The sequence below is a fragment of the Heterodontus francisci genome, chromosome 3, assembly GCF_036365525.1.
Source record: "Heterodontus francisci isolate sHetFra1 chromosome 3, sHetFra1.hap1, whole genome shotgun sequence".
Lineage (NCBI taxonomy): Eukaryota > Metazoa > Chordata > Chondrichthyes > Heterodontiformes > Heterodontidae > Heterodontus > Heterodontus francisci.
Window position 1 is genome coordinate 160154140 of NC_090373.1, and position 60948 is coordinate 160215087.

At 41.3% G+C, this 60948-nt stretch overlaps 1 protein-coding gene across 1 annotated transcript; it reads left to right on the forward strand.

The window, feature by feature from the left end:
• Window positions 1–11569: 11569 nt before the first annotated feature.
• On the forward strand, window positions 11570–59620 carry nr2e1 (nuclear receptor subfamily 2, group E, member 1). The gene is made up of 9 exons (XM_068019245.1): window positions 11570–11594; window positions 16899–17044; window positions 17928–18015; window positions 31761–31987; window positions 40994–41140; window positions 42476–42572; window positions 44663–44812; window positions 45880–45985; window positions 59316–59620. Exons 1-9 carry the CDS (start codon window positions 11570–11572, stop codon window positions 59476–59478), a joined length of 1149 nt encoding a protein of 382 aa, XP_067875346.1. The 3' UTR covers window positions 59479–59620.
• Window positions 59621–60948: the final 1328 nt, after the last annotated feature.

A 60948-nucleotide genomic window follows, 5' to 3' on the forward strand; every position in this document is an offset into this window, starting at 1 on the left:
AGAAACTGCGGTTATATGTAAAATATAGGTTAATTACATGAAAGTGTTAAACACTGTGAAAAAAGGAAACGTATAAAAGAAACTTGGTGATTATTGCAGCATTTAAACAAAAAGTGAATTTATCAGATGTTAATAAAACCACTCGAGTATCCTGAACTCTGTTGTGTGCAACTAATTTTAGCGACAATTGTAACAGAGACTAAAGGTTACGCGGCAGAGCAGCAGTAGGGCCAGACGTTCCGGGATGAGGAAGCGAGGATCTTATATTATTCCTGTTGTCACAAATAGGGATCAAAAATCATCAATCATGTAAAGACTCGAAGTTTCTTTTTTAAATAGGCAATTATATAACTGTAGTTATTCATACGGCCGGTGTTGTGCACTGCGAATTGTGTATAACTGAATTGCAAGTTGTCCAGTGTACTTAAAATTATATGGTCGAAGGCTGTGTGACTATTCCTAATCCTCCCGACTTAGCTCTCTTAATGATGTACAATACCATGCAAATATGAAATAAAGACTCTCTATATGTAATGGCAATAGTGGACGGGAGAAAGGGGGCTGTGCCAAATGTGAGATCTTTTAGTTTAAAATATTACTCTATACGTCGTGTGAGTCTCCCAACCCACCACGACCTCATATTCTTCTCTAGGTGTCTGACTCGAATGACAAAATAGCTTATTTTTCACTACATAGCTGGGAAATGTAGTGACTGATAATAGAGATTTCTCTTTCATTTTTTACGCTTGACTTAGTTATTGTTGCTTTTCTTTTCCCGTGATTCCTTCAGAGGATTAGCTCTGACTTCACCACTATTCGCGGTCAAAGTGCCCCAACTCTATATGACAATTGACGTGGATCAAGGGATTGCTAAGAACTGATTTGTGCCAGCCAACTCATCAAGTAGGCTGTTTGAGGCACATAATAAAGGCGTTTTTGGTGAAACGTAGTCAGTGAAAAAAGGATCCGCGCAAATTGCCTCTAACGTTTTAAAATGTAACGCTCAGTTATCAATAGCTTTTTTTTTGACGGATTACAAATCTGGGAGTTGGGAACTGGAGCAAAAGTACCAGTGTTTTCAGTACACAGAGACTACAGTCATATACTTAATCTGCTTAGAATTTAGATGGATGGATAATTGATACATGATATTTAGCAATGAAAAATAGCTACAGATGGGGATATTCCTAAACAAAGAGAAAGGGATAAGTAGGTAATGGGGTATAACGGAAAACGACACCGGGATGACGACTAAACCGTCTGAAGAGATGTAATTGTGTTAAATATACAGAGTGCAATTTTTAAAAAGAAATAATCAGCTATCATTTTTATTGCCAACTTATTTGTGGACACACGTAGGGGCCTCGAGTGAAAAGTTGTTGAGGGATAAAGTTTAAGCGCACAAAGGCGGCTTTGACTTCCTCGCTGCTGGTTGCCTTAAAGATGGTAGCACATCTACTGTTCGCCCAGCTTTGTGTCCGTCTTCCCCACCCCCTTCAAAAAAGACAGACAGGAGTGCGAGACGTCTTGTTTTATAACAAGACCCGCAACTAACTCATTTCAACTCTGTTAGATTGAGAATATTGCAAAACATTGCTGACAAACTCTGCTAGCCGATGACGTGACGTGTGGTGTGGGGGGGGGGGGGGCGGGGGGACCCTGGAAAAGTGTAGCACGCCACACTCTGGCCCACAGCAACGCAGGCTTTAGCAGCTTGCGGATCAAACTAATCAAACTTGTCAGCACAGCGCTGAACGTTATTATTGCAGTTCAACCCCCACTCTCTAACCACCTCCGCCCCCAGCCCCCCGCCCCTCCACCGCCTTCCGCGCATAGACAAGTCATTCGTGGTTCATTCTGCAGTCTCCTGGAGGCAGCCCTGTCCAATTAGTACTTGCTTAAGCTGCTAGCCTGGTTTGCAAGAGCACCTCCAAGGTGGCGCATTGGTTTGCACTTTCGTGAAATTGCTCTTTAAATAGCTGTTTACCTCCTTGTTCGTAGCCAAGTCTCAACCTTTGAAGAACAACGAGCTCACATTTTTTTTTGCGTCAGGGCTCATTCACTCGGGTTCTTTGGTAGGACTTTCTTCTTTTCAATTCTCAGTGTGTTACACCAATTAAAGGACGACGTGCTGTAAATGTAATGGGCTGAGGGGTGATTGTTTTTGACAAGCAACAAAACACATAGATCCACCCATCAGATTAGGCGATTCAAGGGAGGTTCATGCTGGTCAATTGCTTGAATGGTTCATGAACTGTAATTCTGGGACTCGTGTGAAAAGGTCTCTTTGAAAAGGGAACGCGCAGCATCTGCAGGGAATGAGTCTAGCAATGGTTCTGGCTTGTCATTAGGAAAATAGATACCATCCACCTCATTTCATGATACTAAACACACAACTGCTAGAGATGACTTTCTGAAGAAAAAATGTACCTGATTTTAGCCTTTGCATAGTAATCGTTGATGTATAATCTTTAAATAGTAATCGTTGAGTCGGATTTCAACAGTTCTCGTTCCCGAAAGTCTGCAAACACGCCTTAAAGTTGCAGTAATGTGACTTTTCCTGAAAACCCACGGCCGAGATCTGGGACCTTCAACAAAAGATTGGCCTTTCAATATCCGCGTAGCATTTATTACCGTTACCGTTACTTCCTTACCGTTTAGTTTAGAGATACAGCACTGAAACAGGCCCTTCGGCCCACCGAGTCTGTGCCGACCATCAACCACCCATTTATACTAATCCTACACTAATCCCATATTCCTACCACATCCCCACCTGTCCCTATATATTTCCCTACCACCTATCTATACTAGGGGCAATTTATAATCGCCAATTAACCTATCAACCTGCAAGTCTTTGGCATGTGGGAGGAAACCGGAGCACCCGGAGGAAACCCACGCAGACACAGGGAGAACTTGCAAACTCCGCACAGGCAGTACCCAGAATCGAACCCAGGTCCCTGGAGCTGTGAGGCTGCGGTTTCTTCCCATTTGTTTCGAATCAGTTCTTTGAGCATTTTTTGTCTTGGGTCGGGATGGCGATTATAAATTCTGGACTGCTCATGTGTGGAGTTCTTACTTAGGGGTTTCAAGTGTAAAATGTACGAGAGAGAGAGAGACTGAAGTTTCAAAGTGGGTTCAATACACCTATATCCCTCATACTTACAATCACACTAAAGCATATCGGAGTTTACTAAATAATATGTCTCACAGTAGGCGCGAGTAAATTATACCAAAACATATGTATGAGTCAAAACAAGAAATGCTGGAAATACTCAGCAGATCTGGCAGCATCTGTGGAGAGAGAAGCAAAGTTAACGTTTCAGGTCAGTGACCTTTCATCAGAACTGATGAACTCTGCTTCTCTCTCCACAGATGCTGCCAGACCTGCCGAGTATTTCCAGCATTTCTTGTTTTTATTTCAGATTTCCAGCATCCGCAGTATTGTTGCTATTATTACACATGTATGAGTCACATAGAGCCAAAATCACAATAAACTCATCCCATTTACTTTATTGTAATTAATCCAGCATGTTAGAAAGATAAATACTAGAAACTGTGAATACATAGACAGGTCACTAGCAAGCCAATCAAGAAAGCAGTCATTCATTCGTCAGTTCCGAAAAAGGGTCACTGACCCGAAACGTTAACTCTGCTTCTCTCTCCACAGATGCTGCCAGACCTGCTGAGTATTTCCAGCATTTCTTGTTTTTATTTCAGATTTCCAGCATCCGCAGTATTTTGCTTTTATTCATTCGTCTACAGCTGGAATGTCATTTTAAGCAACGTGTAGTGATTTTTTTTTTGTAGTATGACTGTTTTTCATACCTTTTTAAAAAGCAAATACCAGCATCTCACCATGGTTTAAGATTGATAAAAGGAAAATGTGTTTCTATGTGCTTACGTTGTTATATAATTCTACACACGCACGTGCGTATAAGTAACATTCGTTTTAAATGTAATTTATACCATTGAAGTGGATGCATTTAGATGCATGGTGACGGAATTCATATCTGTGTACCGTAGATTTATAGTTGTGATGTTCATCTTTTCATTTATATTCAGTTTTGCCAGCAGGCAACTTGAATACTGTCTGTTCCTAAATGTCTCAAAAGGTATTTCATTCTCTCCCAGCATGTAAAAACTGCTCATCTCCTTCAATCTTTCCCTTCTGACACAATATTTTAAAACTTAAACTTGGCGACGCCTTCCCTAACCTTGCCACCATAGGTAGCATCCTGCAGCGTGAACCTTGCCTTTTCATCTCGGAGTCTCAATTTAAAAACCTGAACTTATATTCATCTAAAATGAAGTTAACTAAATCTTGCTGCCGGCCTGTGTGACATAAATGCCCTTTAGACTACACGTCACTTGCTTAAAATATACAGAATATTTATTCACGAAGTCTATAAATGAGTGCTAATGACGTCTGATACACTGGGCACACTGCTAACACTGATGCACAAAGCCTGATGTTTACCAATTCGTGTCTATTGTTGCATTTTGAGGTACTTTCGATGTAATAATTACTCTTTCAAATGTTTTAATTGAGTGTAGGCAGAGACTAATGAGAATTCAACAGACGCAGCATAGGTTTGGTGCGATTGCTGAATGTGTCCTATCAAGGGAAGGGGAGGGGAAATGGACAGAAGACAGTTCACAATGTGCAGAGCATTGCCTCAAAATAAATAAATAGCTAAGAGTACGCGCGTGTCAACAATGCGCCGAGGGAGGCAACCTTCCACTTTGGAGCAATTAAAAATCAGTCCTTACAACTTCCAATCTGAACCAAGCCTCTTAGAAATGATTCGTGCTCTCTGTTTCTATGATTCTATGGTTGCCACAAGTGTACAAGCTGAAATCTCAGAAGTGGGGGCGCGAGCCATCTCCCCGGTCTGAAACCTGGGAGCTACAATACTGATTAATGCTTCACCCTTCAAGTCATATGTGGAATATCAGACCAATATGTATTACACCAATATATAGGCTATTGCCTATAGTAGTTACTCCTGTTACAATGCCAGATGCAATGCTCATAACATAAATGTTAGTATTTGTCATATTGGGGACGCTTTAATGATTTGACGGAGTGGTATAACACGATGTATTGATATAAATATAAAATGCAGCGCCCCATCACGAAAACATAAAAGAAACGGTGTGTTAATTAGACGCAAGCAATTAAACTACATCCCTTTTCTTTGGTTTTCAGCACTGGAAGAATGTTTTCTTGCCTTTTCGCATGATAAACAGCCGAGGAGTCAAACAAGCTGTGCCTGAGAACCGAAATGTTAACTTTCAATGGTCTGCCAGTTTACCGGGTTGCGTTTCTCCCCACAGGTTCAGTCGATTACATCATGGCCAAAGTATGCTTGGGTGCCCTGAGAATCAAAGCCGTGACAATTGTCGGCTATTTAATTCGACTGTATTCCTTGAAACTCATACTCACCGATTTTGAACAGGGGGGAGCTCCCCCTTCTCAGTTTAGCTAAATGACATTATTGTTGAGGCGGGCTGATCAAACCCTGACCGCCAACCGCAGGTTTTATACACTACAATAAAGCCACCTTCACGATTTTCCTAATTAATAGATAACATCTTCCACTAGATGAGAGCTGCTCCAACTTATTCTTTGTTAACCTCCTAATTAACTTTCGTAGGTCACTCAGGTCTCCCCAACCTAAAAGTGAAGGAAGGCTTTGTGCCGCGGGTTGTAAACTTACTTTTTTTTGGCCCGAACGAGAGATTAGGCACAAAAAAGACTCAATTTAGGGCTGGTTGTGTCTGCAGATCGTATATACATTTCTGCCAGGATCATAAGTTCCCTATTCTCAGCGAGTAATTGCGGTTTTAGAGAGGAGTTGGCTTTCTTACTGCTCTGCAGTTTTTAAATGACCACAAACATATTTTAAATGTTAAAAGTCAAGCAATAGTTTTGCTAAATGAACTAGGTAAGTAATATTACTAACTGTCATATTTATTTACTGGATTCCTAAAATTGCTCTGCGCATAACCCAAGATTGTACAAGTAACTGCACTGTTGGAGGCTTCCGAATGTATAAAAAGGTATCAGGTCCAGGTCCAAACTGAAATACAATCAGTGAAATACAAACTACTGCTTAGGAGTGTTTTCCCTCTAGTGATGAATGAAATCTAGTATTTGGCTGTACAGTACACCGCTTTTTCATGTGATTCTCTGTATCGACGAAAATCAGCATTTGCAGAAAATCCTTTGCATTTTCCGTGTGCCAGTACATTCCTGCACTTGTGTCTGTAAGAAAATGTGATTTTCTCACACTCATTAGAGACGTACCTAGACGCAAGGGAGAGTCAAGCTTCTAGCCTGTCCGCCACTCCGACAAGTCACCTCATAGAGCAAAAACACGGGGATGATTTTGAAAAGAAATTGACTTTTGTTTCGAGTTTGTGAAAACTCGGAATCAGGCCGGGAACAATGGGACTCCCCGTGGTGCTGAATGACTGGAGCCATCTCGAATCAGTCAGCCAAGGCACCAATTAATCCGCTCTTTGTGAGCTCCGAGCCAGCTCGGCCACAGCCACCACACTGCATTCGGCCATTGTTCAGACCTTCATGTGGCGGGATTTATCCATTTCAACAGGAAAGTTTTGTCTAAAATAGTTCGAGCGGAAGTTTCTCACTGACAATTTGCCCCAAATAGATAGATTTGCCGTGGCCCGACCTGCAGCAGGTTCGGCCACAGTGTTGTGCAACATTGCAGAAGTAAACCTGAGTTCTGTTTTTATTTTTGAATTTAGGGTACGGGTACCTTTAAGGTGTTAGCGGTGGAGAAAATGTATTATTAAAGGGGAGTGGCTCTTGTCTATCAAACTGAACGCCCCTCCACCGACTGTCGCCGGTAACCTTATGGTAACCCTATTGTACTGTCTGCATTTAGTTTTAACAGCTATTAAATGCTAAAACGTATCATAAAACTATCCGAGGATGCAGACTTTTAGTATTATTGCTATTATATACTGCAATATTTATTATTAGTGCCGTTCATTGTAAAATACAAACTAGAAATACTCCTTCTAGCTGGAATGTAATCTCCCTTCGGGGTCAAGTTGGTTCCAAGATATAACACGCTTGCTAAGGGAGAACTTTCCATTGCAGAATCAAACATGCAATGCTTGGGCTAAGCAAAGCCCTACTCCAGGACACCTTCGATAATCGATCAACTCCGCTGAGTCACCAGCTGCACCTGCCGTTGTGACTAGGATTGTTCGTTCTTCGTGCCTTGTTAACCCTTAAGCCAATGCTCTAACGCATCGGGTGATCCTGGCGGGAAACATTCTCGTGCCCTGTGTCCCTAAACTGCATGCTTGTAGCTTGTTAAACTCCAGCAGTGCCATGCCGACACTTGGGCTCCCGAAGGCTTTCCTGTTACCAATTTGTTCTTAAATTCTTTAGTCTTAAGTACTACATGGAGAAAATGTCCACTTCATATTGGGCAAGCAAAAACTAACTGTGTGGATTCCCCAGTAATCTGGTTTGGAGATCCTTAAGCATGTTAACTTACAAATATGGTGTGAATGACTCAGAGTAAGTTTCTTGACTTTTAGATGGAAGGTAAAGAAACACTGGTGCTATCTCATTAAATGTAACCCTGGAAAATATCACTGCCACTTTAAAAAAAACATTGCATTTGTATCCTTGCACTGAGATTCAATTGGTAGGTAAATGAATCATTCACGTAACACAACCAGAACAAAAATCCCAAAATGAATTTCACTGGTCGATATTACAAAAGGCTATACAAAAATAAAATATTTATATTTTGAGAGTGCCTTTCACATCTCAGAACGTCCCAAAGGCATTTACTGTCAATTAAGTACTTTTTAAAGTGCAGTCATTGTTGTAATGTAGGTAACGCGGCAAGCAAGGTCCCACAGTAGCAATGTGGTTTGTAATTGATATTAGTTGAAGGATAAATATTGGGCAGGACGTTGGGGAGAATTCCCCTGCTTTTCTTCGAAATAATGCCATGGGATCTTTTGCATCCACCCGTGAGGGCAGGTGGGGCATCGGTTTAATGTCTTGTGCAAACGATGGCACCTTAGACAGTGCAGCTCTCTCTCAGAACTGCGCTGGTGTCTGCCTCGATTTTGTGCCCAATAATTGGAAAGAAGCTGTCAGGGTAGATGTATTAGGAAGGAAGATGTATGGTAACAGTCGATATTAAATTATTTGATTACAACATAAAGGTGGAAATTTTCTTTTAGAGAGACGAAGTTGAGATATCATTTGAAAATAAAACTGAAATTGTTGTTCAACGCACTGGATCGATGTTTGAAGTAAGTAAAAACGTCGCCAGGACAATACATTACAGATATGTGGTATATTTCCATTTGCATCAATAAAACCAGAATTTCTTGCTCGGCTTTTTCAAGACAAGCCTTGGATTCGGCTAATTTATTGATGTAAGCTATTGTGCTTTCGACGCTTTTTATCTGGAAGGGGAGAATGTAGGATCCCGGTGTGAGTGGATACTAGCCTCTGCAGATTGCTATATCTTGCTTCCATGTCAAGGTGCTAGGGGTATCACTGGAAATGCAATAGCTGTAAAGGAGAGAATGAATACACTGTGGAGAGCATACTTCACACAAAATTCTTAAAATGTGCATTTCAGGTAGGCTTGCAGTTTTAATCAGTGAAAGACAATGAAATCCCTTCGATTTCAAGATCGAGCGATAGGGAGATGGCTAGTCGTATACTGATTCCGATAATTTAAAAAATACCCTTTAGTGTAACAATGCAGCTCATCCTGGTAATTTAAATTGGCATTCTGCTTTGTCAATGAAGTCAACACCAGTAGTTGCTTATATTTTATTTCTGAAGAGTTTAAGTTTCATTTATTGATTTTACAATGGATTCTTTAGGGTTCAGGCCTTATATCTAACTCTATAGTCAATATAGTACAGTGTTGTAAGACTTGCAGTTTCTGTTACAGATTTGTTCCAAGAGCTTCCAACTATTCGATAAATTACGTCCCAAAATAAGCGTGTGCGGGTTTATTAAGGAATTGGAGGCACCATTTCAAATTTTCAATTATATATAAAAATTACACTCACTTTAAATGTCTTCATCGTCCAGTAAGAATTACTTTCTGATTCCTTCAGCCAATCAGCTCAATAGTTTGAAAGAATTGGAAAGTTTTGACGTTTTTTAAATCTGCACTATTACAGTTTGTGATCAAATGCATTCACCTGGTTAAAAAAAAACTACAATTCCCAACATTGTGCAGACACCAACTTGTTTTCTCATTACCTAGCTGATCATGCAATGCTGAATATTCTGAACACCAATGGAAAGTTGTTGAAGGGCCCAAAGAAAGTTCAGCATAAATTATATAATGACAAAGAAAAAATACCTGATTTATTTCAGGAGTGTTGCTTTAAAAAGATTCCAGATTTCGCGAGAGGTACTTTGCAAAATTAAATAAAACAATGCACTTGGTCACATTTTATATGTGTATATAGTTTTCAAGCGTGTGCTGTTTAATCCAGTCCAATTTGCTGCTACTTTAAAGCACAATGAGCAATTGGAGTGATAGCATAATTTAATGCCCTGGATTACAGATAAATATGATACCTTAACCTCACTGATCTGCACTCAAGTTTCCAAAATGGCATTAAACTATATTCATAATGTGGGATTTTCGCAAGTCATGTGACCCGTGATGGGCGTTGGAGGCGGGTGGGTGGAACTGGCTGCCACTGCATTACTCGAAGGACATATATATCAGTAATAGAGCAAGATAGATAATCGAGATCACCTAGAGGGGATCATAGTCAAACTCATCGATAGATTTGGACAAGAGGATTTGCAGCAAAGCCAAGCACATCAGTCCACCGTGACCGATGTTACAGCGCAATCCACTTCAGCAAAGCCGCGGATCCCTGCTCGTTATGTCGTTAGTAACTGTAGCAGATTAAAGGTGCTGAAACTTTAGTAAGATTTGCGGCGCCCTGGGCCAAAACATTCCCGAGAGCGAGCAAGAACAATGTGCTGAGCCTTTAATCACGAGCAGCCGATCGAGTGATAGCTCAGAAAAAAAAGTTTCCAACCTCACAGCTCCATCAGAGAGGTTAGCAACCTCTTGCTTCATAGGTTATCACCACTCAGAGGGATTGCTTCGACTTTAGTTACAACATGAAAAGCTCAGGAAACTCTAGCAGGGGGTCTTGCTTCTGCAGCACTTTTCTGTATCATTTGAAATCGACAGTAGATAATTTACAGAGGGGTTGACAACATTTTTCATGTTGCATTGTCTCAATGAACAGGTTATAATAACCGTACGTTGTTATGTTCATTGCTATCACACCATACAAAAAGAGACATTTGATATCAGTAGCATGTTACATAATCATTGAATTGGCTGCGACCATCCAAGATCTGACTTCCTGCATTTTACGCCGTCTGGCAAAATATTCTAAAGTTTATGCTTTAGTTTTCTTCTTGTGGTTGTCAATCTTGGTGATCTCTGGCTGAAACTCCTCAATAATTATACGTCAAAATCACGGGAGGGATTTAATCATGATACTTTCTGCTAAGATCACCCATAAGTAACAAGAAAATATAATTTTACATATCTAGATACATGTCTACTCACCGGGTCGTGGTCTATAGCCAAGAACTGTAGCTTTAAATTACATTTTATTGAAATTAAATAATCCTGCCAGTTTTATTGCTGAAGACGGTGTCGGAAACAGTACATGTACCTGCTCCCGTTCTTTCTGCACTTTTACGTATCATTGTCAGTGTGTCTGATTCAAAAGAGAAACATTTTACTGCGGAGATTTTTTTTTCTACTTGGATCAGATGACAAAGCAACAGCTCCCTCCTCCCACTCCCTTCTCCCACCCCCACCACCTTTTTGCAAAAGAAAATCTCACTGTAACTTTAAAGTCCGGGGAAAGCTCAGAAATGCAATTGGCATCTTAAAAGCTGAAGGCTACTGACGTAATAGTCTAATGGGGTGGAAGAAAAGCAGTGAGATGCACCATGGAGACTGGGGAAGGAAGTTTTTAGCCGCGCTGATTCCTCAAATCTCGTGTTTGTGTGAAAGCATTGGTTTCTAACCCAGATCCAGGAGGACACAGTCACTAGACATCACCCGAATGCTTAAAAAAAATCAGATTAATTTGGTTCACGTTACCGGAAGCTGCTTGCAACTTGTTCTTTTCTGTCCGGCCACATTGAAAGCCAGGACTCTTTTTTTAAACCGCTGACAGCTCTGAGGATCGGAACTTCCAAAGGCTTGATGTATGACGGATGGACCCGGTGAATTCACCGATCAAACCCTTCCTACTTTACAAGAGAGCGACAGCGAGAGCTGGCCACTTATGGACGTCACCGGCTGAAGACTGGTGGGAAAGCGGCTGATATTATTAGAAGTTACGGTTCCGCTGGTTGTGAGCAGAGAGCAGCGGGTGATCGGCGAAAGGAGAGTTACCGATTCACTGTGTGTACATTATTGGACCGCCTCATGATCTAGCCTGCTGTATAATAAACGACATCCCAGCCATTCTCAGATCACGCGCCGCAAGAATGAGCAAGCCCGCCGGATCAACAAGTGGGTGATGTGTATAAATATGAATTTGTTTTCTGATTTCAACCTCTGGCGGGAGAAACGTCTCAATTATGTATGTTAAAATTGCGGGTACAGGAAAGGGTGTGTGTGCGAGATTTAATTACGATACTTTCAGCTAAAACTGTCCATTAGTAACAAATAAATCTCGTCATGTTGATTATTACTGTATTTTGCGATCAAAGTTCAGATCGAGAATGTTGTTCTCGCTGGGCCTTACACTAAGATAATTCAGTTCTCTACCAGTTTTAACCTAGACAATTGCGACCAGCAGCACAGGGTGTAGTGAAATGAAATACACGTCTGCTCTATACCTAAGGTTTTGTTTGGTGGGTGGTGAGGAGAGGACATCTGTTCCAAGTTTTTGGCCGCTAACATGCTGTAGTTTTTAAAAATGCCATTCGCAGCTAGACCATTGCCACAAACCGATAGTTTTGTCCACGGATACGGGCTTAACAGATAGAGGTTCTAGTTAGTGAGGCTCCAAGATCCGGGTAGCGTTAAAGAACAGTTTTGTTTCTCTTTTAACACTTAAAACACTTTTTTTAAAAAAAGAGAATGAACATGTCTAGAACCTGTTGGATTTCTTCCTACAGAACAAAAAAGTTAAATTGGGAGACTCCCGATCTAAAACAAAAGTGAAGGTTCTACCAGCAGTCGGTTACTGTCTTCTGTTACATTTCAAACACATGGATTGATGTTTACCTAGTCTTACCTAGTGTGTTTTCACCATTTCAAATAGATCAGTAGTCTTCTCTATAGTTCCAGATTCTCCAGATCTATATCCAGAGCTATCAATACCTTGACACCATGATTTAATTTTACAGGTATCTACGTGTATCGATTATGTCGAGGTTTAATATTGAAACCACGCATACTTTATTTAGGATACTCCATACACGCTTCTTCATACGCTTCTCATGGTAATGAAGCATTGTTTCGTGGTAACTCTCATTTCTTAAACTAGAATGCAGTAACTTGCTTAGCAGATTCTACCACCGATACTTAACACGTTTTCCCCCCTAAATCCAGACTTAGCAGGCCATAGCTGCGTCTTAATATAATTGAAAGGGCTGAGCATTAGTTTCATATTTTCCTTATTCCTAAATATGCTCTCGGTACTGAACGATTTGAAGGACGGGTAAAAAAAAGTCTAAAAACCCGGTCACAAACATACCGCAGGCAAATGGCCTCTATAAAGGAAATCTTTATAAAGCTTAACTCCTCTTGGATGAGATTAATCAAAATGTCACATAAAATCATTTGGGGTGTTACTGAGGGATTTACAATGAAGCTCATCGAGTATCCTATCGAATAAAGTATTTTACTCTCTATCCATGCTGCACACAAACTCAAGAAAGTCAAAGCTTTAAAGATTAGAGCAGCTGCGAATAATGAAAGACGAGCCATTGCAACCAGGTTATAAAAGGCATATTCATAAATCATCAGCTTGGAGGTTGAGATGGACATGAACGCATTTGGTAAATAAGAATGCTATCCCCCTATACAGTGTATATCTCGGTACGATGGATTTGAAAACAGAGTTAGTTCTCAGTTCAGCGTCATAAAGAAAGGAAACGTATCGATTAAATACAGGGAATGTAAATAAATATAGATATTCGTGATTAGAAGAGAGAGGTAGATGAGTAGACTGTTGTATTAGAAACCAATGAAAAAACAGTTAACGAAACTATCTGTCTCCAATTCCCCAAGTTTTGTATATAATCCCATGGTTGGAGCTATTTAATCTTTCAAACACAATACTGATATCTACTAAGATAAACATACGCCCAATAAAAAGGCGAAGTCTAATTAATGTTTCAGAAAATTGATTTTAATTCAACAAATGTAAGTTCGTCTAACGTGATGACTAATTTGAAATGTTAACTTTAAAACGGGATAATTCAGCAAGAGAGCAGAATCTTGCTGAGCTGCGATGTATTCGGAAAAGTTATTGCGCCAGTAGAGTTCGATATTGTTTCATGCAATACAATTTATGTCTTTTTTTATGTGCAGGGATTTTCACTTCCCACTTTCTGTGACTTAATAGAATGCTTTCCAGTGTTCTTTCCTGAGCTATGATTTGCTAAGTGCTCTTATACAGAAGCACCGAGTGTGTTTTTTTTTCCGTTTGATGGTCTGTGGCGACACAGGGAGCTTTTTCTAACTCTGCCTGTTAGTTTATGTGGAGCACAAACAAGGGCGCTGTATGGGTGGCAATAGAAACCGACTCGTCCCCCCAACAATCACTTTCCTCGAATCAAAGATAACTTCTTTCAACGGCTTATAACGTTGAGGGTAATTACAGTAATAGAATATGGCATATACTTTTAAGTAATAATTACACACAATGAGTGTCAAATGACCCCCTACTGACAGAAGTTAAAGGCATGTTTCCTAGTGAATAAAATCGTGTCTTTTTTATTTTACACATGTCAAGACTAAAGCAGTCGATCGCCTGATTAGACATTTGTTTTGTTAATAATGTTGTTCAGTGCAAATTTATCTTTTCTTTCAAAATCGCTCTACTTGTCTGGAATTGATTTGTTATATTCCTAACCAGTGCGCATGTGATATTATAATTGAGAAGTTCAGAAACAAAAAGGTTATTCCTATGTGGTGCTGGAAATGATGTATTAAATAACATTCAAAGAAAGGGATTAGTACATATTTTCCATCGCTTGAAGTTTTACATCGAGCTTTTCTGCAGTGAGAATTCTTAAAAGTTTTTTTTTAAATAGATTAGCTTTAGCACATCTACACATTTTCTTAAATTTATTTCTCTACACAAAAGAGACATAGAATAGTGAGAAATAGCTTAAAGTCTTTGGAATTGTTTCATTTTTAAAAATGCAACATAAAATTTCTATCTGATCTTCATAACATTGTTCACGTGAATTCGCGGGATTCTACCAGGTTTTGATCATAAAATACGCAAGAACTTTTGCAGATTAAAGTTCCTTTTGTCCCCTAGAAACCATTTGTATATCTACAGATGGGGTAAAATATATAACTTCGTGAAGTTACGAACAAACGAGCAACAACGTCAATAAATGAATTAATATCGTTATCAGTCAGATCTTTTATTTTCAACGCTAAAAAGTGCGTGGGCTGGGCTTTCCAACGTTAAATGAAATTGACGCCACACGATTGGACCTTTTCCTTATATATCGATTGATTTTCCCTTGTTGCAAGCTGGCATTTCCGAATTCCCATGCTACCGTTTTTGACGGGTCACTGGTAAATCAATGGGCAGGTGGGAACATGTTCACATAATTACACATTTAACAAATTATTTCATTTCCACTAGACACTGACGTTTATCCAGATATCTGACAGAATAACTGTTTAAGTATGATTTGATGTTCTATACCTTTCCTGTCCTGGCTCATTGTGCTACTTTTGAATTCCCATCTTTGGAGAAGGTTTTAATCCCCTACACTATAGTCCTGTTTTTCTTCAGCGCTTGTATAAAGCAGCTGTCGGGACTCATTTAAAAAAAAGTCATGACAGCTTGTCCTCATTGGGAGCAGTCAACGAGTTCAATGGGAAATCATTAGCTCAACACTTTCTCCCCAATGTCCCGTCTCGTCGTTTGGCCATCCCAGACATTGTTGTAGCTCCCGCTGTCTGTACAGATGCAGTCTCCCAAAGTCCCAGCCTTTACATTCCCATGGTCTGTGAACACAACCTGCAACAGGAAAGTTCACACAGTCGTACCGTGCTGAGTAATAACCCCGAAAGGTGCGATAAGGAGCCAATACAATGATGCAAATTACAGAGCTGCAGACATCCCGACTAATGAGGCTTTTCCAGCATTATAGAGGATAGTCTTCGCAATAGTTTTTAATGTTAACTGACTACTCAGATAAAGGCCCAAATTATTGCTTACTTAAAGACTTTCGGTGTAAAATTCAATTCACAACGCATTTTTTCAGCGCCAAGAAATAAATTTTATATCCATTGTTCTTCGCTCGTCTATTATGTCAATTCTTTTCCTGACAGAAAAAGGATCCTTTACCTTTGTTAAAAAGTTTGTTTTCGGGAATGTGGCCAGATTTATTACCCATCCCCACGAAGCTGCCGGAGAGCCTTCGCCTTGAAACCATGCTGTCCTTGTGGTGGTGGTCCACACACGTTGTTAAACCCTTAAGTCCCCTTCACCTTCAGCCTAAAGTCGGTATATTCATTGTCACTTTCACGTTTTTGTCTGCCTTTCCCAATCAATAAACGATTCCCCCGAAGAAACATGTTGGCACATTGAATGACATGGTTGGAGAATTATATTCAGTGTTTCAAATGAAGGAACACATACAAGAGTATTTTAGAAAATCTAAAATAAGCAAATGTTCCTGCGACCGGTCAGTTTAACACGTGTTTTTTTTTTGTATTGCCCTGCTTTTAAAGAGTTAAAACAGCGAGTGGATTCTGGCTGTTAAAATGTGGCAGAACGGTATAACTTTTCAGCCCTCAGAGAAAGCTTATTTTCAACTTGTTTTTCAAGATCACAAGCTGATTGATAGAACACAAGGAACTGCTGTCAAACTCAATAGGATTATGCAGTCACAGAATGAATATTGTTTTTGGGCAGTAAGTAGGCAGATTCCACGAAAATCATTTCATTTTTCTGGAAGATTATTTAAACCTCGGTCCTCCTCAGATGTTGACATTTACACTCGTGTCTGCAAACTGCTTCTAGTTAATGCTGGTTTAAGCCATTCGCAACCATGTTTATACAATCACCTCCAAGTACAACGAAGGAATCTCATTGCCGCAAATCTCCCGGTTTGATACTAATTAATCCTGATTGATTACTAATGTTACATGCAAAGTGGCTGCAAGTACCTCTTTGCTGTTATAGGTCCGGACCTATCGCATGTAAAATGACTTCGATGAGTTTAAAATGTCAGAAACCAGTGTTTTGGCTGACAAAGTACACACCAGTTATTATTCACCTCGTTCTTAGTCGGAGAGACTTGTATTTTACTTATTTCCTTATGAAAGGACAAGCTTGTGATTAAAGGAATTCGAATATTATGCCGCTATTTTATTATGAAACATCACAAAGGGTTTTAATGTTCTACCTAGCGGGTCATCGCTCCATGATTTGTAAAACTTTTTTTTTCCAGATTCAACAAGATTTGATATTTATGTTTAGTTACTCCCAATAGGCCCATAACATCATGCTAAATTGTGTTGTTGATTGTGATTTTGTTTCGAGATACTTGCAAGGCCGATCGACGAAAACTTTATATTAAAACTTAAACCGACCAATTTGGCTTTTTAAAGGTCGCATTTTGGATATTCCGTGCAAGGTGTGTGGGGACCGCAGTTCCGGTAAACATTATGGAGTTTATGCTTGTGACGGCTGCTCGGGGTTTTTCAAGCGCAGTATTCGCCGGAACAGAACCTACGTCTGCAAATCAGGCAACCAGGTACCAACAAAACCCTGAGGGCTCAGACTCCACAGCGTGTGTTTGGGGTTCAGTAAAGCGTTGGAAAGAATCAGTAGCCTTTTAAAAAAAAATGTTTTGTTTCTCTTCAAACACACGCGAATGGCCCAGAGACACGCTTTCCAAAGGAGATTATTTAACATCACTTCAAAAAGTGAAGGGATGTATTTTTTTTATTTGTTAGGTTTTATTTATTTTCATCAAACATCCTGTCGAAAGTATACTTGTGCCAAATTACACCTCATTCAAGTATTGAGGTATCAATAAACTCGGATTCTGGCAACGAAAAAACTGTCCTAAATGATTTCCAGTTCTATATTGAAAAATGAGTTAATATTCTGTTTAAAAAGTAGCTCCACTTATTAATTACTAAGTGACGTGGTAGTCGCAAAATCTTTCTTGCTGTGTTGCCTGACCTCTATGTAAATCGTTTGAGAGACGGGCAGGGAGTGTAGGATCGATTCTAGCCTCCCCTGAATAGGGGCAGCGCTGTCAGAATCTCAAAGGTTTAAACAAGTTTGATAAAACTCAGTCACCTTTGACCAGTACAGCACTTGGCTATGGTCGGTCCATAAACCCCGTTCATAAGTTATATGTATATATTGTGTAACTGTTTAATATATATCTTGCGTATGTAACTATTAATGTTTCAAAGGAGTTGAACAGGCAGTTTGTAGTTAGCCTGTCAGTCATAAATATTCTTAAAGCAAGCATTTATTATAGTACCATATAATGTAAAACAGTTTTTGTAACTAGCGAAGTACTTCCATCTATACAATGAATATAAACATGTGATTGAAAATGAAATATATTTGATCTGTGTAGGGTATTTTGTGGATCTTTATTTTATATTTGTATTTTAAAGGGGGGCTGCCCCGTAGACAAGACTCACCGAAATCAGTGCCGAGCCTGCCGGCTGAAAAAGTGTCTTGAAGTTAACATGAACAAAGACGGTAAGATTTTTGATGTCGAATTCCAGTCCTCGCCATTCGCCCACCTGTCTGAATTTGTTTGAACTTTTTTCTTTTTGTGTTAAATGAAACAGACATTAAAAGACAGTCTTCCTTTTTAAATACTGTACTCCTCGCCAGACATGAATCTCATCCAGAAAACGTCCCAGACCTTAAAACAATTACAATTTCCAACTTCTGGCAGAAAACAACTACCACCTCACGGACAGTATAAACAGAAAATTCCTTACAAAACAGCCTACACCCCAATTATTGAAAAGGTTACCTGGTCATTTGTTTCATTGCTATTTGTGGGACCTTGTTCTGTGCAAATTAGTTGTCTGTTTCCCTGTATTTCAATCATGACTGCACTTCATAAGAACTGTAGTGACTGGAAAGCGCTTTGGGATGTCTTGAGGTCCTGAAAGGGGCTGTGGCAATGCATATCATTTCTGTCATACACGCAGACAGATATACACTCGCAACGCAATCTATGCTTTCGGTTACAGTCTCCAAGTCATCCACGGCTTGGGAATTTGGAATTGCGACATGGTCCATCAAGGCTCCTTATGATGAATTTTACATTGATTTTAATGGATTTCTTTCATAAGGATGCAGTCTTTTTTGCGCTTCAGCTTGGAATGCCATTCCTGAGAGTTTCAATTTGTTTCTTCAACTAGACAAGGTTGAAGCAACAAAAAATGCATTCGTTTATTTCTGCATACATTCAAAGTGTCTTTTTAAAGACGGCAATTGTTAATGTACTCTCTCTCACATTTCTCCTGAAATTGTTTTTTGTGGAAAACCGAAATGTGCTTTTGCATGATTTAAAAAAAACACCGTTTTAGAATAGATTACAAATATATAAGAAATGATAACATTTCTGTCGAAGTGCTCTCCCTACGCGCAACGTTCTTGCAATAATTTTCAAGTTAGGTGGGAGAAGGTGAACGGGTTCTGCGCTAACTTTAAATGTTGAAAAGTGTTAACAGTTTAAACTTGACGTGGGGCCAGACTGCTTCCCTTACCAAGAAGCTCTGACATTTTCTGCTTTTATATGTTTACTGTCTTTCTCTTCGTGAGTTTCTTTTACCTTTCTCTTCCCTCCCTCACGCACACATGTTCAAAGTGCCCTTAGTTTTTTTTGGTTTTGATACGCGACGTGAGGCCTAATTCCTAAATGATACAGTTCTGTTCATCTGAAACCGCTTTGTATGGGACGATAATATGCACCGAGGAAGTGTATGATACAGGTGTGTTGGTATATTTAGGCCTCTATTCCCTCCATCATTATTCCTTTTGCCACAAATATTTCAGATGAAACCAAAGTTTCACCCCTTATTGATTTGGGATTGCTCCTCCAACTGACGAGACCAAGATTCAACCTCCCAACTACGTGGATGGAAATTGTTAACTGTATTTTAGATTGTTTCTATTAACAACAAATGAGTAGTTTGAGACGCACTCTTCCAATTAAATCTTAACTTAAAATACGAACGGGTGTTATACAATTGGTGTTTTATATGTGCAGCAGCGAGCCATGACATTTACTGCAAAACTCTGGGAGATTCGGCTATTTCGGTCCTGCAGATGTTTAGAAAAATCTCATCTGCTTCTTGTATCGACGGAATGTTTGTTCAATTAGACCTTAGAAATAATCTGCGCTTTCATTGCACTTGGTTTAACAGCTAAATCTGACAATCGTCATATCAGCATTTCATGGTTACTCCTCGAATAGTTTGTTAGACGGTTATTATTAGAGTTCGTAATTTGTTTGTTTTCTTGTAATATCAGCTGCATGGCAGAGGAAAACTGATGTGCCGTGATAAAGCCCCTAACTATTGTACATAAATCTAAACTGAGCGATATATCTGAATGGTAACTCTGCAAAGGGGAGGCAGACTGTTTAGCCAAGCGCTAGGACGTTCCTATATCCATAAATCGCAAACAATGATTGGAATTCGCATCCAATGTTAAACATGTCCGGATTTAATGCTGCAACAATTAGGTTTCTCGTTCAGGTATACTTTATTTTTTATTAACTGGTTTTGTTTGGTCAGAACGGTGGCGTGACTCCTCAAATCATCCCATAAAATGAGAAGCAACGAGCATTTACTGTTTAGCAGCGGAAATGAAAATAAGCGGGATGTTGAATAACACTAATAGCTCGTTAACGAAAGCCAGCACAAACCTGACGGCCCGAATGGTCGTCTTCCGTGCTGCAAAATCCATGATTCTACGGTGAAATACTATTTTGTTTCTGCCATGGCAACATCCCATATAACTTCACCTAATACCAGGGGTGTACAGATAGTAAAGCTTACATTTAAAGAGGAAGAATTTCATCAATATTCCCTTTACAAAAAAATGAGAATTGATTTTTACGAATTATTCCAGAGGTGTGTTGGGAGTTGAATTGGCCCCGGTTTGCATTCATTAACCGAGAATACTTTCCTTTATCTTGTCACATCCCTAAATGTTGGGAGGTTTAACCTTATAAACGCTCACCCATTTTCAAATTCCGGGTTGTTCCAACATAATTTTGCTCAGAACCTCCACCAGATTTAACTAAAGAATTTAAGCTTCTCCAGGCTTTCTTCATCGCTCATTCCCTTTACAGATAGGCTCATTCTTGCTGGTCGTCTTTGCATCCTTTCCCAAGAATGTATGTACATTTTAAAGTGTGCTGAGCAAAACTGTACACAGCACCACCCTTGGAGTAATCATTGCATTATAACCGTTATACACGTGAAACTCCACTGTTCTGACCACGGATGCCAATATTCCACATGCTTCATCACATTGGCTTAATATTGAAAGTGGTGAGTTTATTGTTACTCCCAGGCTCATTTGAAGTCTCACTGTAATAATTCTACTTTCACTATGCTTATATTGCTCACTTTTCATTCAATAGCCATATTTTACCATTCTCTCTTTTGGCTCTCAAATTAGTAATTGATCTAAGTTTTTCCGTAAATTATTAACTGGATCCCATATTACTATTGCCCTCTCTCTATTTTAGTGTAATTTGTTAATTTATTGAATTTACAATTAGTTGTTGCATCCAGAAGATTTATGCAGATAAGAATCAACAAGGGTCAAAGACCTGACCCAACTGACACTCCAATCAGCATCTCTTCTCCAGTCTGAGACTACAGCAGTCACAAGAAGTTCCTGTTTCCTATTATCCAATATTTTTTCTACCTTTGGAATCCCCCCACCCTTTTTTTTTAGATTTGATAGAAGCTTTTCAGCTGGGACCTGATTAAAGGTTGTCTTCTTAAACGCCAAGTGAATATTAGAACATAAACAGAAACAGGAGTAGGCTATAGGGTCCCTCAAGCTTGCTCCATCATTCAATAAGATTGTGGCTTAATTTCTTCATCAACTCCACTCTCCCTCCCTACTCCCACACCCCTTGGTGCCCAAAAATCTATGAATCCCAGTTTTGAACTGATTGGCTGAGCACCACAGCAGTCTGGGGTAGAGAATTATAAAGATTTACAACTGAGTGAAAAATATCTCCTCATCTCAGTCCTGCGATTATGACCCCTAGTTCTAGACACTCCACCCAGGGGAAGCAGCCTCTCAGCATTACACTAGCAAGGCCTCTAAGGATGTTATGTTTCATTGAGATTACCTCTTATCCTTCTAAACTCCAGAAAATACAGGTTCATCCTTTCCAATCTCTTCTCATAGGAAGGCAAATGGTATGTTAACCTTTATTGCAAGAGGTGGTTGTAATTTGCTTTAAAGAAAGAACTTTCATTTATATAGTGTCTTTCTAAACTCCAGTCACTCTGAAAGCATTTTAAAGCCAATTAAGTACTTTTGAAGTGTGATGACTGTTATAATGTAAGAAACATGACAGCCCATTTATGCACATCAAGCTCTCAAACAGCAATTTGATGATCAGACAATCTGTTTGTTGTTTGACTGCTAGGTATTGGCCAGGACACAGGAGAACTCTCCATCAAATCACTTATCTCATTGCTATATGTAGGAGTTTGCTGTGGGCAAATTGGCTGACTGGTTTCCTACATTACAACAGTGACTACACTTTAAAAAGTACTTCATTGTTTGTGATGCAATTTCAGAGATCATCATGAGATCGTGAAAGGCACAGTAGGAATGCAAGTTCTTTCTAGAACTACTATGCCCTTCTTCAAATAGTGCTATGAGATATTTTATATCTAATGGAGAGGGTAGAATGGAGACAAAGCTTCCATTTGAGAAAAAGCTCCTTAGATTAGCCAGTGGGCCCTCTGTACTATAGTAGCCTGGATTTTGCGCTTCAGTCTGTGGAATGGGATCTTGAACCCATAAACAAGAATACAAGAATTAGGAGCAGGAATAGACCATATGGCCCATTGAACCTGCTCGGCCATTCGATACGTTCATGGTTGATCTGAGGTTTCAATTCTATGTTCGCCCGTTTGCCAGATCCGTTGATTCCCTGAGACCAAAAATCTGTCCATCCCAGCCTTAAATGTATTCAACGATAGAGCATCCACAACCCTTTGGGTTAGAAAATGCCAAAGATTCACAACCCTTTGAAGTTATTTCTCATTTCAGTCTTAAATGATCAGCCCCTTATCCTGAGATTGTGCCCCCATGTTTTAGATTCCTTGACCAGTGGAAACAATCTGTGTCTACCCTATCCAGCCCCTTCAGAATCTTGTAAGTTTCAATGAGATCGATCACCTCTCATTCTTCTAAACTCAAGAGAATAAAGGCCCAATTTACTCAGCCCCTCATCTTGGCCAATCCCTCATCCCAGGAACCAAGTTAGTGAACCTTTGCTATCCTCCCTACAATATAAGTATATCCTTTCTTAAATGTGGAGACCAAAACTGCACACCGTATTCCAGATGTGGCCTCATCAAAACCCTGTATAATTGTAGCAAGACTTCTTGATTCCTGTACTTGAATCCCCTTGCAAAAAAGGTCAACATGCCATTTGCCTTCCTAATTGCTTGCTGTACCTGCATGCTAACTTTCTGTGCTCCTTGTACAAGCAAACCCACGTTTCTTTGAATATCAACACACAAATTTCTCTCTTTTCAAAAAAAAAATCTGCTTTCCTATTCTTTCAACTAAAGCAAATAACTTCACACTTCCCTACATTATATTCCATATGCCATCTTGTTGCCCACTCACTTAACCAGTCTATATCTCTTTGCAGCCTGTGTCCTCCCCACAGCTTACTTTCCACCTACCTTTGTATCATAGCAAACTTAGATGAAGAGACAGAGAATAATGTATCTAAGTCATTAATATAGATTGTAAAAAGCTGAGGGCCCAGCATTGATCCTTGCAGCACTCCACTATTCACTGCCTGCCAACTTGAAAATGCCCCATTTATGCCCACTCTTTGCTTCCTATCCGTTAACCAATCCTCTATCCATGCTAATATACTAACCCCAACTCCATGAGGCCTTATCTTGCCTATTAATCTTTTGTGTGCCACCTTATCAAATGCCTTTTGGAAATCCAGGTATACTACATCTACTGGTTCCCCTTTATCTACCTCACTAGTTACATCTTCAAAAACTCTAATAAATTTGTCAAACAGGATTTCCTTTTACTAAAACAGTTAGACAGTTGACAGGGCAAAGTTGCAGACAGTATGATGGGTTGAAGTGTGTCTATTTTAACGCAAGAAGTGTCAGGAATAAGGGTGATGAACTTAGAGCATGGATCAGTACTTGGAGCTACGATGTTGTGGCCATTACGGAGACTTGGATATCACAGGGGCAGGAATGGATGTTGGATGTTCCAGGGTTTAGATGTTTCAAAAGGAATAGGGAGGGAGGTAAAAGAGGTGGGGGAGTGGCATTGCTAATCAGGGATAGTATCACAGCTGCAGAAAGGGAGGTCATCGAGGAGGGTTTGTCTACTGAGTCATTATGGGTGGAGGTCAGAAACAGGAAAGGAGCAGTCACTTTATTGGGAGTTTTCCATAGACCCCCCAATAGCAACAGAGACACGGAGGAACAGATTGGGAGGCAGATTTTGGAAAGGTGCAGAAGTAACAGGGTTGTTGTCATAGGTGACTTCAACTTCCCTAATATTGATTGGAACCTCCTTAGTGCAAATAGTTTGGTGGAGCAGTTTTTGTCAGGTGTGTCCAGGAAGGTTTCCTGACTCAATATGTAGATAGGCCGACGAGAGGGGAGGCTATATTGGATTTGGTGCTTGGCAACGAACCAGGCCAGGTGGCAGATCTCTCGGTGGGAGAGCATTTCGGTGATAGTGATCACAACTCCCTGACCTTTACTATAGTCATGGAGAGGGATAGGAGCAGACAGGATGGGAAAATATTTAAGTGGGGGAGGGGAATTAGTTTAGTTTGGAGATACAGCACTGAAACAGGCCCTTCAGCCCACCGGGTCTGTGCCGACCATCAACCACCCATTTATACTAATCCTACACTAATTCCATATTCCTACCACATCCCCACCTGTCCCTTTATTTCCCACCACCTACCTATACTAGGGGCAATTTATAATGGCCAATTTACCTATCAACCTGCAAGTCTTTTGGCATGTGGGAGGAAACCGGAGCACCTGGAGGAAACCCACACAGACACAGGGAGAACATGCAAACTCCACACAGGCAGTACCCAGAATTGAACCCGGGTCGCTGGAGCTGTGAGGCTGCGGTGCTAACCACTGCGCCACTGTTCCGCCCCTGCTATTAGGCAGGAACTGGGGAGCTTAAATTGGGAACAGATGTTCTCAGGGAAATGCACGACAGAAATGTGGAGGTTGTTTTGGGAGCACTTGCTGTGACTGGATAGGTTTGTCCCGATGAGGCAAGGAAGGGATGGTAGGGTGAAGGAACCTTGGTTGACAAGAGATGTGGAACAGCTAGTCAAGAGGAAGAAGGAAGCTTACTTAAGGTTGAGGAAGCAAGGATCAGACAGGGCTCTAGAGGGTTACAAGGTAGCCAGGAAGGAACTGAAGAATGGACTTAGGAGAGCTAGAAGGGGACTTGAAAAAGTCTTGGCAGTTAGGATTAAGGAAAATCCCAAGGCGTTCTACACTTATGTGAGGAACAAGAGGATGGCCAGAGTGAGGGTAGGGCCAATCAGGGATAGTGGAGGGAACTTGTGCCTGGAGTCGGAGGAGGTAGGGGAGGTCCTAAATGAATACTTTGCTTCAGTATTTACTAGTGAGAGGGACCTTGTCGTTTGTGAGGACAGCGTGAAACAGGCTAATATGCTCGAACAGGTTGATGTTAAGAAGGAGGATGTGCTGGAAATTTTGAAAGACATGAGGATAGATAAGTCCCTGGGGCCAGACAGGATACACCCAAGGATATTACGGGAAGCGAGGGAAGAGATTGCCGCGCCTTTGTCCACTGGAGTAGTACCAGATGATTGGAGGGTGACAAATGTTATTCCCTTGTTCAAGAAAGGGAATAGGGATAACCCTGGGAATTACAGACCAGTCAGTCTTACGTCGGTGGTGGGCAAATTATTGGAGAAGATTCTGAGAGACAGGATTTATGATTATTTGGAAAAGCATAGTTTGATTAGAGATAGTCAGCATGGCTTTGTGAGGGGCAGGTCATGCCTCACAAGCCTTATTGAATTCTTTGAGGATGTGACAAAACACATTGATGAAGGAAGAGCAGTGGATGTGGTGTATTTGGATTTTAGCAAGGCGTTTGATAAGGTTCCCCATGGTAGGCTCATTCAGAAAGTAAGGAGGCATGGAATACAGAGAAATTTGGCTGTCTGGATACAGAATTGGCTGGCCCATAGAAGACAGAGGGTGGTAGTAGATGGAAAGTATTCAGCCTGGAGCTCGGTGACCAGTGGTGTTCCGCAGGGATCTGTTCTGGGACCTCTGCTCTTTGTGATTTTTATAAATGACTTGGATGAGGAAGGGGAAGGCTGGGTTAGTAAGTTTGCCGATGACACAAAGGTTGCTGGAGTGGTGGATAGTGTGGAAGGCTGTTGTAGGTTGCAACGGGACATTGACAGGATGCAGAGCTGGGCTGAGAAGTGGCAGATGGAGTTCAACCTGGAAAAGTGTGAAGTGATTCATTTTGGAAGGTTGAATTTGAATGCAGAATACAGGCTTAAAGGCAGGATTCTTGGCAGTGTGGAGGAACAGAGGGATCTTGGGGTCCACGTCCATAGATCCCTCAAAGTTGGCACCCAAGTTGATAGGGTTGTTAAGAAGGCGTATGTGGTGTTGGCTTTCATTAACAGGGATTGAGTTTAAGAGCCGCGAGGTTATGCTGCAGCTCTATAAAGCCCTGGTTAGACCACACTTGGAATATTGTGTTCAGTTCTGGTCGCCTCATTATAGCAAGGATGTGGAAGCTTTAGAGAGGGTGCAGAGAAGATTTACCAGGATGCTGCCTGGACTGGAGGACATGTCTTATGAAGAAAGGTTGAGGGAGCTAGGGCTTTTCTCATTGGAGCAAAGAAGGATGAGAGGTGACTTGATAGAGGTGTACAAGATGATGAGAGGCATAGATAGAGTGGATAGCCAGAGTCATTTTCCCAGGGCAGAAAGGGCTATCACCAGGGGGCATAATTTTAAGGTGATTGGAGGAAGGCTTCGGGGAGATGTCAGAGGTAGGTTCTTTACACAGAGAGTGGTGGGTGTGTGGAATGCACTGCCAGCGGTGGTAGTAGAAGCAGATACATTAGGGACATTTAAGCGACTTTTGGATAGGTACATGGATGATAGTAGAATGAAGGGTATGTAGGTAGTTTGATCTTAGAGTAGGTTAAAGGGTCGGCACAACATCGTGGGCCGAAGGGCCTGTACTGTGCTGTACTGTTCTATGTTCTATGTTCTAAAACCATGTTGACTTGTTCTAATCATACTGTGCTTTTCTAAGTGCATTGTTAAGACTTCTTTAATAAGGATGACACAGATTGGGACTTGAATATTGAAGGGTACATGGCATTTAGAAAGGACAGGAAGCTAGGAAAAGGAGGAGGGGTAGCTCTGTTAATTAATGATATTAGCGTAATAGAAAGGGATGACCTAAGTTCAGGAGACCTGGATGTAGAAGCAGTTTGGATAGAGATGAGAAATCATAAAGGGAAGAATTCACTTGTGGGAGTGGTGTACAGGCCACCTAACATTAACCACACTGTAGGACGGGGTATAAAGGAAGAAATTATGGCAGCTTGTCAGAAAGGTACAGCGATACTTAGGGGAGATTTTAACCTACATATAGACTGGAAAAATCAGATGGGTAGAGGTAGCCTAGATGAATACATAGAATGTTGTTAGGATAATTTCTTGGAACAATACATTCTGGAGCCAACCAGAGAGCAGGCTATACTACACCTGGTATTGTGCAATGAGATAGGATTAATTAATGACCTCATAGTTAAGGCACCCTTAGGTAGCAGCAATCATATGATTGAATTTTACATTCAGTTTGAAGGAGAGAAGAGTGGGTCCAAGACTAGTATCTCAAACTTAAATAAGGGCAATTATGAGCATGAAAGCAGAGCTAGCTAAAGAGAACTCACAAATCAAGTTAAGGGATAGAACATTAGAGATGCAGTGGCAGCCATTTAAGGGGTTATTTCAGAATACACAGCATAGATACATTTCACCGAGAAAGAAAAATTCCAAGGGTTAGGGTTATTTCTTTTTTAAATATCTATAGAAATTCTTACTATCTGTCTTTATATTTCTAGCTAGCTTTCTCTCGTACTCTAATTTTACCTTATCAATCTTTTAGTCAACCTTCGCTGTTTTTTATATTCTGTCTAATCTTCTGACCTGCCTTCCATCTTTGCACAATTATAGTCTTTTTCTTTAAGTTTGATACTCTCTAACTGTTTTAGTTAACCACACGTTATATAGTGGCTATATAGGCCAATTCTAGAGTGACAGGCTCTTCCATAGGTGCTGCAGAAAAATGTGATTGTCGGGGCTGTTACACAGTTGGCTCTCCCCTTGCGCCTCTGTCTTTTTTCCTGCCAGCTGCTACGTCTCTTCGACTCGCCACACTTTAGCCCCGCCTTTATGGCTGTCCGACAACTCTGGCGAACACTGGTGATCAATGTCACAGGATTTCATGTCGCGTTTGCAGACATCTTTAAAGCGGAGACATGGACGGCCGATGGGTCTGATACCAGTGGCAAGCTCGCTGTACAATGTGTCTTTGGGGATCCTGCCATCTTCCATGCGGCTCACATGGCCAAGCCATCTCAAGCGCCGCTGACTCAGTAGTGTGTAAAAGCTGGGGATGTTGGCCGCCTCGAGGACTTCTGTGTTGGAGATACGGTCCTGCCACCTGATGCCAAGTATTTTCCAGAGGCAGCGAAGATGGAATGAATTGAGACGTCGCTCTTGGCTGACATAAGTTGTCCAGGCCTCGCTGCCATAGAGCAAGGTACTGAGGACACAGGCTTGATACGCTCAGACTTTTGTGTTCCGCGTCATTGCGCCATTTTCCCACACTCTCTTGGCCATTCTGGACACAGCAGTAGAAGCCTTTCCCATGCGCTTGTTGATTTCTGCATCTAGAGCCAGGTTACTGATGATAGTTGAGCCTAGGTAGGTGAACTCTTGAACCACTTCCAGAGCGTGGTCGCCAATATTGATGGATGGAGCATTTCTGACGTCCTGCCCCATGATGTTCATTTTCCTGAGGATGATGGTTAGGCCAAATTCATTGCAGGCAGCCGCAAACCTGTCGATGAGACTCTGCAGACACTCTTCAGTGTGAGATGTTAAAGCAGCATCGTCAGCAAAGAGGAGTTCCCTGATGAGGACTTTCCGTACTTTGGACGTCGCTCTTAGACGGGCAAGGTTGAACAACCTGCCCCCTGATCTTTTGTGGAGGAAAATTCCTTCTTCCGAGGTCTTGAACGCATGTGAAAGCAGTAGGGAGAAGAAAATCCCAAAAAGTGTGGGTGCGAGAACACAGCCCTGTTTCACGCCACTCAGGATAGGAAAGGGGTCTGATGAGGAGCCACCATGTTGAATTGTGCCTTTCATATTGTCATGGAATGAGGTGATGATAATTAGTAGCTTTGGTGGCCATCCAATCTTTTCTAGTAGTCTGAAGAGACCGTGTCTGCTGGTAGAAGATTATTTAGCTATTATTTAGCTTTTATTTGGCATAGGTAGAAGATTAATTAGCTAACAGGAAACAGTAGGCATAAATGCGTCATTTTCTGGTTGGCAAGATGTAACAAGTGGTGTGCCGCAGGGATCTGTGCTGGGGCCTCAACTTTTTGCAATTTATATAAATGACTTAGATGAAGGGACCGAAGGTATGGTTGCTAAATTTGCTGATGACACAAAAATAGGTAGGAAAGTAACTTGTGAAGAGGACATAAGGAGGCTACAAAGGGATATAGATAGGTTAAGTGAGTGGGCAAAGATCTGGCAAATGGAGTATAATGTGGGAAAGTGTGAAATTGTCCACTTTGGCAGGAAGAATAAAAAAGCACATTATGTAAATGATGAGAGATTGCAGAGCTCTGAGATGCAGAGGGATCTGGGTGTCCTAGTGCATGAATCACAAAAGGTTATTATGCAGGTACAGCATGTAATTAGGAAAACTAATAGAATGTTATCCTTTATCATGAGGGGAATTGAATACAAAAGTAGGAAGGTTATGCTTCAGCTATACAGGGCATTGGTGAGACCACATCTGGAATATTGTGTACAGTACTGGTCTCCTTATTTAAGGAATGATATAGTGCATTGGAGGCAGTACAGAGAAGGTTTACTAGACTAATACCTGGAATGGGTGGGCTGTCTTATGAGGAAAGATTGGACAGGCTAGGCTTCTATCTGCTGGAATTTAGAAGAGTAAGAGGCAACCCCCTGAGGGGTCTTGACATGGTGAATGTGGAAAGGATGTTTCCCCTTGTGGGAGAATCTAGAACTAGGGGTCACTGTTTAAAAATAAGGGGTTGCCCATTTAAGACAGAGATGAGGAGAATTTTTTTCTCTGAGGGTCGTGAGTCTTTGGAATTCTATTCCTCAAAAGGTGTTGGTAGCAGAGTCTTTGAATATTTTAAGGCAGAGGTAGATAGATTCTTGATAAGCAAGGGGGTGGAAGGTTATTGGGGGTAGTTGGAAATGTGGAGTAATCAGTTCAGCCATGATCTTATTGAATGGCAGAGCAGGCTCGAAGGGCTGAGTGGCCTGCTCATAATTCGTATGTAATAGATTCCAACGTTTTCTCAATAACTGATAGACTAACTGGCCTGTAGTTCACTGTTTTCGCTCTCCTTTCTTGTAAAGTGGTGAATCATTTGCCAACTTCCAATCTGAAAGGACATTCCCGAATCTAAGGAATTTTGGAAAATCATAGCTAGCACATCCACTATCTCTGCAGCTATCCCTTTTAGAACCTTAGGGTTTAGTCCATCAGGTCCCAGGGATTTGTTGGATTTTAGTCCCTTAAGTTTCTCCAATGCTTTTTCTCTGCTGATATTAATTTCCTCACTCTTTTTACCCCCTAGGTTACCGTTTTATTTCTGGTATGAAACTTGAGTCTTCTACAGTGAAGGCAGACACAAAATATTTCTTCAAAGCCTCTGTCTGATTCCCCGTGATGATTTTTCCTGTCTCTGCTTTTAAGGGATGAATGTTTACTTTAGCTACTCTCTTCCTTTTTTATATAGCTATAAAAGCTCTTACAATCTGTTTTTATATTACTGGCTTGTTTACTCATTCTATTTTTTCCTTATCAATTTTTGGTGGCTCTTTGCTGGTTTCTAAATCACTCCCAATCCTCAGACTTGCTACTGTTTTTTTTTCTCACAACATTGTAAGTCTCTTTTAATCTAATATTATCCTTAACTTCCCGAGTGAGTCACAGATGGGCCAGTCTTGCAGAGTTTTTGTTTTGCAATGGAATGTATTTTTGTTGAATGTTTTGAATTGTTTTCTTAAAGGTTTCACACTGTTCATTTACCACCATACTTTGTCTATTTACCCAATTTACCTTAGCTAGTTCTCCCCTCATACCTACATAATTGGCTTTGTTTAATTTTAAGATTCTTGTTTGTGGTTGGAGTATGTCACTTTCAAACTTAACATGGAATTCAATGGTATTATGATCACTGTTTCCCAGTGGATCTTTTACTATGATATTACAAATTAACCCTGTTTCATTACATAATATTAGATCTAAATAGCTTTATCTCTAGTCTGTTCCACTTCCGACTTAGAGGCAAGAGAGCTACCACTGAGTCAATGCTGGCACCTATTTGTAAAACCTTCAAGGAAATGGAAAAGATTTGGCTTGTAGCTTATTAAATTTTATAAGTAAATTGTAACTTTTTCAAATTTGCTGTTCTGGCACAGGCAAGATGAGCTGAATGGCCTCCTTCGGTGCTTCTCATTCTTGACCCTTCTGGGCTAATCGGTAGCATGGTTTCTACTTTCCCACCATTTATTTATCTTAGGCTAGCAGTACTGTAATTGCCTAGTTCAGATACATCCCTATTCTAAATAAAGGTATTAACCATGATTTCCTTCCAGTTCCGTGGAACTTCTCCTGTGCCCAATGATTCATTCATGAAGACAGTGAGTGCTCCATAATTTTCTCCTCTCCTCAACCTCGGATATACGCTACGCAATCTGGCCAAAGGGATTTGTTACTATTAAATTCACTTAACCTATGTGTAGCAAACAAATCGGAGAATGAATGAACAGATCACTACATAAAAATACACCGGATTCACTTCATATTTTGCCTTTTCCAATGCCTTATTCTTGAGTTTTCCCTCGTAGCTGTGCAACATGAACGGGGTCCGAGGACATCAACGATAAGGAAGCAAGTAGCCCTGTATTTCCGGGGACACAAGGAAGTAAATGGAGGTGTCACTCCTTACCCAGCAGCCGCTTTACCCGGACCAGCTTTCTTCACTGCTGTCACCCAGTTAGAAACCCACAACATCGACCTCACTACTGGGTCCGATCGTCAGGCGTTGGTGGGTTTACCACAGCCAACTCCAAAGGTAATTGATCATTTTCATCTTCGAGCACTGAAAGGCTGCTTTCGGATCGCAACAAAGAAAATCAATGAACAAGCGAGGAACATGATGCAGTCATTCTGCACCCAGGAGTCAATACAGCCAGGTTCTTGAGACAGGAAATGGTGGTTGTGCCCAGCTATTTAGCCAAAAATTGTACCAATCAAAAAGGGAACTCAGTTTTAACTTAAATATTAATAGTTGCGGAACTCAACATTTGTTTTATCCACTCATAAATATAAAGCTTACGTTCTGACCCGATTTTCTTTGCAGTGCGATTACAGCAAACACACGATACCCACACAGACATATATAGATACACAGACACACATACCCACACAAACATATATAGATACACAGACACACATACCCACACAAACATATATAGATACACAGACACACATACCCACACAAAAATATATAGATACACAGACACACATACCCATACAAACATATATAGATACACAGACACACATAACCACACAAACATATATAGATACACAGACACACATACCCACACAAACATATATAGATACACAGACACACATAACCACACAAACATATATAGATACACAGACACACAATACCCACACAAACATATATAGATACACAGACACACATACCCACACAAACATATATAGATACACAGACACACGATACCCACACAAACATATATAGATGCACAGACACACATACCCACACAAACATGTATAGATACACAGACACACATACCCACACACAGACACGCACACAATATTCAAACACAAAAGTGGAAACACATGATGCCCACTCCTGTAGGCACACACGATGCCCATACATGTCACACATGGGCACACAGTCTCACACACACGGACTGTCAGCATGGCTCAGTGGGTCGCACTCTCACGTCTGAGTCAGAGGTTTGTGGGTTCAAAGACCCCTCCAGAGACTTGAACTCAAAAACTTTGGCTGATACTTCAGTGCAGTGTTGAGGGAGTGCTGCACTGTTGGTGCTGTCATTCAGATGTGATGTTGAACCTGAGGCCCTATCTGCCCTTTCAGGTGGATGCAAAAGGTGCCATGGCACTATTTTGAAGGAGAGCAAGGAAGTTGTCCCTAGTTCCCTACACAATATCTACCCCTCAATCAGCATCACTAAAACAAATTATCTAATCATTGTCACATTGCTGGTTGTGGGAGCTTGCTGTGCGAAAAGCCTCATTTCACACATTACAACAGCGACTTCACTTCAAAAAGTACTTCATGGGCTGTAAAGCTCTTTGTGAGGTCCTGAGGGCATGAAAGGCGCTATATAAATGGAAGCCTTTCCCTTTTCCACACGCATACATAGAGGCCATTTGGTTTAATTATGTTTGTGGACATTTTCTGTAATATAAGGACGATGGCAGTAGTTTATACCAGCAAATTTCTATTGTTGCTTGCTATACCCCGAGGCTGAACCCACGCTAACCCCATGTGAAAAGATTATCAGTTGACTAATCCGTCATCGGAATATTGAAGCGCGGCAGTTTTCTTTTCCCTTTGTGGCGTTGTGCTGCAAACCAGCTCCCATTGATTCGAACACAATATATCTGACTACAGTAAAATACTGATTGACTTCAGTGCAACACGATCCCATCAACTGAAAACGATCCCAGTTAGCGGGGCCAAAAACTACCACCTTTAACTCCAACAATCCAGGGAAGACAATGATATCATAACTCCGTTCTCAGACTCAACTTGGATTTGTACAATTTAAAAAGAACACCCAATGTCGTGTAAATATATAATTGTTAATTTAAAAAAACAAGCTCACGTTCTACAATTAGGCATGTTGTCGGCTTGCAAAGGCCCATTTCGGTAATTGTATCAATTTACCTCAAGTCGTTTTCAGTACAGCGATTGCACATTGTCCGATGGTGAACACTTATTTCGCTCTTGGCTGTTTCAGCATGTGGGGGAAATGGCCACATGGTCTCAAACCTTATGGGGAGTGGGTTGATGCTCTGTTTCAGTCTGAGAATGCACCTCGTCTCAGCAAACAAGCACCAACCCTACAAATGGAAATCTGCTTTCAAAGCTCAGAGTGCTCTGTAGGTGAGTGGCTTCCTGCAGTTTCAGGGAATCCGAAAGCAAACATCGCAACGATTGCTGAGTAATCCAGCCGCGTTCATCTTGAATAGAATTTGAATGAAGTTGGTTTGCAATGTGTGCTATAAATTGTGTGGTTTGAACAGGGCTTGGTTAACTGCTGCTGCAGGAATGTTTTAGAATGATTTGTTTTACATTTCGTAAATTGTTATTTGTAAAGTATATACGGCGTTTGGGCGAACGTGGTCTCTCTAGCAAAACGGGCCATTCCCTTTTGCCCGTTTTGCACCCCGCCAGTTTCTTTTGATTGAAATCAATGGGCTGCCATTCCTTACTGTTTCACGCTACCGCTGAAGAACAGATTCACCCTCCAAACTGATTACCTGCCCTCTCGGCAATCTTACTGTACTACAACTTGCATGAGGAGGCTTATGATAAATGTGTGGTTCATTATACAGTAAAGAGCTAAACTCATTACAGAAAGTACAGAGGAAATCTAAAAAGGGGAATAAGAGGGACAAATAGAGAGTGAGAGTAGAAGCAAACATAAAAGAGAATCCAAAAGTATTTTTAAAACACCAATAGTAAAAGGTTGGTCAAAGGAAGGGTGGGACCAATTAGGGGCCAAAAAAGAAATGATCTTGTGGAGGCAGATGGCAGAGCTGAGATACGAGATGAGTACATTGCATCTTAGAACCATGGAATTATAGAATGATACAGCTCAGAAGAAGGCCATTCAGTCCATCATGTCTGTGCCAGCTCTTTAGTAGAGCTATCATATTGGTCACACTCAGAATCACAGAATTGTTACAGCGCAGATGGAGGTCATTCGGCCCATCGTGTCCACACTGGCTCTCAAAGAGCAACTCCCACAGTCTCATTCCCCTGCCTTCTCCTCCTAACCCTGCACATTCTTCCTTTTCATATAACAGTCTAATTCCCTTTTGAATGCTTCAATTGAACCTGCCTCCGCCACACTCTCAGGCAGTGCATTCCAGACCTTAACCATTCACTGTGTGAAAAAGTTTTTCCTCATTGTCACTTTTGCTTCTCTTACCAAATACTTTAAATCTGTGCCCTTTCGTTCTCAATCCTTTCACGAGTGGGAGCAGTTTCTCTCTATCTACACTCTCCTGCTCTTTCACCATAGCCCTGTAAAATATATTAAAGTATTTATTCAATTCCCTTTTGAAAGTTAGTATTGAATCTTCTACTACCACCCCCCTCAAGCAGTGCATTCCAAATCACCCAGTGTGCTGCATAAATATTTTTTCCTTCATAATGCCTCTTTTTTTTTCTCCAGATGCTTTAGATCTGTGTCTGGTTATCAACACTTCTGCCACTGGAAAAAGTTTCTCCTTGTTTACTCTATCAATACTATTCATAGAATTCTTACAGCACAGAAGGAGGCCATTTGGCCTTTCATGTCTGTGCTGGCTCTCTGCAAGAGCAACTCACCTAGTCCCACTCCCTGTGGTTCCCCCATAGCCCTGCAATTTTTTTCTCTTCAGCTAATTTTCCTATACCCTTTTGAAAGCCATGATTGAACCTGCCTACACCATTGTCTTAGGCAGTGCATTCCAGATGTCATTTTTGGTTCTTTTTGCCATTCACCTGAAATTGGTGTCCTCTGGTTCTCCAATGGAAACAGTTTCTCCCTATCTACTCTGTCAAGACCCCTCATGATTTTGAACACCTCTATCAAATCTCCTCTCAACCTTCTCTTCTCTGTATAGAACAGCCCCAGCTTCTCCAATTTATCCTCATAACTGAAGTCCCTCATCCCTGGAACCATTTTTGTAAATCATTTCTGCACCCTCTCCAATACCTTCATGTCCTGCCTGCCCAGAATTGACAATACAGCAGCTGGAGCTCAACCAGTGCTTTATAAAGGTTCACCATAACCACCTTGCTTTTATACTTTATGCCCCTATTTATAAAGCCTGGATCCCATATGCCTTACTAACTTTCTCAAGCTGCTCTGCCACCTTCAATGATTTATGCATATATACCCCCAGGTCTCTCTCTGCTCCTGCATCCCATTTAAAATTGTACCCTTTATTTTATGTTGTTGCTCCTAGTTCTTCACAAAAGATATCATTTCACATGTCTTTGAATTAAATTTCATCTGCCATATGCCTGCCCATTCCACCAGCCTGTCTGGCCTCTTGGAGGTCTATCACTATCCTGCTCACAGTTCACAATACTTCCAAGTTTAGTGTCTGTGACAATTATGTTTATAAAACAGAGATGCAAGATGAATATCAAAAGTACAGAGGATATTCCCTAAGAATAGAGAATGAGGGGCAAAGAGTTTTTAAAAAATTCATTCATGGGATGTGGGCGTCGTTGGCCAGGCCAGCATTTATTGCCCATCCCTAATTGCACTTGAGAAGGTGGTGGTGAGATGCCTTCTTGAACCGCTGCAGTCCATTTGGGGTAGGTACACCCACAGTGCTGTTAGGAAGGGAGTTCCAGGATTTTGACCCAGCAACAGTGGAAGAACAGCGATATAGTTCCAAGTCAGGATGGTGTGTGACTTGGAGGGGAACTTGCAGGTGGTGGTGTTCCCATGCATTTGCTGCCCTTGTCCTTCTGGTTGGAGAGGTCACAGGTTTGGAAGGTGCTGTGTAAGGAACCTTTGTGCATTGCTGCAGTGCATCTTGTAGATGGTACACACTGCTGCCACTGTGCGTCAGTGGTGGAGGGAGTGAATGTTTGTAGATGGGGTGCCAATGAAGCAGGCTGCTTTGTCCTGGATGGTGTCGAGCTTCTTGAGTGTTGTTGGAGCTGCATCCATCCATGCAAGTGAGAGTATTCCATCACACTCCTGATTTGTGCCTTGTAGATGGTGGACAGGCTTTGGGGAGTCAGGAGGTGAGTTACTCACCTCAGGATTACTAGTCTCTGACCTGCTCTTGTAGCCACGGTATTTATTTGGCTACTCCAGTTCAGTTTCTGGTCAATGGCAGCCCCTAGGATGTTGATAGTGGGGGTTTCAGCGATGGTAATGCCATTGAATGTCAAGGGGAGATGGTTAGATTCTCTCGTTGGAGATGGTCATTGCCTGGCACTTGTGTGGCACAAATGTTACTTGCCACTTATCAGCCCAAGCCTTGGATATTGTCCAGGTCTGGCTGCAATTCTACACTGACTGCTTCAGTATCTGAAGTCACGAATGGTGTGGAACATTGTGCAATCATCAGCGAACATCCCTACTTCTGGCCTTATGATTGAAGGAAGGTCATTGACGAAGCAGCTGAAGATGGCTGGGCCAAGGACACTACCCTGAGGAACTCCTGCAGTGATGTCCTGGAGCTCAGATGATTGACCTCCAACAACTACAACCATCTTCGTTTGCGCTAGCTATGACTGCAGCCAGCAAAGAGTTTTCCCCTTGATTCCCATTGACTCCAGTTTTGCTAGGGCTCCTTGATGCCATACTCGGTCAAATGCTGCCTTGATGTCAAGGGCAGTCACTCTCACCTCACCTCTTGAGTATGGGAATAGATTAGCTGCTAACAAAAAGGGAAGCCAAAATTCTATTACATAAATAATAAAGGGGTAGTGAAAGATTAGCTCGTGGAATAAAAGGGACAGTAGCAACATGGATATGAAATTGGCTGTGTGACAGGAAACAGAGTAGTGATTAATGGATGTTTTTCAGGCTGGAGGAAGGTTTGTAATTGAGTTCCCCAGGGGTGAGCATTGAGACCCTTGCTCTTCCTGATGTATATTAATGAACTAGACCTTGGTGTACAGAGCACAATTTCATAGTTTGCAGATGATACGAAACTTGGATTGTGAACTGTGAGGAGGACAGCATAGAACTTCAAAAGGACATAGCTAAGTTGGTGGAATGGACAGACAAGTGGCAAATGAAGTTCAATATGGAGAAATGTGAAGTGATTCATTTTGGGAGGAAGAACATGAACAAATATAAAAGGGTACAATCTAAAGTGAGTGCTGGAACAGAGGGATCTGGGTGGATATGTGTATATGTGTATAAATCATTGAAGGTGGTAGGACGGGTTGAAAGAATGGTTAACAAAGCATACAGTATCTGGGCTTTATTAATTGGGGCATAGAGTACAAGAGCAAGGAGGTTATGGTGAACTTGTATAAGACACTAGTTCTGCCTCAGCTGGAGAATTGCATCCAGGTCTGGGTTCCACATTGTAGGAAAAATGTGAGGGCATTGTAAAGAGTGCAGAAAAGATTCATGAGTGGTTCCAGGGATTAGGAACTTCAGTTATTAAGATAGATTGGAGAAGGTCAGACTGTTTTCCTTGGAGAAGAGAATATTAAGAGGTGTTCAAAATAATGAGGGGTCTGGACAGAGTAGATAGGGAGAAACTGTTCCCACTCCTGAAAGAATCAAGAATGAGAGGGCACAGATTTAAAGTAATTAGCAAAAGCGAGGTAAGGAAAAACATTTTCATGCAGCAAGTAAAGATCTGGAATGCACTGCCTGAGTGCGATCCAGGTAGTTTAAATCGAGGCATTCAAAAGGGAATTAGACTGTTATCTGAAAAGGAACAATGTGCAGGGCTATGGGAAGAAAGCAATGGAATGGCACTAGGTGAATTGATCATTTGGAGAGCTGGTGCAGGCAAGGTGGGCCTTCTGTGCTGCAACAATTCTGTGATTAGCAACTAAAAAGGAAATCATCTTGTGGAGGCAAAGGACATGGCTGAGGTACAAAGTGAGTCCTTTGCATCTATTTTCACTACAGAACAGGATGCTGTCAAAGTAGCAGTAAAGGAGGGGGCAATAGTGATATTGGATAGGTTAAAATAGCTAAAAAGGAGGTTCAAAAATGTTGGCAGTTCTCAAGGTAGAAAAGTCACCCACCTTGCCTGCACCAGAGGCGATGCTTCCTAGGTTACTGAGGGAAGTAATGGTGGAAATTGCAGAGGCTCTGGCCACAAACTTTCAATCCTCCTTTACATATTGGGGATTAGGAGGTGCCAGAGACTGAAGGATTGTAAAATGTTACACCCCTGTTCAAAAAAAAAAGAGAGAGGGATAAACCTGAATTACAGGCCAGTCAGCCTAATGCCAGTGATGGAGAAACTTTTGATAACCTGGGACACAATTAATTAGCATTTGGAAAAGAATGGGTTAATAAATAGGAGTCAGCACAGATTTATTAAAGGCTTGAATAACTTGATTGAGTTCTTTGATTTAATGGAGGGTTAATGAGGGTAATGTGGTTGATGTGTATATGGACTTCGAAAACTTTGAAAAAATTACCACATAATAGACTTATTAAAAGGCCATGCTTGGGATTAAAGGAACACTGCAGCACGAATACATGGGAAATTAGCTAAAGGATTGAAAGCAGCAAGTAGTGGTGAACAGTTGCTTTTCAGACTGGACAGAAGTATACAGTGGTGTTCCCAGGAGTCAGTGTTAAGACCACTGCATTTTGTGATGTTATTTACCTGGAATTGGCAATACAGGGCATAACTTCAAATTTTGCAGCTGAAACAAAACTGGGAACTGTAAACAATAAGGAGGATAGTAACAGACTTCAGGAGGACATAGACTGATAAAATGGGCAGATGCACGGTGGATGAAATTTAATGCAGAGAAGTGTGAAGTGATATGTTTTACTAGGAAGAATGAGGAGAGGCAATATGAACTAAATGGTACAATTTTAAAGGGGATGCAGGAACAGAGAAGCCAACACAAAATGAACACAATCTTTGAAGGTGGTACGACAAGTTGAAAAGGCTTTTAAAAAGGCATATGGGATCCTTGGTTACATTAATAGAAGCATACATTTCAAAAGCAAGGAAGCTTTATAAAACACTGGTTAGGCCTCAGCTCATATATTTAATTCTGGGCACCACAGGGAGGCTGTGAAGACAGTGCATAAGAGATTTACCAGAATGGTACCAGGGACCTCAGTCATGTGGAGAGACTGGAGAAACTGGTGTTCTCAGAGCAGAAAAGGTTAAGAGGTGATTTGGTAGAGGTGTTCAAAATGATGAATGGTTTTGCAACAGTAAATAAAGAGACACTGTTTCGAGTGGCAGAAGAGTCAGCAAACAGATTTAAGATGATTAGCAAAAGAATTAGAGGTGGCATGATGGAACCTTTTTCAGTGTGCTGATGTGCTTTGGAATGCCTTGCCTGAAAGGACAGTGAAAGCAAATTCAATAGTAAGATTCAAAAGAAAATTGGATAAGTCCTTGAAGGGAAAAATTTCACAGGGCTATGGGGAAGAAGCAAGGGAATGGGATTGTTTGGCGCATTCTGGCAAAGGCACAATGGGCTGAATTGCCTCTTTCTGTGCTGTCATTCTACCATCCTATGATTTATATAATGCCTTAAAATAGTAAAATGGCCCACCATACTCAGACAAAAATTCTCTCCAAGCCAAACAAAGATTCATTAGGATAGGTGACCAAAAGCTTAAACAAAGAAATAAGTTTTATGGGTATTCTTAAAGGAGGAGAGAGAAGTGGAGAGATTCAGGGATGGCATTCTAGTGTTTGGAGCCAAGACAGCTGTAGGCACGGCTGCCAATGATGGGGTAATGGAAGTGGGGCTGCTCAAGAGCCCAGAATCAGAGGAACACAGAAGTCTCAGAGGGTTATGGGGTGAAAGAGGTTATACAGGTAGGGAGAGGCATGGCCATGGAGGGACTTGAGCAGGAGGGTGAAAATCTTAAAAATCGAGGTGTTATCAACAAACAGTCAATGTAGATGTACGTACAGGGATGATGGATGAAGGAGACCGCTGCAACTTTAGTATATCTAATTCAGAATTAAAGACTTCAGTAAATTAATGGATGCCAATGGCGCAGATCAGTTGGTACAATCCTTTCAATGACTACCTTGCACAACAAATGTGCTACATTGCTCTGCCAATTCCCTGCTGAACAGTATATGACCCTGATCTTTTTCGCAGTACCCTCACGAGATCAACGGCGCACCGATGTACCTGTACGAAGTAGCGACTGAATCGGTCTGTGAATCTGCAGCGAGACTTCTCTTCATGAGTATCAAATGGGCCAAGAGCGTGCCCGCGTTTTCCACACTTCCATTTCAGGATCAGGTTAGTGCAGTCAATTATGGCCATTGGCCCTCAATCCCTAGAACCTCCATCCTCCACACACAAACATCAGACTCCAGCTTTAAGAAGTCATGGCTGATTAAAAGCCGCAAATTGCTCCTGCTGACGAGAGAAACCGGCAGCTGTAGCAATGAAAGGTGGAGGGAGGCTGAGCAAGTTATCACTCAAATGAAAATCTCAATGAAGATGCTTTCGTGCGTTCATTTAAACGGGTTGCTGTTATATAGATCATTTGTGTCCCTTCTGGAAATACACAGCTACAAAGGAACCAGTCTGAGAGTCAGAGTTCAAGTACACTAAATACTCGGAAAGAATCGCAACTTCTAATGTCGACATGGTTTTCAGAGAAGTTGGGGTAAGCCTGATAAATAGTGCCCTGGTGCTAAGGGAAGGGTGAAATGAATAGTTCATAGAAAAGGGTTCTTATTTTAACTTCCGGCGTTTTCATTTTTAATTTAAAAAGTACAGTCCAAGTGGGGAACATCTATTTTAAACGAGCGCAGGGTTCCTTGTATTGACCTCCCCTGACTTTGTGTCTGAGACCAATACCGATAAGCCACCTGGTCCCAGTTCTTCATGGATTTTGTTCAGTGATGAGCAACAGCCCAACTGCCTCCGATTTCACCTGCACTACTTGGGAGTGTCAAGTGCCTCCCCAGAGCCGTGTGATTGGATTCAGCAGATACTGTTCTTGCACAACACTACTCACAACACATCACACACTGGCGCTCCAATACTTTACCACACCCCTATGCAATTCCCCGCAATGATTTGCCCACACTAATTTCAGCGTAACCTTGATTCTAGGTGAATGAACTTTCAGGTAATCACATTTTACTAACATTTTTCTAAACATTTATTCAGGATCAAGGCCGCACATTAAGTGTTTTATTTATTTTAAAAGAGATGGGTAGAGAATTCTAATTCCTGAGATCTGGGGTACTAGTGGTGAATTAGATGAAGCCGATGTTAGCGCTCTCCAAGACATACAGGAGAAGGGGCAAAAAGACCAGAGCGGATCGGATATGATCCGCTGATTGTAGAAAGATGAGATGGGGGCAGGACAGGAGATCCGGGAAATCCGAGGAAACCGAGAAGAAACTGCGAGGTCCAGTGGGCCATCAGGAGAAACAAGGAACTGAGATTTGGGTAAAGGTGTAAATCAGATCATTTATAATTATAGAATTCACTTTAGAAAAAAATGTTTAAAAATCACATTCATTTTGCTGCTTGTTAGAATACTGCTTTAAAAGATCAAACTTGAAAGCGGAATTACCAAAAATAATCCAGGCATTTATGATTTTTGTCTTGCTCTAGCTAATTCTTTTGGAAGATGCCTGGAGGGAACTCTTTGTTTTGGGAATAGCCCAGTGGGCCATTCCAATCGATTCTAGTACTTTGCTAGCTGTATCTGGTGAGTTGCAACACGCTTTTAATGTAATGATAGCATCCGTCTGTCATTCTCGTTTAAATGGCAGTTAAGTTCGTGAAAATGTCCATTATTCCAATACATTTGTTTCAAATTTAGTTAAAATTCTACAAGTTAAAAGGCGAGGTACAATACATGGAAAGAATTTTCCATCACACAGTTAGACATTCGGTGCTAGTTTGTGTAGACATTCCTCGAGTAGGGAAATGTCTTGGGTGCCTATTAATCTCCGTTCTTATCTCGTGGGTCTAAGTCGCTGTCTCTAATGCTGAGGAGGCAATTCTGAGTTTTAGACAATTCTCCATCAACTTCACAAGAAATACATTAATTGCACAATTTTTTTGCGAGATGTAATCAATATTCTGCATCCTTTCGGCTACAAATAGTATAAAGATGCACCCGTATACACCTAGCTGATTCCCAGCTGACTGCAGATATTAGAGCCTTGTTTGACCCCCGTTAACTCTACTTGTAGAACTGCCATAGTTGTGCAATGAATGCTGAGTAAGTAGTTGCCTTGCTAGCTTACAACATTCACTACAAGTATATTTCATTTGTACACACTCGGTCAGTGCCCAGTGTCTGATAATTCATGTCAGACTGTACTGACTGTACTGATATCAGTTACTACCTCCGGTGGGAGTTTGCAAAGAACAAGCTAGGGAGAGATGCAGCATCCCCCACCCCGAGAACAGTCAAGGTTCTACTTAATACTGGTTGGCATCCTTCCATCTATAAAAGATGATGGACACGCAGCAAACTATCCATTTTGGTGGGCTGTCTTCTCTTGGTACACCTTTGCTGATGGCTGTGAAGGCCAAGCTTGAGAGGCAGATTCTACCACAAATGCTGCACATGAAGCCGCCAAGTGATGCTGAGAGTTGTTTTTGATGGCGCCTGTTGCCAAGCTGCTGTTGCGACTGGTCATCGTGGTAGTGCACACCAGTCCATGGGATGTGTCATAATTTCCCTTTTTCACCAGCTAGTGACTCCCAAGTGCGATAGTAGACATTTAGGGCCTTCATGTCTCACTTGCAAGCATCCTTGAAGTGGAGCTTTAGGTGCCCCACTGGTCGTCTGGCCCCAGCTACCTCATCATCCAGAAAGTCCTTGGGTATGTGACCGCCTTCCATCCTGCAGACGTGTCCAATCCACTGAAGCCACCTCTGATTAGGGCCAACACACTTAGGAGCTCTTTGAGAGGACAGTTCCATTTGTGATTTTGTCCGGCCAGGATATACCCATAATGCACCACAGACAGTGAAGGTGGAAATTATTGAGCTTCTTTTCCTGGTATCTGTAAGTTGCTCATGTTTCACAGCCATACAGCAATGTGCTGAGGTCACAGGCTTTATAAACTATCAGCTTGGTCCTAAGGATCAGCTTGGTGATATCCTACCTGCGTGGTCACGTCGGCCAAAAGTGTTAGCTGCTTACCCTATGCGTGTATCCAGCTCTGCATCAAGGGACAGATTGTGTCACCGTGGACCCAAGGTAGCAGAATTTTGCTAATCATTTCCAGTCTGATGTTATTTAGTGTGATCAGGGCGGAGATGCAACACCTTGTCCCATGACCACGGTTTCCTTGACGCTTATAGTCAAGGAGAACGAGGAGACATGGGAGAGACTCTCATGCCTATAACTTGTTCTACTTAATAGCAAAGATGAAATTTAACCAAGTAGATAAAGTACTGGTCATTTACTCCACCGACATTATGCAAATACATTTGCGCTGTTCAATTCTTTCAGGACTTTATTATAGTCACTACATTTTTAAAAAGGTAATTCTTGAGTTGTAGTTAAAATCGCAGGCGGTGCAAAATAATGTTTGTTTGAAGTTTTGTTTTACAACCTGGGATCGTGTAGATAGGTACAATAGTTTCTGAGGCGGTTGATTTGATAACAAGCTAAAGATCATGATGTTCCTCTGCGGGTTATTTTAATTCTGTGAAATCCCACATTTTGCAAACCAATCCAGCCGATTTCAAAGGAGCGAAGCAACCGCGGCAGAAACTGTTGGATAGTAAACATTTAGATTTAGTGGCTTCATGCTTTTTTCCCGTTTTTTTTTCAAGGGATGAACAGTGAAAATACGGACTCCCAGAAGTTGAACAAAATCATTGCGGAAATCCATGCTTTGCAGGAGGTGGTCGCGCGGTTCCGGCAGCTCCGTGTGGACGCTACTGAATTCGCCTGTTTGAAATGCATCGTGACTTTTAAAGCTGGTCAGTCGGCAGCTTGTTCCTCAACGCAAACTTTTAGACAGCCGTTGCCACTCGTATGTTAGGAGGGTGGATTGTCATTTTAAGCTGTGAGCAGCAGTGTGCGGGATCTTTACGATCGGGAAAAGTAATTTTCACATTGGGACTGGGACTGTCTTTGGCACTGGGAATCGCTTTGGGAGCGATATTGCAAATAGATTTAGGGTTGGGACTGACTTGTGGCAAGCATTGGGGCCTTTGGGCATGTTTGACACGGGAACTCGTTTTAGCATTGGAGGTCTTTGGTAGTGGGACTTGCTTTGAGAAAGCGATTGGAGTCTTTGGGTTGAGGTTGGGCTCTTGGGCGCAGGAATGGTTTTGGAATTGGATATCGGGATAAAGACACTCCCTGAACGTCAGATCCTCGAAGTAGAGGAACAATGAAAACACAAACTGTAAAACTGAAGGAGCTCATATTGATTTCAGAATGCTTGAAGTTAACCTTGGTCCTCAAATAAACGTGTTGGACTCCAATAATTCGGTTAATGGGCCGCTACTGAATTATGAGGCCCGTTGGCTCCCCTTTTAACCCAATGCAATTCCGAGAGCACAAAAAACTCTTTCTTTAAACAGCAAAACACCTTCGAACTGTAAAAGCTGAGGTCGGTAAAGGGATTAAGCACGGGCCATGTGAAGTACATTTATATCAGATTCACATACTTGAGCTTTAGAATTCAAAGTCTTGGGGCAGTCTGACTGGTACCTTTGCAATGTTGGCAAGTTCGTGGCTTCCATTTGGTAAACTGGACGTTTGCCTCGGTTGAAATCAGTTTTTGCATACAAGTAGTGCAGGAAAACGCTCTAACTTCCAAAACAAAAGATGCTGGAAATGCACACCAAGAATTTTGCTCATCTATACTGCCTTTAAAAGAAAGCCTTTAGACAGAACACAACTGCAGAAATAATATCACAGGTTACATTATCATTGAGATTTATACTAATTCGGTTTTCATATGAGTTAGTAATGTAGAGCAGATAAGTGTGCAATAACTTACTCTGACAGAAGGTCTGATTTTCTCTTTTGCTCCTAGTTCCTACTCAGAGTGGTTCAGAGCTGAGCAATTTCCGTAATGCTTCGGCAATCGCAGCTCTGCAGGACGAGGCTCAGCTCACTCTCAATAGCTACATCCATACCAGGTAAACGAGAGCGGGTTGTCGCACGATTGCACTGTGCTGGATGAAAGACATAATGCATCTGCGGCAGGATGGTGCAATATGTTCATTTATAGGTTGATTCACCAAAGATGGCCTTCGGAATTGCTTATCTTCACAAGCAATCATACCATAAAATATCCAATTTGTGTTAAATAACTGAAAATATGCATACTTTACACTATGCTCAAAAGCCATCCATCCCGTACACTGCTCCTCCGAATGCTTGTTTCTGATGTCCCATTCCTCTTAAAGGGCTATCTATTCCACTTAAAGAGCTATATATAAAGAACCACTAAGTACGGAAACCTCGAAGGTGGCAGGACAAATTGATAAGGCTACTAAAAACGTGTACCGGATCCGTGGTTTAATAAATTAGAGGCATGAAGTACACAAGCAAGAAAATTATGGTAAACCTTTATAAGTCACTGATTTGACCTCAGCTAGAGTATTTTGTCCATTTCTGGACACGACACTTTAAAAGGATGGCAAGACCTTTTGAGTGTAGCGATTTATCGAATGGTACCAGGGATGAGGCAATTCAGTTATGTGGAGAGACAAGAGAAATTGAGATTGCTTTCCTTACAGCAGAGAAGGTTAAGGGGCGATTTAAAGAGGTGTTCAAAATTGAGGGGCTTTGACAGAGTAGAAATGGAGAAACTGTTTCCACTTTCAGGAGAGTCAGCAAGCAGAGGACACAGATTTAAGATAATTGGTTTAAAAAAAGCTACAGGGGAGTTGAGATTTTTTAGTAATTTAGTGAGTTATGCTCTGGATTGCACGAATGAGCAGTGGAAACAAATTCAGTAGTAATTTTCAAAAGGGAAGTGGATAAATACTTCAACAGCTTGCATTTATGTAGCACCTTTAACATAGTAACGCATCCCAAGGCCCTTCTCAGGAACTTCTTCAAACAAAATTTGACACCAGACTACATAAGGGGATGTGAGGGCAGATGGCTTAAAAAGAAAAAAAAAAATGCAAGTCTACGGGGAAAGAGTAAGGGAGTGGGACTAATTTAGGTTGAAATTTTATCAACCATCTGAAGGTTTAAGGCAGGAGGGCAGGGAACTTTTGAACTGTGCACATTGGGTCTTCTACCCAACATGTTGCCACCTCCGAGTGATCTCAGCAGAGGCAGGGTCATACCAGCATCAGCTACCCGCCTGACAGGCAGCTATTAATCAGCAACTAAGTGCCCATTTGGGAACAGATTGGTGACGCCGCCAGAATCTTACTGTCGGCAGAAGGGCACCCCAACTGCAGCCAAAGCTTGGCAGGTGCCTGAAGGTGGCCACCCAGTGGTAGGTTGGGGGGCCAGTGAGGCCTCTTTAATTCCAACCCCTCCCTCTCTCCTTTTGGTGACTATCTTAAATTACAAGGTGAACAAGGTTGGGAAATAAATATTCCAGGGTACACAATATTTCAGAAAGACAAAGAATGGCAAAGGAGGAAGGGTAGCCTTCTCAGTAAATGACAGCATAAGGACATTCACAAGAAAGGATCTGGCCTCAGAAGATCATGAATAAAATCAGCATAGGTTGAAATTAGGAATAGCAAGAATCAGAAAACACTGGGGGGAGTAGTTTATAGGTCTCCTAACAGTAGCTAAACCATTGTACAGAGCATTAAACAAGAAATTATTGGAGCGTGTAACAAAGGCAATATAATAATTGTGGGAGACTTCAATCTTCATATAGACTGGGACAATTAAATTGGTAAGAGTGGTCTAGAAGATGAGTTTTGTAGAATGATTTTGGGACAATTTCTTAGAGCATTATGTTGTGGAACTGACTAGGGAGGAAGTTTTCTTATCTAGTATTGTGTAAGGAAGCCGGGTTAATTAGTAATGTCATAGTAAAAGATCTACTGGGAAATGGTGATCATAATACCATTGAATTCCATGTTAAGTTAGAAAGTGACACTCCAATCTCAAGCAAGAATCTAAAACTTAAAGCCAATTATTTTGGCTTAAGGGGAAAACTAGCTAAGGTAAATTGGGAAAATAGACTGAAAGATATGGCAGTAAATGAACAGTGGGAAACTGTTAAAGAAACAATTCAAAATGTTCAACAAAAATACATTCCATTTAAAAACAAAAACTCAGCAAGAAAGATCCACCTGTGACTTACTCAGGAAGTTAAGGAGAGTGTTATATTAAAAGAAGCTTACAATGTTGCAGAAAAGAGTAGCAAGTCTGAGGATTGGGAGTGATTTAGAAACCAGCAAAGGGCCACCAAAAAATTGATGAGGAAAAAATAGAATGAGAGTAAATTAGCCAGCAATCTAAAACCAGATTGTAAGAGCTTTTATAGATATATAAAAATGAAGAGATTAGCTAAAGTAAATGTTGGTCCCTTAGAAGCAGAAATTATCATAGGAGTGAGGAAATGACACAGGCATTGAAGAAATATTTTGTGTCTGTCTTCACAGTAAAGACACAAGTTTCATACCAGAAGTAGACGGTAACCTAGGGGGTAAAAAGAGTGAGGAAATTAATATCAGCAGAGAAAAAGCATTGGAGAAATTTAAGGGACTAAAATCCAACAAATCCCTAGGACCTGATGAACTAAACCCTAAGGTTCTAAAAGTGATAGCTGCAGAAACAGTGGATGCGCTAGCTATGATTTTCCAAAATTCCTTTGATTCGGGAATGTCCCATCAGATTGGAAGTTGGCAAATGGTGGAGGCGATGGCGTAGTGGTAATGTCAGTGAACTGGTAGCCCAGAGGCCCAGGCTAATGCTCTGGGGACGTGGATTCGAATCCCATCACAGCAGATGGTGAAATTTGAATTCAATTAATAAATCTGGAATTAAAAAGCTAGTCTAGTGTGACCATGAAACCATTGTCGATTGTTGTAAAAACCCATCTGGTTCACTAATGTCCTTTAGGGAAGGAAATCTGCTGTCTCTACCTGGTCTGGCTTACATGTGACTCCAGATCCACAACAATGTGCTGTACAACTCTGACTCTTAAATTGCCCTCTGAAATGGTGACTCAGTTCAAGGACAATTAGAGATGGTCAATAAATGCTGGCCTAGCCAGCAATGCCCACATCCCATGAACGAATAAAAAAAAAAGTTTACAAGGAAGGAGGGAGAGAGAAACAGTGAACTACAGGCCAGTTAGTCTAACATCAGTTATTGAGAAAATGTTGGAATCTATTAAGGAGGTTTTAACAATGCACTTAGAAAAGCATAGTTTGATTAGAACAAGTCAACATGGTTTTAGTAAAGGGAAATCCTGTTTGACAAATTTATTAGAGTTTTTGAGGATGTAACTAGTGAGGTAGATAAAGGGGAACCAATAGATGTAGTATACCTGGATTTCCAGAAGGTTAATAGGCAAGATAAGGGCTCATGGAGTTGGGGTTAATATATTAGCATGGATAGAGGATTGGTTAATGGACAGGAAGCAAAGTGTGGGCATAAATGGGGCTTTTTCAAGTTGGCAGGCAGTGAACCATGGGTGCCATAGGAATCAATGCTGGGCCCTCAGCTTTTTACAATCTATATCAATGACTCAGATGAAGAAACAGAGAGTAATGTATCTAAGTTTGCTATGATACAAAGGTAGGTGGGAAGCTGTGAGGAGGACACAGGCTGCAAAGAGATATAGACTGGTTAAGTGAGCGGGGAACAAGATGGCAGATGGAATATAATGTAGGGAAGTGTGAAGTTATTCACTATAGTCGTAAGAATAGGAAAGCAGAATATTTTTTAAAAGGTGTGAAATTTGTTTGTGGTGTTATTCAAAGAAACATGGGTTGGCTTGTACAAGGAGCACAAAGTTAACATGCAGGTACAACAAGCAATTAGGAAGGCAAATGGCATGTTGGCCTTTATTGTAAGGGGATTGAGTGTACAGGAATAAATAAGTCTTACTACATTTGTACAGGGTTTTGGTGAGACCACATTTGGAGTATTGTGTGCAGTTTTGGGTCGCCATATTTAAGAAAGGATATACTTGTGTCATGCAGGCTTCCACCTGCCAAGAGTGAGGCACATTGAGTTCACCACATGGACATTAAATTTCAAATTGTTGCTGGGAAGAAAAGGAGGCTTATTACAAGGGGTTGCCAAGCCCCTGGCTGGAAAGACATTTTTTGCATACTAGAAGACAGTGTTGGAACAAAGGAGCTATCCCCTGCTCCCAATACACAGGACATGGTCAGACCAGTTTAGTCACATGACTAACTGGCTGTTGCAGGTTTTTATGAACTCGCCACAGAATTTGAACTCCAGGCACTTTTGCTTCTGGAAGAAGAACATCTCTCTTCTCCCTGCTCCCATCTCTTTCTCACCAGCTTTGGAATCCATTGAAGACACATGAACCCCAAGAGACAAAAGTCTCCTACAGTGAACAAGGTTTAAGAAAAATATTGGGTCCCAACAAAAAGCAAGAATTACCTACAAGCAAGAACTACCTACAAAAGGACTCTACAGTGAGCTCAAAGCACAGTAACCAGAAACTCTTCAGATATTGTCTCAAACCTCTCTACTTTATTTTTCTTCTCTTTTCTGTCCCTATTTGCATGTCTGTATTGTGTATGCATGCTAGCATGGGCGCATCGTATATCTGTAGATGTTAACCGAATTAGAGTTGAAGTTTTAATAAATTTCACTTTTCTTCTTTAAACCTAAGAAAGCCAGTTTGTGCTCATTTATTTGCCTTATAACTGGAAAGCGTTTGTTATGACCAGGTGAGAAATGTGTCTAGAGGTCTTTTGCTGTCTTTACCTGGTTTTAGTGTAACAGGGTTTAATTTTAAATACAATGTTTTGAGCTCCCCTTTTTGTGAATCCTTTGTTCACAACTTTCCAATTATAAGACAAAAAAAACAATTCACAGCCTTTCTGAGGTTTCAAGAAGAAAGATGAAATTTTATTAAACCTTAAACTTAAATTCTAATAATGTTCACACCTATGGATATATGACATGCCCACGCTAGCATGCACAAGCGATATACACATGCAGATAGGAACAGAAAAGAAAAGAGGAAAATATAGTAAAGAGGGGTTTGAGGCAACATCTTATTACGGTGCTTCAAGTTCACTGTAGTCCTTTTGTAAGTAGTCTTCCTTTTTGTTGGGGCCCAGTAGTCGTCTTAAAACCCTGTTCACATAGGAGACTTTTCTGAGTTTCCTGTGTTTTCACAAGATTCAGTTCCGTGTGAAGGAGATGGAAGCAGGCAGACAGGAGAAGCTGTAGTTCTTGCTTCAGTTCCAGGAGAGATCTTTACTCCATGAGCACACGGCTTTGTCTCAGTTCAAAATCCTTTGTTGTAAGTTCAAAGTCTCTGCAACAGCCTGTTAGTCATGTGAATACAACTGGTCTGACCACTTCTTCTGTGTATTGGGAAAGCAACAACTAGGTCCCCGTTGTTCCAAAACTGCTAGTACTGTGCAAATGTCCTTGTGGCGAAATAATGTGTGCCTGAGTCTCGGTAGGTGGGGGTTTGCCTGACCAGGTGAACAAGGGGAGCTCAAAACACTGTTTAAAATTAAACCCTGTTACAGTAAGACCAGGTGAAGGCTGAATCCCCTAGACACCTTTCTCACCTGGTCATAACAGAAATTTGGGTGCTAGCATCCGGAATTGTACCCACAGACAAATGAGACAAATTGGAAGTGGGAAAACAAATTGTTCCCAATCAAAAAAGAGCAAGATTAATGCAGGTTTTCTTGTGGTTGTGTGTGATTGAATACTAACATGTCTGCAACTGAAGCTAATAGCTCTCCAAGCCAGGATGAAGTAACTTGGGATAAGTTAAAAGCACTGTCTATGGAGGAGTTGAGGAAAATGGTTGAGCAGTGTGGGATCACTGTATGTGGCAAGGCTAGGAAGTCTGAACACCTAAGGCTAGTAGCCAACCATTTTTCCCTTGAATCTGAAGAAGCAGAAGCAGGGTTAGAAGTAGATTCTGGCAGGGTGTTAGCAAAGATACAATTGGAACAAAGGAAACTTGAATTTGAGGAAAGAGAGAGGGAGAAAGAGAGCCTTCCAGAAGGAATGTGAAGAAAATGAAAGGTAGGAGAGAGAGTGAGAATATTCCAGAAAGAATGCAAAGAAAGAGTTAAAGCAGCTTGTGTTAACTAGGGGTTGACAGAGTAACCCCAGTGAAAGCATGGCTAATATGGAGGAGCATAATTCAGGGCTGGGTACAAAATTGTTAAAAATAGCTCAACTGATCCCAAAATTCAATGAGGAAGGTGTGGAAGCATTTTTTGTGACTTTTGTGAAATTGGCAAGGCAGCTAAAATGGCCAGCTGAGACCTAGTCTCTCTCACTGCAAAGCAAGCTAACTGGAAAAGCCCATGAAGTTTATTCCCTGTTGCCAGATGAGAGTTAATCAAATTGTGAACTGACCAAAAATGCTATCCTGGGGGCATATGAATTAGTACCTGAAGCCAATGGCCAAAAGTTTAGAACCCTCAAAAAGCAAGCTAGTCAAACTTTTTTCTGGAGTTTGAAAGAGGTAAGCAGCTGGTTTTTGACCAGTGGCTGAGGGCTCTTCAAGTACAGCTCAGCTATGAGAATCTCAGGGAAGTAGTTCTATTAGAGGAATTTAAAAACATACTCCCATTCTCAATAAAGACCCATGTAGAGGAGCAGCGGGTTCAGAGAGCCTGGCAAGTGGCCATTCTAGCTGATGAGTTTGCTTTAATTTATCAGTTGGTTTCCCCGGGGGAGAACCTTTCCTAATCACCCCCACAAATCTGAAAAGGACAAAGGATGGGAAGGTGATCGAAGCCCAGGCAGTTCTGGAAGAGAAAGGAAGGCAGGAGACAGAGGGGACCCTCCTGTAGCCAAAAAGGAAGGTGCTGTGAGCAAGAGTGAGACCCGGAGACCTGTGTGTTTCCATTGTAATAAAGCAGGGCATTTAAAAGCTGACTGCTGGAAACTAAAGAGAAAACCAGTAGGGTTGATCAAGGCACACCCGCTCAGTGAAGATGGGACCCTGATGGAAAGCACAGCAGAGCAAGCTGTGGCTTTAACTGCAGTAAGAGTGAGACCCAAGAAGCTTACTACAGCCAGTGCAGGAAAAGCTATCAGGGTTTTGTGTCTGAAGGGAAAGTAACCCCCTACGCCTTGAGTGGGGCAAGCAAGCCCACAGTAATTCTCAGGGACACAGGGGCCAATAGATCCTTTTTACTGGGGAAAGGCCTGACCTTTCCCCCAGAAAGTGCAATGAACACCAAAATGGTGGTGATTGGTATTGGAGGGCAGTGTATGCCTGTACCTGTACACTGGGTGCATCTGGAGCGTGACTTAGTTTCAGGACCGGTGACCATAGGGATTGTCCCTAGTTTGCCTGTGGACGGGGCTGACCTGCTCCTAGGTAATCTGGCAGGGGGTGAGGTGGTAGCCCCCCTAGTAGTGAAAGAAAGACTACAGGAGGTCAGAGACAGGGCCGAGGCAGGAGACGGTCTTCTGCAGTTTCCCTGAATGTGTAGTGGATCAGGCCATGATCAAACCAGCTCTTCCAGAGGAGACTGCATTAGCACTGCAGGCAGATGACCGTGAGGTCTGCCTGTCCGAGACTCAGTATTGAGAGTTAGCACAGGCTGCCCAGTCTGAAAGTAAAGCAGAGGGAGTCTCTGATTACTACTATTTAAAGAATGAGGTACTGATGAGGAAATGGAATTCTCCTCACAGACCTGAGAGCGAGGAGTGGGCAGTAGTTCACCAGTTAGTGGTGCCACAGAGCTACCAGGGAGAAATATTAAGGGCCCGCGAGACTACAGTGGCTGTACATGCTGGTATAGGAAAGACGAAAGCCCGCATAAGACAGCAGTTTGACTGGCCAAAACTCCACAAAGATGTGGTGGAGTACTGCAGGAGTTGCCACATGTGCCGGGTTGAAGGGAAACCCCAAACTACAGTGAAGCCTGCACCCCTAAGTCCTGTACCAGTGTTAGGAGGACTCTCCAGCAGAGGGCTGGTGAACTGTAAGGGATCCCTGCTGAGAACAAAAGGGGACAGGCAGGCACACAGCTGGCAAAAGGTTAGAAAGAGATGGGGGGAAAAAGTGACCAAGAGGGCAAGTTAAAGGAAGTCCGGGAGGAATTCTGGATGAAAACCCCTACTGTCCGGTCAGCCAATCCTGAAAATTTAGACCCCACATCCTCCTAAGTAAATGCAGATGTGATGCACCCCACCAGAGTTGCTAACAGCATTTACAGGAACCTGCAAAGACAAAGAGAGATCTCTAGGGGGCACAGAACCTGTGGGTGATGCCTCAACTAGCCAAAGTGCCACGGGAGATTGCAGTCATGTCTGCACAAATACCTACAGGCAGTGGTGTCCCAGAGAACAAACGGGAGATTAATAAAGAATCCTCCCCCACAGTCAGAGAAAAAGGGAACCACCCATCCCCTGAAGTCAAAAGCTTTTGCATGACTCAGCAAAGTGCTGAAAGAGAGCTCAGGATAGACCTGCAAACTCCCCTGAATAAAAAATTACCTCAGGAACCAAGACCCTAGGCAGTCATGCCAATGGGCAAACTGAAAAGCTTCCCCAAAGAACCACATGGTTACTGGGATGCCAAAAATGGGAAACTAAAGCAGCACTGGCACCCATAAAAGACAATTTTAATAAGCTTTAGGATTCATGAATGAATGAGAAATGCATGTTTTTTCTGTATCTTATATATATATTTCTCTCAACCCTTTTAATGAAATGTACCTCTTTTTTTCAAATCGCATTTCATTCCCCTTGGTGTGGAGGTGTCATGCAAGCCCCCACCTACCAAGAGTGAGGCATATTGATTTCGCCACATGGACATTACATTTCAAATTGTTGCTGGGAAGAAAAGAAGGCTTATTACAAGGGGTTGCCATGCCCCTGGCTGGAAAGACCTTTTTTGCATACTAGCAGACAGTGTTGGAACAAAGGAGCTATCCCCTGCTCCCAATACACAGAAGACATTGTTAGACCAGTTCAGTCAAATTACTAACTGGCTGTTGCAGGTTTTTTTTAACTCTCCACAGAGAATTTGAACTCAAGGCAGTTTTGCTTCTGGAAGAAGAACATCTCTCTCCTGTGCTCCCATCTCTTTCTCACCAGCTTTGAAATTCATTGAAGACACATGAATCCCAAGAGACAAAAGTCTCCAAAGGGTTTAAGAAGAATACTGGGTCCCAACAAAAAACAAGAATTACCTACAAGGAAGAACTACCTACAAAAAGACTACAGTGAGCTTGAAGCACAGTAACCAGAAACTCTTCAGATATTGTCTCAAACCTCTCCAATTTATTTTTCTTTTTTCTGTACCTATCTGCATGTCTGTATCGTGTATGCATGCTAGTGTGGGTGTGTTGTGTATCTGTAGGCGTTAGCCGAAGTAGAGTTTAAGTTTTAATAAATTTCACTTTTCTTTAAACCTAAGAAAGCCTGTTTGTGCTCATTTCTTTGCCTTATAATTGGAAAGCGGTGAACAAGGATTCACAAAGGGGAAGCTCAAAACATGGTGTGTTTAAAATTGAACCCTGTTACAGTAAGACCAGGCGAAGGCTAAATGGGACCCCTAGACACCTTTCTCACCTGGTCGTAACACTTGCTTTGGAAGTGGTACAGTGAAGGTTCACTAAATTGGTCCCTAGGATGAGGGGGTAGTCCTATGATGAGAGGCTGAGTAAATTGGGCCTATATTCTCTGGAGTTTAGAAGAATGAGAGGCAATTTCATTGAAACAAGATTCTGAAGGGGCTGGATAGGGTAGATGTTGGGATTGTTTCTGCTTGTTGGGGAATCCAAAACAGTGACCGAGTCTCAGGATAAGGGGCTGATCATTTAGGACTGAGAATGAGGAGAAATTACTTCACTCAAAAGTGTTGTGAATCTTTGGAATTCTCTACCCCAGAGGGTTGTGGATGCTCTATCATTGAACACATTTAAGGCTGGGAAAGACAGATTTTTGATCTCAGGGAATCGAGGGATATGGCGAGTGGGTGGGAAAATGGAATTGAAGCTGAAAATCAGCCATGATTGTATTGAATGGTGGAGCAGGCTTGAAGAGCCAAATGGTCTGCTCCTGCTCTCCTATTTCTTGTATTCTTGTGTTCTTATACACTCTAATTACCAACTCATGCAGAAATAGGTTTTTTCCCACAATTTACTTTTTCAAAATCTGTCAGAAGTTTAAACATCTCTAAGATATTTTCTTGACCTAATGAAAAAAATCTGCAGTTTCTCCAGTCTCATCTCATAACTAACACCTCTCATTTCTGGTATCATTTTTGTGAACCTCATTTGCATCCCCTCTATATGGCATTAGCATCCTTCCTAAAATACGGCACTCAAAACTGGAAAATGTATCCTAACCAATGATTTCTACAGACTTGGCATTACTTCTTTGTTCTCATTGCCCCAATTTATAAAATCTAGGATCCCACATATTTTTTTCAAGCTTTATTAACCATTTTAAATATCTGAAAGGCCAAGTCTCTCAATTCCTCTGATTTACAGTTTTACCATTTAGTGTATACATCCTCTCCTTATTCTTCCTTCCAAAATATGTCATCTTCAATTTCATCCAATGTCTTTCTGTCCAATTTACTTACCTGTCAGTGTCCTCCTGAAAAACAATACAGTGCTCTTTACCATGCTACCAATTTGCGTCATCTGGAAGTTTCAATACTGTGCCATCTATACTCAAGTCCACTCATTCATTGACCTATATCGTGAAGAGTAATAGGTCCAACATTGCCCCTGGTGGATACCAATACTTACATCCCAGCAGCCCAAAAGCATCTGTTGAGCTTACTGTCTCTTTTCTGCCTTTCATATCCATGCTGCTACATGCCTTTAATACTAGTCCTGTAATTTATAAACAGGTCTCTTATGGGACACTTTACCAAATGCCACTTGAGAATCTATATACACAACATGCTAGGAATCATACAATGTAATGTACCTTACCTTCCCCTGAGAATCTATATACACAACATCTTTTATCAAATTTGTTATTTCCTCAAAGGATTTTGAAATTTGTCAGGCATGACTTCTGTTACAAATTAATGATGTGATTAATTAACCCATGTCTTTCTATGTGAGTGTTAATTTTATCATATTTTATGGCCTCTAGAGATTTACCCATTATCAATGTTAGACTAACTGTTTAGTTACTTGGCTTATTTGAATATCCCCTGATCTCTTTCAACTTTTCCCTTGACAAGTTCCAGCTCACTCATAAAGTACATGTACATCCTAGTCTTACTTTGTATATAGAATACTTTGCATTTATTAGTATTAAGTTTAATTTAGCACCTGATCAGCCCAGATACAAACACTAACACAAAAGCAAAATACTGTGGATGCTGGACATCTGAAATAAAAAATGGAAAATGTTGCAATTACTCAACAGGTCAGGCAGCATCTGAGGAGAGAGAAAGTTAACATTTCAGGTTGATGATCTTTCATCAGAACTGGAAAAAGTTGGAGATGTAACAGATTTTAAGCAAGTACAGCATCAAAAAAATGGGGAGGGGATGAAAAAACAATAGGGAACGGCTATAATAGTCTGGAAGGGAGGAGACATTAAAAAGGACTGATAATGTAAGGCGAAAGAGGATAATAATGGGGCAAGAAACAAAGGATGGGTCTAAATGGGAATAGCAGACTTGTTAATAACATCTGATGCCCCAAAAATGGGAGCAGTTGTTATGATCTGAAATTGCTGAACTCCATGTTGAGTCCAAAAGGCTGTTTAGTTTTCTTTTTAGATCTTGGTTGCCTCTCCCGAATCCATCATCTGTCATTTGTTTAATATTATCTGAGTTAACTGTCCTGAGTTAAGATTACAATTCTAGGTTGTTTATGGAGAAATCCTAACATGGTTGGGCATCCTGCTGAATACATTCCCTCTTCCATCACCAACCCCCACCTCTCCCCCACTCCACACCCGCCATTGTGACCTAGCTTCCCACATGACCACCCTCTGCTTCATTCCCTTTAAACAGTTTCCAGTCCAGAAATATGTCCTACTCTTGTCTCTATTGACCTTAATCGGTAACGAAGCATTACATTACCAAAGGTATTTGGGAAGGTAGGTACATTACATTTAAAGACAGCAAAATACTGCGGATGCTGGAAATCTGAAACAAAAACAAGAAATGCTGGATTCACTCAGCAGGTCTGGCAGCATCTGTGGAAAGAGAAGCAGAGTTAACGTTTCGGGTCAGTGACCCTTCTTCGGAAGAAGGGTCACTGACCCGAAACGTTAACTCTGCTTCTCTTTCCACAGATGCTGCCAGACCTGCTGAGTGAATCCAGCATTTCTTGTTTTTGTTACATTTAATGACTCCTTGCATCAACTTGTGATTTCAGTTCTTCAAAGATTCTATTAAGTTGCTAGTCAATCAGCCTGTCCTAGACGAGATTTAAAGGTAGTGCTATTAGTAAACAAATTATTGATATAGCATTTAAATTATTTTTTCTTCAGTAGATACCTCCTGAGTCTGGATTTCAATTCAAACCAGAACAATGTAACGTAAACCTTTTATTGGAATTAAAATGTCTTGTACGAAATGAGTTTAGGTTATTTCAATGATGTTCTTAATGATTTGACAGTTTCCACTGCAAAAGTGTCTTAATTCATCACAAATTAGCGGTCTCAAGGCGGTGAGATGAGAAGTGGAAATGTTGATGGAGCAGGTGGTGCTCTTTTAACGTTTACAATAAATAGGGATAAAGTACAGGGGATTTGGCCTTCAAACTAAGCTGCCCAATACGACCTGGGAATGACAGATGCTGATGTTAATAATGCTGAAAGAGGTGAAGGAAAATGCTTTATTTCCAACCAAAGTTCCCTCTAAACTGCGCGCAGCAACCCTAAAATCCCTCACAGACCGTGTAGAAATCGGCCCCTTTAAATTGCCGCGATTAAAGAAATCGCCCGTGCACTCCGGGGAAAAAAGAGGGAACGTGGTTCTCAACTCTATTCTCAACGTGCAGAAAATAATTTGAACGTTGCAAGCTCCCTCTTCAGTTTAAAAAAACTCTTTTCTGCTCTTTTAGGTGATTCCAAGCCGCCCAGTCCAGCGTTACTCTGAAGTACCAGACTTGTCTCTCAAAGCACCTTTTGCTGGTACCTATTCTGGTTAGCCCGGATGAGATTTGGCACTCCCCAAGTGGGGAATTGTGGGCACAATTCTATGTTCTATAATTCCGTGAAAAACATGTCAGGACACCAAACCTCCTCCACTGTCAATCTTGTAACACGATCAGAGTGCTGCTTCTTTCCGCAACATATGACGCCAACAGTTACTCTCCACGTTCAAAATGTTAACACGTTTCTTTCCTTGCATTTCAGATACCCAACACAGCCGTGCCGTTTTGGAAAGTTACTTTTACTTCTGCCAGCTTTACGCTCGGTGAATCCCTCCACTATTGAAGAAGTGTTCTTCAAGAAAACAATTGGAAATGTCCCCATCACAAGACTGTTGTCAGACATGTACAAATCCAGCGATATTTAACTCCAACATTTCATACAGATAACCAACTTTACCGGTACTATAAGTGAACCCTTCTTACGCTTGTGCGTTGTACTTGAGCTGGACTAACAGAATTCGTGGCTATTACTGTCAAAAAATGTTTCATAAACCGATATAAAATGTGGCCAGGGATTGTTAATATTTGTGTAGCATTCCATTCGCACCTGAAAATTGTCGGTCATTTAAAATGATTTCTGTTTGAAGTTCGCCCTGATTAGTGAGCTCAGTCTTGAATAATTTCTTTTCTTACAAAAAAAACACTAAACGATTGGCACACCTGACATTTCTATGTAAGTGCATTAAGGAGTGAGATTTTCCTATCGCTAGCGGTGTGCGGAATGTTAAAATCGGTATCAGTTGCTCAGATGATCGGTGTCTTCTCGCACTGCCCATTGATCTGCAATTTGCTTTGAACAGAATCACAAAGGTGGTTTCAATGTGGCAAAACTTAACCCGTCGTACACGTTTCCAATGCAGTACACGCCAAATCACAAGGTGGCCTTCAGAACAGACACTGTAACCAACCTGTTAGTTATATAATGGTGAGCTCCATGCTGTAAGGAAGCAACGGCTTAGTCTAAACGTGAAAAGGTCCTTGCATGATTGTATGGTAGTGGTATTTCCCAGTATACTTACTCTTGCAGTTATTAGTAGATCATTTTAATTTTCCTTTTTTTAACATCTCAAAGATGCTTTACAGAACTGGGTGTATGCTCAACACGTGTAAATTAGACAAACCAAATGTGAAGTATGAAATGAAGGATCCTGCCAGCTGGTTACTGTTCAGTGGCTTAGTGCTGAAACCAAAGGGGATGACAGCTCGACTCTCGATGGACAAACCGCGAGTACAAATCCTGCAGCCAGATCCTGAAACCTTCAGGGCAATTCTGCAGCTCTCAGACAAGATGGAAGACTTTCATTCTGGGCAGAGGTCCCATTGGAGAACGTTCGGCTAATCACAGACTCGTTTAGAAGTGCCTTTCTTTATTTTCTTGAAGTTATTTGGCTGAACTACCAGAACAGTTCGAACTCAGTAGGGAAGGAGGTCCCACTTTTAGCGAGGCGCCGTTTATTGGGAAAGTTCATTTCATCTTTCAACAAGGAGCGTGGAATAAATGAATTACTTTGCAAATAGCACTGAGGAAATCAGCACTTGAACATTTTTTTCTAACAGAACGTATGTCGAGTCGTTCTGCTGTATAAAGATCAAATGTAACTGGGTTGTCAAAGCCAGGACTCTTGTAATTCATTTGGAATAGAGTTTAATTATACAATTAAATATCAATGTTCAGAAGTCGTAACGGATGTTCTGTTAAATTACTGAAAATCCCAATAACTCGGAGTCAGAAGACAGCTTTCTACTTCACTTTTCTGCAGTATATTTGTTATGTTTGATACCAATATATGCTGCTCTCTGTCACGAAAGGCAACGTTTTAACTAAAGCATTAGGT

Coding starts and splice junctions, on each gene's coding strand:
- nr2e1 (XM_068019245.1), top strand. CDS start 11,570: ATGAGCAAGCCCGCCGGATCAACAA. Junction 17,045..17,927: donor TCTGCAAATCAGGCAACCAG/GTACCAACAAAA, acceptor TGTATTTTAAAG/GGGGGCTGCCCCGTAGACAA. Junction 41,141..42,475: donor CACTTCCATTTCAGGATCAG/GTTAGTGCAGTC, acceptor GTCTTGCTCTAG/CTAATTCTTTTGGAAGATGC.